The following is a 72,089-nucleotide window of genomic DNA, read 5'->3' on the forward strand; positions in this document are numbered from 1 at the left end:
GCCGCCCCCGACCCCCACCTCAGGAGAGAGGTGTGGCGCAGCTCGCTGGGGCTCCACGATCCACGTGGAGACGGAACGCCTGAAAGGATCAAACGCAGACTGGTTCAAAACCTGGTACTTCCTAGTTGGATTGGTGAGCATGTTTCTGGCCCTTCACAATCAGATCTAGATAGGTTAAAGGGGGTGGACTTAAGGGTACAATTAACATGAGTTGTTGTCCCGCGATGTTCCGTGTGTTTCCTTATTTCATGATGATTTTTGTAGAGTATAGGATGCCTGTATTTGCCTTAGTTAGTATTGTGTCGTTATGATTTGTTTGTGTTTTTCCCTCCCATGTACTCTCTTATTTGCTTGCATTTGATTTAATTTTCCTTATGCAATAAAATTTCATTTTGTTTTCATCAAACTTGGTCTACAAGAGTTTTCTCTACATTGTAGTTCCTGCCCCAAAGTCCAGAGTATAGAATCTAAGGGGCGAGTGGGTCGAACCACTCAAGGATTTACTGTGCAAGAGATAGAGGCCTCTAGAGAGAGAAACCTCTGCGATCTAAAACCCCTTATAGAAAATGGTGACCGCGGCAGGACTCTGGCAGCAGGATTGCAATGTAGTAGAGCAAAGAGAATAAGAAGTCAGTGGAGAAGGCAGTGTGGCTGATGTGTTACAAGAAGCAGGTCCAGATTTTGGACCGGGTCGTTGCAGCACAGGCAGCCAAGATCACAACCCAGGCAGCAGAGATAGAGGAAGAGGCCATGCGTGGGGAAAAACTCATCACAGCGCTTCACGCGCTGAATCAGGAACGCCAAGTGGTAGCTAGTCAACATCAGGCGACGATAGAGTACCTGGAGTGCCAGGTTACTGAGGCAAAGATTAATGAAACGAGGATCCGGGAGAAAAACGCCCGCCTCGTACAACAGCTAAGAGCGCAGGAGGAGAGAGTAGTGGAGGTTAAGGCAGCTTACAAGCTAGCCCTCGAGCACAGGTTTGAGAGCACAGACCATGGCCCCTGCCAAAAGACCATAGAGGACCTAAGAACGGCCCTGGTAAAGGCAAAAGGCATGGTGTGACTCTTCAGCCCGAAAGCTAGTCACATGGACTTTTTTAAGGAATCAAAACAGCCGATTCCAGCTGAGGTAATTGTGGTACCAGCCACCGAGCCCTCAGCACCGCCGAGCTATAGTGAGACTTGGCCGGAAAAGGAGGGGGTAGTGAAAGAGGAGGTAGCCGAGGTGGAGTGTGAGGAAGAACCACTGGTAGCAAAGCCAGGACCGGCACCAATGTGTCCCGCTCGACACCAGAGGCTCGGTCCCAACGCTGCCGATGGCGGTATCGGACCCCACCAGAACCAGGTCGTGGTGCCCTACGCTGGCCCGCAATTAAGGTCCATGGTGAGCCACCTCGCATGACTCACCTTAAAGGGAGATCCCTCGATTCATTTCAGGGAGACAGAGGAGACAGCAGCCATTAATGACTGTGATGATCAGGAACAGGCAAAAATGTTGCTTTTCTCCCTGGATTGCACAATCCTTCAGTGCCTCTCAGATGAGAGTAAGAGGGGACGGAAAGGGTATACGGATCTCAGGGAGGAAGTTTTAGAAGTGATGGGAGTGGACAACGGTAATCCGTTCGACCGTGTGGAAGGGACCGTGCAGCTATCTGGAGAACCCCCACGGGTTTTCGCAGAAAGACTGTGGCCAGTGTATCGATGCAGCTGTCCGGGTGTGCCTGAACGGGCTGCAATGAACGACGAACAGCGGGTTCATTGGCTCCGTTGCTAGGTTACCAACAGCTTGCCAGAGATACGGGCCCTAGCCAGATCTTGGTTTGATCTCCAAGGTCCTGGCGTCACGGAGGAGACGGTACTCCGTCAGCTAAATGTTGCGTACAAGAATTGTAGAGGTCAGGAAACACCTCCCCAGAAGGGAAAGGTGCATGAGGCAAAACCCGCAGCCCCAAGCCAGAAGGCGTGGCGTTAGGAGGGGAATCGCCCTGTCCAAGCCAAGCTCAATTGTTACGGGTGTGGGAAGGATGGACATTGGCGCAAGGACTGTAGAAATCCGTGGAAGGATAATAAAGGGAGATTTCCCGCAGCCCAAGCCCAAGCCCAGACCGCCGCCCCAGCACCAGCCCAAACCCAAGCCGTAGCTCCTGCCCCAGCACAAGGAGCTGGTGCAGTTATGGATCCCGCTGCGATTGAATCAATTTTAGAGACAATGCGATCTCTGATGATTTCGCAGGGGAAAATAGCTGTCAACTCCGGCCTTGTCGCTCCCGAAACCCCGACCGCTGTGCCCAAATGATTAGAGCCAGCGCAGCCCATTTACTTATGTGTGCTGCGATATGATATATGGAGGCGACCCCTCGTGGAGATGGAAGTGCAGGAGGTAAAAGGGACCTATTTGTTGGATACAGGGGCATCGTGCACCGTGATCCACACAGATAACCCCACCGCCTCGCCTCTGTCTACCGGGGTTCCATATATTCTGTCGGGCTTCACAGGCAAGGAACAGGCTGGCACACATTCCATTCCCCTCTCCATTCATTTAGGACCTCTCCACACCAAGTGGAGGTGTATACTGATGAAGTGGAAGGTGGAGAATGGGAAAGGGATCCTCAGGTCCGATTTTTTGGTCGAACACGGGATCCTCGTGGACCTAAGAAACCATTGTCTTTGGGGAGCGGGTAAGGGTGAGCCGGGCAAGGTAGTCATCATCCCAGGGGAAGGAGAAAGAGGGACCCTGTGTACCGTGAAGCCGAAAGATGGCTACGACCTCGAGCTCATGGTCTCAGGCGTCCCACAAGATTTGCAGGCATTCGTGTCTGACCACCTGACTACGTTTGCCACTCAGAAGCACGATTGCGGGAGGGTCACCGGGTTTGAGGTCAGAGTAGACGGAGACCCCATGGCACGACCCCAAAAACAGTACAACTTCCCCCGGGAAGCGGATCCCGACATGGAGACAGCAATATCTTCACTGGTGCAGCAGGGCATGTTGAGACCGACAGTTACCCATGTAAACTCTCCGTTATGGCTGGTGAGGAAGCCGGACGATTCCTGGAGAGCCACAGTGGACTACAGAGTCCTCAATAGCAACATCCCAGCCTGCGCGCTGACAGCAGCAGCAGTTGCCGACCTGATAGGAAGTATTCCAGCCTCCGCGACCACGTTCACGGTGCTGGGTATTTCTAATGGGTTTTGGTCCATCCCTTTAAGGAGGGAGGATCAGTACAAGTTTGCCTTTACGTTTAAAAGGCAACAGTACACCTGGAACTGCTTGCCCCAGGGTTTCCAAAACAGCCATCAATGCATGGCAGGGAGTTTAAAAGAGTTCAGCCAGCCCAATCAGCTAGTGCAGTATGTGGACTGTAGTGTATGTGCCTTTAAGTCAGAACTACTTTTACAGCTCCTGTATACTGTAGTACCGGCAGTGACCACACCTGTATATAAGCTTTGCACATGCCGCTGTACCCCCAGTCTTGAGACTACCCTCCTCCAGTAAAGACCTGTTTATTGTTAATGTACAGCATCCGTGTGATTATTTAATAACAGCATATCCACTGAACCGCGGATCCAACAGTGGCGACGAGTGTCGATTCGAATCTACCTGCAACATAAAAAAAAAATAGTCGAGGCCAGGAACACAGGCGTCGACCACGAGCAACCGCCCAGCAGTCAGGCAGAGATTGAACTTCGCAGGGGAGGCTGTGGAGAGCCGGGCTTGGTTCCCCAGCCACGACGAGCAGCAAGAGACCGACGACAGGTCCAGCGCAGACCCTTCCCGAGCAGCGGCGGCTGGAGCCGACCGACGGCGGAGAGAAAGCCGAGCAGCATCGACGGGCTAAGACAGAGGGTGACGAGCACAGGGCGCAGCCGGGGGTTGAACACCGAGCAGCGTCGAGAAAAAGAAAACAAACCGGAGAGAGAGAGGGTAGAGAAACAGCCGGGTTCTAGACTGAGTGGCGTCGAAAAATATAAAAAGAAGAACACGCAGAGCACAGCCAGGGCTCACGGGCTGAACAGGGTCCGCGGGGCGAAGGAAGGGGAGCGCGGGAGACGCCATTGAGCCACAGAGAAGAAGAAAGAGCGCGGGAGATGCCATTTTTAGAAGCCGCAGCGGAGAAGAAGGGCGAGCGCGGGAAGGAAGGAAAGCACGGGAGACGCCATTTTGTGCCAGCGGAGAAGAAGGGGAAGTGCGGGAGGCGCCATTTTTGACAGTTAACTCACACCCAAGGATGCCGAAGAGTGGCAGTATCTCTACGTTCGACAATGAAGTCGAAGATTGGGCGACATATGTGGAACGTATTGAGGTGTACTGCAGGGCGAACGAAGTGCCAGATGCTAATAAAGCACTGGTTCTGTTAAATTCCATGGGTGCAAAAACTTATGGGTTACTGCAAAATCTTATAACCCCAGAGAAGCCGGTAAACAAGAATTGATGCAAAAGAAGTGTTCCAGGAGGGACTAGGAACACGAAAAGGAATAACAGCAACGATTAAAATAGAGGAAAATGCAAGCCCAAAGTTTCAGAAGGCCAGACCAGTGCCTTATGCGATCAGACCAGCTGTTGAAGCAGAGCTGGAAGGGCTGGAACGTTCAGGAGTACTGTCCAAAGTGGACTGGAGTGAATGGGCTACACCCATCGTTCCTGTAATGAAGAGGTCATTGAGTAATACGCCTGGGGAACCAAAGAAGGTCCGCATCTGTGGGGTTTTTAAGGTGACAGTGAACCCAGTCCTTCACACGGTGCAATATCCGCTTCCACGAATGGAGGATATTTTCGCCTCGCTATCTGGAGGTAAACGCTTCACCAAAATTGATCTAGCCCAGGCGTACTTGCAAATGGAGGTAGAAGAAGCTTCGAAACAATACCTTACGATCAACACTCATAAAGGTCTCTATCAATACAACCGGCTGGTGTTTGGAGTAGCCTCGGCTCCGGCTATCTGGCAAAGGGCGATGGATCAGGTCCTGCAAGGGATTCCAGGGACCCAGTGTTATTTGGACGACATAATTCAACTTTTTATTGTCATTGCACAAGTACATGAACAACGAAATGTGATCTTGCAAGCTCCCATGAGTCCAGTACAAATAACATTAACATTAAACGTAAATAGCACCGTCCTGGGAGAAGCAAAGCCGCTGCGTCTGTGCGCGCCGCCATTCCATTTCCACCATTCCTCCTGTCCGACAATCTTCAGCCCAACGCCCGGGCCTGCTCACCAGCCGCCCCCTCCCGGGGCTCCTTCCGTGACCTTCTCACCAACCGTCCCTCCTCGGGGCTCCTTCCGTGACCTTCTGCACCTGGTCTTCCCTGATGGTCACTCCTCCAGATACTAACCAGGCCTGGCTCTAGCTTAGCTTCCAAGCCTTGCCAGTGACCCTTTACCTAGTCCCAGGAACAGGACATCTTGGTCATAGGCGAAAATGACGGTGATTACCTCGCCAACTTGGAGAAGGTGCTCACCAGATTAAAGGGGTATGGGCTACGAGCTAATTGCCACAAGTGTGAGTTTTTCCAGAAACAGATCTCGTATTGTGGCCACGTCATCGATGAAGAGGGGTTACATAAGTCCCCTGACAAGATTGAGGCAGTAGTCAAGGCTCCAGCACCGGAAAATGTGTCACAACTGAGGTCGTTCCTCGGGCTGGTAAACTACTACCACAATTCTTACCAAATTTGTCTACGGTATTACACCCACTGAACACCCTACTGCAAACAGGGGTACCATGGAAGTGGGATGACGAACGTAGACGAGCTTTCCAGAAGTGTAAAGAATTGATCACGTCAAAAGAGGTGTTGGCCCATTTCAACCCAGCACCACCAATTCGTTTGGCATGTGATGCATCACCCTATGGTATTGGAGCAGTGCTGTCGCACAAATTGCCTGATGGGTTGGAGAGGCCAGTAGCCTTTGCGTCTCGGTCACCAACCTCAGCCGAGCGCAACTACACCCAGATTGACAGGGAGGCCCTCAGCCTAGTATGGGGAGTAAAAAAATTCAACCACTATCTGCATGAGCAGAAGTTCACCTTGCTGACTGACCACCAACCACTTGTCTCCATCTTTAATCCTAAGAAGAGCATTCCAGTGATGACTGCACAGCGGTTACAAAGATGGTCCCTGTTTCTAGGGGCGAATCAATATGAAATAGATTATAAAGGCACGAAACAGCATGGGAACGCTGATGGGCTATCGCGCCTGCCACTGCCTACTGTGGAGGAAGCACCAGCAGTGGACCCTATCGAGATATTCTATTCGTCAATAATTGAATGATTGCCAGTAACGAACGCGGATATAGAGAAGGAGACCCGCAATGATCCGACGCTGTCTCGGGTATATGAATTGACGGTGAGGGGATGGCCAACTCATGGCGACTCACTGTTGCCAGCATTCTCATCCAGAAGAGAACAGCTGTCAGTATGCCAGGGGACAGTGATGTGTGGATCCAGAGTGGTGATTCCACCCAAGTTAAGGGAGAGAGTGCTAAATGAACTACATGAAGGTCATCTGGGGGGAGTGAAAATGAAAAGCCTTGCTAGGGCTTATGTGTGGTGGCCGGGAATCGATCAACAAATCGAAGACCTAACTAAGAGCTGCTTAGGATGCCAGAAGGTCCAAAATGCACCACCACATGCCACTCTACACCCATGGGAGTGGCCCTCCTCTCCATGGCAATGGGTGCATATTGATTTTGCTGGTCCATTCATGGACTCAATGTTCTTAATAGCAGTGGATGCTCATTCAAAGTGGCCTGAGGTGATAAAAATGTCTTCAACCACTACAGAGAAAACGATTGCAGTCCTATGGACCATATTTGCCAGAAACGGGTTGCCAGAGCAGATTTGCTCTGATAATGGACCACAGTTTGTGCCCGACGAGTTCCAAAAATTTATGAGAAGGAATGGAGTAAGGCATTACACATCCACCCCGTATCATCCAGCCAAAAATGGATTGGCTGAGAGGTTCGTACAAACCTTTAAGAAGGCGATAAAGGCCATGTGCGACGATGAAATTCCACTACAGCATAAGATGGACAATTTCTTATTAGCCTACCGAAACGCGACACATGCAGTTACCAACCAGACCCCGGCCATGACGTTCTTTAACCGAAGGTTGAGATCTCGTCTGGACTTGCTCAGACCAAATGTGCGAAGAAATGTTGAGGACAAACAATTCCAGCACATCAATGAGAAGCCGACAAGGAGCTTCAATGTGGGGCAACCAGTCTTGGCTCGCGACTATCGAACAGAGAAATGGCAACCCGGAACGATATGTACAAGGCAGGGGCCATTAATGTACACAGTGGATGTCGGGGAGAACATTGTGAGACGCCACGTCGATCAGATCTTAGCGTCACAGGAACGCGTCAACCCCATGTCGCGAGTACCTGGGGATGAACCCGACATACCGGTAGCATCTACCTCAGACCCAGTAGCTGTGGAACCCGATGAACTACCCGATGAAAAGGGGTCAGAATCGCCTCTGCACCAAGAACAAGAACCTCCGGAAAGGCGCTATCCCGAAAGGATCAGGAAGCCGCCCCAAAGACTGAACCTATAAATGGACTTTTGTTGTTTAATGTACATGTTGAAATGTTAATTGTTATTTGAATATTAGGGGTACTACTAATCTAAAAGGGGAGGAATTGTAGTGTATGTGCCTTTAAGTCAGAACTACTTTTACAGCTCCTGTATACTGTAGTACCGGCAGTGACCACACCTGCATATAAGCTTTGCGCATGCCGCTGTACCCCCAGTCTTGAGACTACCCTCCTCCAGTAAAGACCTGTTTATTGTTAATGTACAGCATCCGTGTGATTATTTAATAACAGCATATCCACTGAACCACGGATCCAACATGGCCGACCTGCTCCTGTTTACAGACTCAAGAGAGGAGCATGGCCCACTATTGGCCGAGTTATTGGAGCTGTTAGGAAGAAAGGGTTTCAAAGTAAACCCAAAGAAGGCACGGATCGGCCAGCAGGAAGTGAAATTCCTGGGTCTGACCATCCGCGCCGGTGAGAGAGCCATAGATAAGGCCAGACGATAATCGGTACAAGATCTATCGATCCCCACCACCGGAGCCCAGGAGTGGGAAGTAGGAGATAAGGTCATGGTAGGAGAGTCTGCCCGAGTGGGGAGTTCCGAACCACTGTACAGGGGACCCTACAAGATTGTAGGCAAAGCCAGCCCCATGGTATAAGCAGTGAAGTTGCCCCGGCGCACTAAATGGTTTCACATCACTCAGTGCAAACTGTTTAAACCGGGTGCAAGAGCATCAGCAACCGAAGCCAGGTCTGAAGGTAAAGATCCTCAGCCTGAGGCGCGCGATGAGTCACAGACCACACAAGCTGGCATTGTAGCCTGCTTGGAAGGAGAAGTTGTCCCGCCCACCTGGGGGGAGATTTCCCCGATGGCCTGGGACTCGGACGAGGAGGGGCCCGAACAACAAGGTCCCGCCCTCGACACGATTCTGGAGGAGGTGGAGTCGGAGGACGGAGGTCCGGCCCTCGACTCAAGCGTGGGGGAGGTAGAAAATGGGGCCAGAGATCCTCCACCTGTAGGGACAGGTGAGGAGGAGCCGTCTGCCACAGGCCCAATTCCCGAAGGGGCGGAGCCTGAGGGGAGGGAGCCGAAGTCCACAGTCGTGGAAGAGCCACGGACTGTGAGAGCTACGGTCCCACCCAAAGGTCCACTCGCTAAGGGAGCCACGCCCAAAGTACATTTTCGCAGGTCGACTCGAACGCCTCAGCCAGTAAAACCTTGGCCCGAGTCCCCCGCTCCCAGTAAACGCCGACTTGAAAAATCCTTGACAAAACGCATTCCCCGATTAATAGCAAAAGGCTGCGGGGAACCCGAGCCACAGGTCACTGCAGCCCTGCCACAGGGAGCGGCGAACTGCAGTCCAATCAGGGATTAGGCAAGCCGCCCAGGGACGGGCGGCGCTGTACATAAGTTAAGTTAAGTTTAAGTTTAAGGTGTGTAAATATTAAGGGGAATAGAGTTTAAGTAGTTTCAAAATCTGCCCAGTGTGTGTGTATTTTTGGATCGAGGTCGAAAGACCCGATCATGCCGTCACCTAAGCCAGAATCTCTTGGGAGCCTGGCTATATTGTGTGATCTGTTACAGGAGCCAGAAAAGATGAGAGGGATCCTCATCGCGTTCATGACGATCGGGTGGAGCTGGGCCTATCGGGGCCACACCAAGGACTCCACGATTTATGGGTGCTCTGGCAACAGAGGCCCCATCGCGACTGATGGAACCGGCCCACGGGACGCTGAAGAGACTGCTGTCTACTTCCATGAAGGAAGATGGCCAGGCTGGCTGGGTTCGAACTCTACTGAATACACCTGCCAGATGGGGTTTGCTACAGAGAAACGTCTCTGATGTGCCCCAGGGTGCGGATCATTGCACCCAGGATCAGCGTCACCGTGGGAAAGAAGATTTGCTTGAACTGTCTGGGACATGTACCTTTGGACTGTTGGTGGTGGCTGCGCAATTTGAGCAGCACCATGAAGAACTCCACTGTGGAATGGGAGAGATTGGGTAACAACAACCATCGGACGATTACGGGAACTCATGGGGGGTTGAGTGTCTGTTGGGACAAATGGTGGGAACCAGATGAGGGGATCTACATCTGTATGGGGGGTTCAGAACGCGCTTGCCCCACAGGCGTCGCCATCTTTTTCCAAAGACAGTGGCAGGATGCTGGACAAGGAATGAGGTGGGACGTCAGCACACGGGAGTGTGGAGTCCCATACTCTCAGATCCCAGTAAACGCCACTGAGCTCATCACCCGACCCCGCAAGCCCCTGCCCACAATTCCGGTAGCTAAAGCCCTCAAGGAAGGGTGCCCCACCACGACAAAGGGACCCGGGAATGGATTGGTATTGGTACCCACAGGTCAGGTACTGTACCAAGGGGTCCACTACGTGGTGGCTTCGGTGATTTTAAACCTCACCGAGGTACAATTGCCAGAGTGGTGCCCCAGGGAAACGGAGCAATTATACCAGGTCCTGTTAACAAACATGTTTAAACAGTTATGCGAATTCGACTTTGCCGATGTCGACAGAGCCGAATTGTACACCACACCACATGAGGTCTTGGACAGGATAGGGAGGCAAAGAAGGGGTGCAGTAAATGATATTTTCACAGCTTTCAACACAGGAACTTCCGTCATCAACACACTGGATGACGTGGAGTTGCAAACCCAGATCAATGGTTTAAAAACACAATTAAAAAAGATACTGACTGATGAGAATAAGGTAGTGAGTCCTGAGTTACATGAGGACAAGGCCATGACACTACACTTAAAAGAGATAATAGCTGAGCTGGAGAAACACGCCAAAATGGTAAATGCCCTCATTAGGGAGGATCGGAATGCGTCCGATCAGGCTGCGCAGAATGAAGCTTGTGTGCTATACGGGGCGTGGTTACTGGGCGAGGGCCGCAGTAATCTGGAGGATTTAAAGCAAGGTTTAGTCCCCTCCTGGATCAGCAACAAGCACCTTGCAGCCCTCCACCCTTTTGAGAATAGATTGAGTCCGTGCCAGCTCAGACTAGCTTCAGAGGCCTATCCAGTCCCAGTGGACTGTGGACGGTCTAATCACACCATTATGGGTATAGTGGTAAGAATGCCGGTGATGGGAAAGACAGCAAAACCCATCCCGTTATACAAGGTGGAGAACATTGGAGTCATTCAGGGGGGTGCGCACATTCGCTACACAGGGGTCCCACCTTACTTCATTCGATGGGAGCATGCAATGATGGGTACCAACCTCTCGGGGTGCCGAAGCCGGGGAGCACACATCATCCTGTGTCCCCAGCACTTGAGTGCCCATTCAAAATCACAGTGCGGGTTCAGAACTGCTGGCGCGAAGCCTATAAATTGCACCATGGAGGCAATGGCACAAGGCCATGTGCCCCCACAGGTGTTATATATAGGAGGTGGGACATACTGTGTCACCACTGCAGCGCTCCACTACCAGCATGGACAGCACAGTTGGTGTCCGGTCAGTGACAGCAGCTTCTGTTTCAAGCCCAGGGCAGCAGTTCAAGTGGCCCAAGAGTGAATTGTCCCCATTCCTGAACCTTCCACCATTCACATCACTGTGAAAGAGAATTTCACCGATCTGTAGCGATTCGTTGCACATTTTGGATATATCATTCCCCTTCTCCCTGAACACCTCACCAAGATACAAGTCAGCTGGGAAGGCAGAGCAAATATGTGAAGGCAAAAGAGAATATGGCAGGGCTGGAAGGCATTTATTTTAATGCAAGGAGTCTTGCAAATAAGGTGGATGAACTGAAGTTGTTGTTGAACACATGGGAGTACGATATTGTTGCTATCACGGAGACATGGTTGAGGAAGGGTCAGGACTGGCAGCTCAATATTCCGGGGTATAGAATCTTCAGGTGAGACAGAGGGGGGTGTAAAAGGGGAGGGGGTGTTGCAATATTAATTAAGGAGTCAATTACTGCTGTAAGGAGGGATGATATATTAGCGGGTTCCTCTAATGAGGCCATATGGGTAGAACTTAAAAACAAAAAGGGGGCAAGCACTTTGCTGGGAGTGTACTATAGGCCCCCAAACAGTCAGGGGGAGATAGAGGAACAGATATGTAGGCAAATCTCAGAAAAGTGCGAAAATAATAGGGTAATAATAGTGGGGGATTTCAACTTCCCCAATATAAATTGGGATAGTCAGAGTGTGAAAGGCTTAGAGGGTACAGAATTCTTAAAGTGCATCCAGGAGAGCTTTTTGAGCCAACATGTAGAAAGTCCTACAAGAGAGGGGGCGGTACTGGACCTAATTCTAGGGAATGTAGCCGGGCAAGTGGTGGAAGTGTCAGTAGGAGAGCATTTTGGCGACAGTGACCATAATTCGGTGAGATTTAAGGTGGTCATGGAAAAGGACAAAGACGGCCCGGAAATAAGGGTTCTAAATTGGGGGAAGGCCGATTTTAATATGATAAGGCAGAATCTGGCCAAAGTGGACTGGGAGCAGCTACTTATAGGAAAATCCACATCAAAACAGTGGGAGACTTTCAGAAGGGAAATAGAGAGAGTACAACGCCAACATGTTCCTGTAAAGGTCAAGGGTGGGACCAACAAGCAAAGGGAACCTTGGATGACAAGGGATATACAAAAATGCATTAGGAGTAAAAGGGGGGCTTTTGGCAGTTACAAAAGACTAAAGACGGAAGAAGCCCTAGAGGAGTATAAAAAGTGCAGGGGCGTACTTAAAAAAGAAATTAGGAGCGCGAGGAGGGGCAATGAAATAACACTGGCGAGCAAAATAAAGGAAAATCCTAAGATGTTTTATAAGTATATTAAGGGCAAGAGGATAACCAGGGAAAGGGTAGGGCCCATTAGGGACCAAAGTGGAAATCTGTGTGTAGAGCCAGATGAGGTAGGCGGGGTTCTAAATGAATTTTTTGCATCTGTGTTCACTATGGAGAAAGACGATGCAGACATAGAAATCGGGCAAGGGGACTGTGACACACTTGAACATATTAGCATTGAGAGGGAGGAGGTGCTAGCGGTTTTAGCAGGCCAAAAAGTGGATAAATCCCCAGGCCCGGACGAGATGTATCCCAGGCTGCTGTGGGAGGCAAAGGAGGAGATTGCAGGGGCTCTGACACAAATTTTCAGAACCTCTCTGGCCACAGGGGATGTACCAGAGGACTGGAGAACAGCTAACGTAGTACCATTATTCAAGAAGGGTAGCAGGGATAAACCAGGGAATTACAGGCCAGTGAGCCTAACATCTGTGGTAGGGAAATTATTGGAAAAAATTCTGAGGGACAAAATTAGTCTCCACTTGGAGAGGCAAGGATTAATCGGGGATAGTCAGCATGGCTTTGTCAAGGGTAAATCATGTCTGACAAACCTGATTGAATTTTTCGAGGGGGTGACTAGGGGAGTGGATGAGGGAAATGCTGTGGATGTGGTTTACATGGACTTCAATAAAGCTTTTGACAAAGTCCCGCATAGGAGACTGGTCAAGAAGGTAAGAGCCCATGGGATCCAGGGTGCCTTGGCGCGTTGGATCCTAAACTGGCTGAGTGGCAGGAGGCAGAGGGTGATGGTCGAAGGTTGCTTTTGTGACTAGAAGCCTGTGTCCAGTGGGGTACCTCAGGGATCGGTGCTGGGTCCGTTGTTGTTTGTGATCTACATAAATGATTTGGATGAGAATGTAAAAGGTATGATCAGTAAGTTCGCAGATGACACAAAAATTGGTGGGGTGGTAAATTGCGAGGAGGAAAGCCTCAGGCTACAGGACGATATAAACGGGTTGGTCAGATGGGCAGAAAAGTGGCAAATGGAATTTAACCCTGAAAAGTGCGAGGTGATGCATTTTGGACGGACAAATAATGCAAGGGAATACACAATGAGTGGTAGGACCCTAGGAAGTACAGAGGGTCAGAGGGACCTTGGTGTACATGTACATAGATCCCTGAAGGCAGCGGAACAGGTAGATAAGGTGGTTAAAAAGGCATATGGGATACTTGCCTTCATTAGCCGAGGCATAGAATATAAGAGCAGGGAGGTTATGATGGAGCTGTACAAAACGCTGGTGAGGCCACAGCTGGAGTACTGTGTGCAGTTCTGGTCGCCTCACTATAGGAAGGATGTGATTGCTTTGGAGAGGGTGCAGAGAAGATTCACCAGGATGTTACCTGGGATGGAGCGCCTCAGCTATGAAGAGAGGCTGGACAGGCTGGGGTTGTTTTCCTTGGAGCAAAGAAGGCTGAGGGGGGACCTGATTGAGGTGTACAAAATGATGAGGGGCATAGATAGGGTAGATAAAGAGGAACTTTTCCCCTTAGTAGGGGGGTCAATAACAAGGGGGCATATATTCAGGGTAAGGGGCAGGAGATTTAGGGGGGATTTGAGGAGGAACTTCTTCACCCAGAGGGTGGTTGGAATGTGGAACTCAATGCCTGAAAGGGTGGTAGAGGCAGGAACCCTCACAACATTCAAGAAGCATTTGGATGAGCACTTGAAATGCCATTGCATACAAGGCTATGGACCAAATGCTTTAAAATGGGATTAGACTGGACAGGGATGGATGGGCGGCGCAGACACGATGGGCCGAAGGGCCTCTTTCTGTGCTGTAAAACTCTATAACTCTATAAAACTCTATATTAAAAGCTGTTGTTGTTTCACAGACACACTTCTACACACTGGAGCAGAAAACTTTAGAGATAGGGGCAGACATATTGGATATTATGACCCCACCATGGTGTGACCTGTACACTAATATAGAAGTCCCTTCCTGGATAAGGATAGCCTCCCACATTCTTGTAGTCTGCCTGGTTATCATTGTAGTTTATTTACTGTTTGTACACTGTAAAAAGGTCAAACATTCGCAAAAGTATGAGAATAGAGGGGAATGAAGGGAGCATTATGTGCGGGTAGAAGAAGAGACAACCGTTTAGATTTTGCTGCTTTGTATAAAGATAAAACTTTCCCTCCCTCCTCTGTATTATTTTTTATATGTATTCATGTGCATTTTTGAATTTTTCATTTGTGTACTTTATTTTATTATTGAAGTCTTATTAGATGTGTTGTTATTATTAAAAGGGTAATGTGTATGCACCAGGTGATGTAGGGGTATAAGGCCCCCCTCCACACCTGGAAGTAAGTTGTTAGATTTTTAACTCCAAGTTATTGCCATCTATAGATGCTTGATGTACACTAGATTTTTCTGAAATGTGAAATGCATGTGTCGTGGGGTCATGGATAGGTACATACTGGGGATGGTTAGATTGTGGAAAGTCAGAAAATTTTGCTCACCCAGAATATGATACTTCAAGCAAGTTACAGTATCATCAGGGGGGAGTGTAGGATTCGCAAAATTGGACTTTGTATTAATAAGGGTCAAATGGCAGAAGAGGCCATGATTTTAAAGACTGTTTTAAAAGAAGCCCAGAAAAAGGCGCATACAAAATGGCCGCCATACCATGTGACCGGCTTATTGGGACATTTTAAAATGGTTCCTGCGAATCCTCAGACAGCTTTGTGGATTCAACCCACAGTAAGTTCTGGAAGCCGTTTCTGAGAGAACAAAACTAGACCCACACATATACATATGGATTCGATGCAGATCCAGTCAAGATCGGCCTGGAGACAGAGGCCATCTAAATGTTGACCCAGAAAAAAGGGGACAATTTCATATTCATGAGAACAGCACCAAGGACTAGATAACAAGATCAGCAGGACATTAAAAACAATGAAGGTCATTCCAGACCAGAGATGGGCCTTTACCGGCCATCTAAAACATTAAAAAATATAATAACTACCCCACTGTGCTCCCAGCCCGCCAAAAGTTAACAAAGACTAACCTGATTTTGGGCGGGAAGTGGAGGCTCCTGAAGAAAAGGTATAATTGGAGGAGTCGGGGTTGAACAGTTACAGTTGGAGACGCAGTTACAGTTGGAGACAGTCACACTCAGAGACACACGACCGAGTGGCAGTGGGTGAAGAGGAGTCGCTTCGGGAGAAGATCAGCAAACTCCTCTCCACCATCGGAGGAGGAAGAAGAATTAAGCCAACATCAAGAAGACCATTCGAATCCGGCGTCCCGCTCCAGGGAAAAACATCAGGAGATCATCGACCATCCCCGGGCCATTGCCGAAATGAGAGGCCATCGACCCAACTCGGGAGAAGAGACGAAAACAAACTGAAGAAACAATGGGAGCCAGCCCAAGGCTCCTCTGACCGGGGTCAAGCCGATGATCCCCGACCCCGCCAACAGCCAGAACCAGCTGGTGTCCAGCCGCCCCCGACCCCCACCTCAGGAGAGAGCTGTGGCGCAGCTTGCTGGGGCTCCATGATCCACGTGGAGACGGAACGCCTGAAAGGATCAAACGCAGACTGGTTCAAAACCTCGTACTTCCTAGTTGGATTGGTGAGCATGTTTCTAGCCCTTCACAATCAGATCTAGATAGGTTAAAGGGGGTGGACTTAAGGGTACAATTAACATGAGTTGTTGTCCCTCGATGTTCTGTGTGTTTCCTTATTTAATGATGATCTTTGTAGAGTATAGGATGCCTGTATTTGCCTTAGTTAGTATTGTGTCATTATGATTTGTTTGTGTTTTTCCCTCCCATGTACTCCCTTATCTGCTTGCATTTGATTTATTTTTCCTTATGCAATAAAATTTCATTTTGTTTTCATCAAACTTGGTCGACAAGAGTTTTCTCTACATTGTAGTTCCTGCCCCAAAGTCCAGAGTACAGAATCTAAGGGGCGAGTGGGTCGAACCACTCAAGGTTTTACTGTGCAAGAGAGAGAGGCCTCTAGAGAGAGAAACCTCTGCGATCTAAAACCCCTTACAACACTTCAAAAGTACTTAATTGGCTGTAAAGTGTTTTGGGGCATCCTGAGGTTGTGAAAGGTGCTATATAAATGCAAGTTTTTTTCAACATTTATTACGTGGTAATTTGGAGTTTTTGTTGGTGCTTTGGAGATTGAATTCAATGACTTTATCCATTATTCTGTGAAAACAGTAAATTAATGGTCTTTAATTATTATACATATGCGACAATCTCCCATGACATTGCACATGAGAATTCAACAATAAGCAAGGTTAGAGGCAGGAATAATTGGCCAAGAGCACACAGATGGAATTGAATTCCCATTTTAAAGTTATGAATTCTGTACTTATTTTAATATTTCCATTACAAATTCCAATGTCCAATTCTATAAACGACCAATGTAAACCTACCAGTGATGGCAGTGCAGCCTCTTCACTGGAGGAAGAGTGTAATTACAATGCGGCAAGTTCCATTATAAGTGCAGATGTAGGAATTTATAATACAAAAAGTTGACAGAAAGTGTGGATGAACATCAGATTTTTAATGGCCCAGAAATTCGTGTCGGGGGCTTCCCACGGGTGCAAGCTCCCGACCTGCACTTACCTTGCGCGCCGGCAGTTGTGCTCTGGGCTCCCATGGAATTCTGCTCCGGGGCCTGCTCCAACTCCCGGTGCGCTGTGCTTGCATGTCCCAAGGGCGTAGTTAGCGCGATGCGTCCCCTGGGATCACGTGAGCCATGGGCAGCCAATCATAGGAGGGAAAAGTCCATTCATAAGATTGACAGGAAGACCTGTCTAAACTTATGAATATATGGGCCCCAAAATAACAGTACACCTTCAAATAATTTTTTTTTTAAATCACACTTTTTAAATAAACTATAAATTACATTAAATAACTATTTTAAACAACAATTTAAATTTTTGAAAAAAAGAATTTTATTTAAAAAAACGGGCTAAAAATAAACTTACCTTGCTTTAAAGTATTTAAAAATGATAAACCAGTGGAAAAAATGTTTTAATTTTAATTAATTGACCACTTACCTTTTAAAATGCAGGCCTTACGCCTGGTTTTTACATTTCTGAAATCTAAAGACTTACCCTCACGGAAAAACCTGTAAAAAAAACGTAAGTTCAAAGCACACGCGCAGACTCCCCCGCGCACGACCTCTGAACCCCTTCGTTCAGAGGAACGGAAGTGCCGGTTTCCCGCGCATGCACAGTGCATGCTAGAAACCGGCACTTCCATCGGGTCCACGCGTGAGTACCCCATGCGTACTCACGCGTTGGGACCTGAATTTCTGGGCCAATATATTATTGGTCGACCTCCCTTGTGATGTCGTATTTTATTGATACATCGCCCACGAAGTCTTGACATTGAATGCACTGTTCAGGTGAGCGGGTTTAGGGTTGATAATTGGATTAGCGATGAGGGAGCACTGGGATGCTGGAGGGCAAAAAAAGCCAAAGACAGAAGACACAGCAGGGTTAAAGGGCAGGGAGTAGGGAATGTAGATGAGGGTTAGAGGCCTTGAGGAGAAAGGGAGAAGCCAGACCAGGGTAAGATGCTGGGAGTGAGTGTAAAGGAAGATTGCACAGGATTCAGGGGTCAGGGGGTGGAGGAACTAAGAGAAGGCTTAGAAGCTAGGGAGAGGGGTAGAGGACAAAGGTACAGCATTGCAAGAGTGTTAGAGGCCTGAGCAGGCTTGAACCAAGAGGAAGCAACTGCAATAGTGGAAACAGTGATGCCAGTAGATTAAGCCTGGTAATAGCAGAGCTGGATGTGACAGGGGAACTGGAGGTGGGGGGTAGGGGAGGAGGGAGAAGAGAAAGGTGCAACAAAGAGGAGAGGGGAAATGTGAAGAGAGGAAAGGGAGGTGGAAGGAAGAAGGGAAAGGGGGAGAAGGGGGAGAGCAGGGAGAAAGGAGGTAGAGAAGGACAGAAGGGAAAAGAGGAGAAATAATGGGGGGAAGAATGAAGGAGAATGCTGAGGAGAAATGGATTGGGGAAAAGGTGAGAGGGAGGGGAAGGGAGAAGAGAAGGGTAAGATTGATGTTAAAAGGTTCTATATAAATGCAAGTTTTTATTGTGTTTCTTATTATTATTTTGTCAGTGTAGCTGACATACTATTAATCTGGGGGAAAATGGAAGTCATGATGTCCATGGTACAAACAGTTTGAACATTTTGATATAAAGTCCCCACCGCTTATAGCGGGCTTTTGGTGTTAATGTGATTTGCCCGATATACGTAGTGGACAGTATAACAAGTAACAGGAAAGCAGGAGACAGCCGTGAGACGAACTACACCTGTTCTCTGACTGTGACAGCTGGGAAAATAGTGAGACCAGTTTAGATGTGTAATTCCACACTGCGATTCCACGTTATTCCCACTTTCTAATCGAGAGCTACAGTTCCAGCCATTCACTTGCTATGGGGTCACTCTCGGGAGTACTGGGGTGGGTGCAATTTCTCCATTCCTCCAATCGTGCAACTTGAGGAGGTTGGGGCTGGGGATGGAAGGCATTATTACAGGCCCCACGGGAAGGGGAAGGGGAACTGTAGAACCAAGGGTACCAGTAAGGTTCTACTTTAATAGAACTATTGCACTTCATGGAAGTGTTCTGTTCTCCAAGTGACTGGGAGAGGCCCGAAGTGGCAGAGTAAGAAGGGAAAGCGATACAACAAAGTATACCCGAAATATCCGGTGAGCTTAATATAAGTGGCAACTTTGTGATTGACTCCGATGGTAATGACAAATGGTTAGCGCTAGTTGCTTGATACAGGCGGCTGCCCGTGATAAGCGTGGACGGTTTAGGTGGTGACTGTACTTAGTAACATGCTAGAAGCTGCTTCATTTGATCATGAGGTAATGGCATCAATTGATGAATGTGATCATTAACAATAGAACTCTTTTTTAATGTATAAAATCAAAGTTAAATCTTTGGCACCTCCATGGGAACTTTTTTACTGTGGTGTGGGGGTAAGATTTTACAAAAGGATTCCCTGTCTCTGTAAGGTTTTGACATTGATTCTGTTTTTGATTATGGATGTTTGAGTACTGCAGCCAATACATCAGCTGGCCTATTGAATGTTCTGTAAAAACAATGAGCACAGGTCGGTTGCATACAAATAAATGATAAAAATACATCAAACATGAAAATGGAAATGATAATTCAGAAGAAAATTGATGTTCTGAATATACTGGTGCTGTGGTGGAGCCACCAAAGGACTCAGAGCGGTTGTACATAATTCCTTTAACAGCAATGTAGTTTCTGTCTGTGCCTGTACCTTTAATTACACTGTTTGACTGTACAATGTCTAGTTACCTTTACAGCGCGGTTTCAACGTGATGACGTCATGCCGTTAGTCACGTGATGCCTCAATGGTGGGAAGAACGTGATGACGTTATGACGTCAGTCTTCTGACCAGAGGATCAGTCCTCGTGGAGCCCTCAGGGAGCGTAGACCTGTTATTGATGTGTTCCAGCAGTTTCCAGTTTAAACTCATTTCATTTCATTAAAGTTCATTATTTTAATTGCCTGAGTCGAACTCAGTCCTTCTGATAGGAACTTCCGTTCCTACAGTGTGAACTAAGAATTAAGATGGAGGGCATGCTAGACATTTCTCAATCGCTGGTACCTGTAAGTCTGATACTACTCTATAAAATAATTAAGAAATGATTTGTACTTTTTTAAAAGGCTGAATATAGATTTTCTCTGTGGGAGACCTGGATAAGGCCAGATTTGAATTTAGCAAAGAGGATTTTGAACACAATGGAATAAAGAAAATAAGCTAATAGAGTTACAAGGCCTATCGACCCTAACTGCAAATGGTTCAAATTTGAAGTCTGAATGTTTTGGTAACTAAAATGAATTCCCGTGCTGAACTGTTATGTATTTCCCCCAAAGTCTCCATACTTAAAACCACAAATTAGGAACACTAGCCTAATTAACCACAGGATTTACAGGATATGCATAAAGACTCTAATCTAGTTTTAATGCACAAGTTTAATGCCACAATTTGAAGGATCAGAAAGGATAACATTCTGTATATTCTGTATACTCTGGCATTCCTTTCAGAAGCACCAAAGATGAGGTTTTAATCACCTACAGAACGTAATTTCTGACTAAGATAGAAATTTTAAACAATGTTGTGCTAAACAATTTATAAGGATAGCAGATTTCCTTTTCTAAAGGACATTAGTGAACCAGATGGGTTTTTATGACAATCTGACAGCTTCATGGTCACCATTAGTGACACTAGCTTAATATTCCAGATTTATTTAATTAATTGATTTTAAATTCCCTAGCAGCCATGGGGGGATTTGAACTCATGTCTTGTGCAATCATTAATCCAGAGCTTCTAGAATTACTAGCCCACTGACATTACCACTATGCTACTACCTCCACTTAAATGGAAGGGTCCAAGCGCGGCTTGACCTGGGGCTCAGCTGGGCCACCAGGGATCGGAGTGCCGGTAAAAGAGCCCGGCACTCAAGAGAAGTGCCGGGCTCACGGAGCGCAGCCAGCACCCCGTGAAGGGGGCTTCACAGGAGGCCGGGGACAGCACCGGGGTCAGGTGCTGGCAGGCGGCCAGCAACAAAAATGGCCGCCCGGCACCTCCCCTTTAACTTGCGCCACCCCAGCCGCAGGTAGGCCCCTTTGACCCTGTTGGACATAGCAACCTGCGGCAAGTCAGGGGGCGCTACCAAAGATCGCGGCTGGGGCGCGAGCGGGGCACTATGCATGGTGATGACGTCATTGCCGGAGACGCAGCACAGTGTGGCGCTAACGGTTATGGCCACCGCTAACATCCCGCTGAATTTCGCGGGAGGCATTAGTGGTGCTGCGCCCGGGTGCTAGTTGCATTGCGCCCAGTTACCGCCCTCGATAGCGCCCTCTTAGGGCGCTAATGGGAGGCACAAATCAACTGAATTTTTCCCCCATGTTTAAGGAAATGGATAGGTGTTGGAAGGAGGCAATAAAGGGCCTGACTGACTATAACAGAGTCTATTAAAGCACATCTTAAAATAAGAAAGGGTCAGCCAAGTGGAACAGTGAGCAGAGCTAAATATGTCAGGAAAAGAAAAGAATACAAGAGTATTTGTAAGTTTGTGGCTGATGGTAATATAGAAACATGGAAGATAGGAGCAGGAGTAGGCCTTTCAGCCCCTCGAGCCTGTTCGGCCACTTAATGAGATCATGGCTGATCATCCAAATTCAGTACCCTGTCCCTGCTTTCTCTCCATATCCCTTGATCCCTTTAGCCTTAAGAAATATATCTAATTCCTTCTTGAATATATTTAATGAATTGGCCTCAACTGCCTTCTGTGGTAAAGAATTCCACAGGTTCACCACTCTCTGGGTGTAGAAATTCCTCCTCATCTCAGTCCTAAATGGCTTACCCATTTTCCTTAGACTGTGACCCCTGGTTCTGGACTACCTCGCCATCGGCAACATCATTCCTGCATCTAGTCCATCTAGCCTTGTCAGAATTTTATAAGTTTCAATGAGATCCCGTCTCATTCTTCTAAACTCTAGCGAATATAAGCCTAATCGACCCAATCTCTTTTCATACGTCATTCCTGCCATCCCAGGTATCAGTCTGGTGAATCTTCGCTGCACTCTCTCCATGGCAAGAATATCCTTCCTCAAATAAGGCGACCAAAACTGCACACAATACTCAAGGTGTGGTCTCACCAAGGCCCTGTACAACTGCAGCAAGACATCCTTGCTCCTGTACTCGAATCCTCTCGCTATGAAGGCCAACATACCATTTGCCTTCTTAACCGCCTGCTGCACCTGCATGCTTACCTTCAGCGACTGGTGCACAACGACACCCAGGTCTCGTTGCACTTCCCCTTTTCCCAATCTATTGCCGTTCAGATAATAATCTGTCTTCCTGCTTTTGCCACCAAAGTGGATAACCTCGCATTTATCCACATTATACTGCATTTGCCATGCATCTGCCCAATCACCCAACCTGTCCAAATCATACTGGAGTTTCTCGGCATCCTCCTCACAGCACACACTGTTGTGTATGTAATATGTGTGCTACTTTAAACCTACGGACAGGACTGCACTACTTGTAGGGCGTAGTGATACGCAGTACCACTCCTGGCCATAGGGGTATAAATAGTACTGTGGGTACTGATCTCCCCTCAGTTCCCGCCTGTGGGCATGAAGTAAAGACCTACGTGTAGTCCCTACCTCCAACCAGTAAAGACCTGTTTGAGTTATACGTTTAAGTCTTTGTGTTAATTGTTCAATACAATACACATACTTAACACTGGCGACGAGTCAGATTCTTACCCTGCGGCAGTTATTCCACGGCGGCTTCGTCCACAGACAGGACGTTGAAGAGAGGTTTCAAACCGCACCACCCCACTGGAAGCGACAGGCATTAGGACCCTGAAGCCTCCATCAGCGACTGAAAACTGGAGGACAGAAGACATCCTGCAGCTTCTTTTTCAACCTCGGTGGTGGGTAAGCCGAGCAGCGTTGGCTGCAAAGACAGGGCTGGGGGAAGTCGGAGATACAAGGGTGATCGCGATCGGGAGATAAGGGCCATCGATCGCAATCCCTGATAAGGGCCGCACTCGGGCTGAAAGGCGCAGCGTCGGCAGACACTGAAGGCGCGAGAGCCGCGGTGAAAAGCGCGGGCCATCGATCGCGGCGGAGATAAGGGCCGCACTCGGGGCTGAAGGGAGACGGCGTCGGGGGACGGGTGAAGACCGCCAAGTGCGGGAAAACCGCCATTTTGTGGGTGGAGGACGACGGCAAGAGCGGGAAGCCGCCATCTTTGATAACAAGTAAAGAAAATAAAATCTGAGAAATTGCAAATCTACAATGCCTAAACACGGGAATATTAGCACCTTTGATAGTGACCTGGAAGATTGGGCCATATATGTTGAAAGAGTAAAAAATTATTGTAAGGCCAATAAAATTCGTGACCAAGATAAAGCTCTAACATTATTAAATTTAATGGGTGCGAAGACATACGGGCAATTGAAACACCTGTTATCACCAGATGAACCGGCGGATAAGACGTTCGATGAGATTGTTATTGTCCTGAAAGATCATCTAAACCCCACGCCGCTGATGCTAGCGGAACGATTTAAATTTTACGACAGAAGGCAGCTACAGCATGAAAGCAATGCTGAATATTTGCTGGAATTGCGTAAATTAGCGAAATATTGCCAGTTTGGAACGGGACTGACAGATGCACTACGAGACAAATTTGTGTGTGGTTTATTTAAACAGGATACACAAAAGCGACTGCTCGAGGAGAATGAGCTGACGCTTGAGAAGGCGGTCACTATGGCAGCAGCACACGAAGCCGCAGCGAGAGGCACGGCAGTAATGCAGCTACGGTCACCGGAGCTCAGTGCACACAAATTGGGTGTGAGTTCTGGCAAATGTTATCGTTGTGGAAAGACAACGCATGATCAGAACCAGTGTTGGTTTAAAAACCAAGAATGTAGAACTTGTGGTAGGCTTGGACACATAGCTAGAGTATGCAGGTCAGGGAAGAAGACCAGCAACAAGAAGTCACCGCAAGGAAAATACGCAAAAGTACACAAGGTGGCCGAACAGGAGTCCGATTCAGACGCTAGCAGTAATGAACTGGCTGGCTTAAGCAGTATTGAACTGGCTAGCTTAAGGGTACTCAACGTTGGTAAGGGTGCAGACCTCCAGACAATTTGGGTCACTCTTCAGATAGAAGGAGTCCAAGTAAAACTGGAATTGGACACTGGATCGGCATTGACGGTCATAAATAAGAAAGATTATGGAAGGTTATTCCAACATATTCCCCTACAGGATACGGAGCTCATATTGAAAACATACACGGGGCAAAGAGTGTACCCCATCGGGAAAATTGAGGTCACAGTGGACCACAAGGGCGAAGAAAGTCAAATAATGGACTTATATGTGCTATCTGAAGGAGGTCCTCCACTACTAGGATGGTAGTGGATTAGGAAAATGAATATCGACTGGCATTTCCTACAAACAATAATGAGTGAGAACTCGGTGAACATAATCAACCCAGACTCTGGAACTGATGATGGTAAGACCAACCCGTGTGCAAAAGACAAAGTTTCAGCACAGAATTCCACTGAAATAGAGAATTCTGAGTCTGTCCAGTCTACGGACATGCACATTTCTGAGGGACACCGGGCTCGAACTCAACTCCATTTCAAACTGCAACAGCAATTAGAACAAATGATTCGCCGTTTTGAGCAAGAGATGAATGCGACAAAAGAGTTCTTTGATACAGAGTGGGAACATCTGGAAAGACAACAGAAGCAGCTGCTGGAGCAAATGGAGCAGGAGCACACAAAACGTCTGATGTCAGAGGAGTTAACGGTCAGCCAACTCCTGCATATGCTGAAGGACAGGACTCTGAAATGGGAAAAACTTGAACACGAACTTGAATATTCAAACGGAAGGGGTTCGGAGCTCTCAAAGGTTATTGGAAGAGCTGAGGTGGCAACACAGACTGAGATGACTGCAACAGAGCAGCCCTTGGATGCCAAAAGTATGCTGACTCACGTCAACGTAGAACAACAGACCGCTGAAACAGCTGCTCCGGTAGAGGGATTGAATAGTCCGATCAATCAATCTCCAAAAGTTGTTGAAGTAGTAAAATCTCAAATGAGGTAATTAGTAAACGACTTGCTGAAAGCCCAGAAAAAGCTGGATGAAGAGGTACGCATGAAGAAGTCTCTTCAGGAAAGATGTCTGGACTTGGAACAAACGCTGGCTAACGCCCAGCTGGGTATGGAGGAAATAGAAGACCCTCTCGCTGGCCTAGATCAGGACGACACCGAATATTACCATGAACTATTGAGTGACACTGAATATTATAGTGACCTGGTCTGCCCAGCTTGTGATGAAAACTCCCAAAGTGCAGAAATCAGGATGAATCACTTAAAGTCTAAGGAACATAGGGAGATGGTGGCGCTACAGCTGGCAGCTGACAGGGGAGCCCAGAGAGTCTCTAAGAAGCAGAAAAGGAAAAGACAAAGCAGAAGATGATAACCATCTGAACCATTATCACCCCTACCAAATCACACACGTGGTCCCTCCGAACGGAGCCAAATCAATTCGGAAGTTCAAGCTGTTAAATCCATGGAAGGACTATTGAATGAGTCACTCCAGCAACGTGAACCGACTACACCACAGAGACTGAATCTGTGAACTATTTTCCGCAGAGTTTGAATCTGTGAACTGCTTTCCGCAGAGACTGAATCTGTGATCTGTTTTGACATGAAGTTATCTATGTATCTATGTTATTCTGTTATGTAAACCTGAAGTTATATATGTATATATGTTATTACGTTATGTTAAATGGGGAGATGACTGTAAAGCTAAGAAGGGAGGAATGTTGTGTATGTAATATGTGTGCTACTTTAAACCTACGGACAGGACTGCACTACTTGTAGGGCGTAGTGATACGCAGTACCACTCCTGGCCATAGGGGTATAAATAGTACTGTGGGTACTGATCTCCCCTCAGTTCCCGCCTGTGGGCATGAAGTAAAGACCTACGTGTAGTCCCGACCTCCAACCAGTAAAGACCTGTTTGAGTTATACGTTTAAGTCTTTGTGTTAATTGTTCAATACAATACACATACTTAACACACACGCTTACCCAGCTTTGTGTCATCTGCAAACTTGGAGATATTACATCTAGTTCCCGCGTCTAGATCAGTTATATATATTGTGAATAGCTGGGGTCCTAGCACCAATCCCTGCGGTACCCCACTAGTCACTGCCTGCCACTTGGAAAAGGACCCGTTTATTCCAACTCTTTGCTTCCTGTCTGCCAACCAGTTCTCTATCCAAGACAGTACCTTATCCCCAATCCCATGTGCTTTAACTTTGCATGCTAATCTCTTATGCGGGACCTTATCAAAAGCCTTCTGAAAGTCCAAATACACCACATCCGCTGGTTCTCCCTTATCTATTCTACCAGTTACATCCTCAAAAACCTCCAGTAGTTTAGTCAAGCATAATTTCCCTTTTTTAAATCCATGTTGACTTTGTCCGATCCTGTCACTGTTTTCCAAGTGCTCTGCTATTACATCTTTTATAATGGACTCTAGCATTTTCCCCACTACCGATGTCAGGCTTACCGGTCTATAATTCCCCATTTTCTCTCTACCACATTGATGTAAGAAAAAGGAGACTTACCATCAAGTAACTTTAAAGTAAGCTTTAAGTAACTTATAAACACACTATATACACAAGAGAGGTCTTTACCATGCCTCTGGTAGAAGCCTCTTACAATACTGAACAGACCAGTATTTATACCAGTCCAACAGGAAGTGACATATGACAGGAAGTGAGGTATGTACACAGTTCATAGTTCATAGTTCATAGTTCACAGGAATTGATGACATAACTTCCCGGAAGTTATCATTTTTATCACATTCTTCCCTCCTGCAGGATTAGGAGGCTGTGGTCTACCTTTTGGTCCGCAGCCGCCGAACAAGGAAGAGTCGCACCCGTTTGGATTCCCGTCGTAGAGGGTCGCTGGTCCGCTTACATGCGGTTGGCCATTGGTCAGAGTCTGTTTGGCCTGGATTGCCCTGTGAAGGGTCGGGGAGATCATGGCTTCGAGTACGAGCCCCAATAGGTTCAAAGTCGGACTGCCTCTGTTCAGAGGGAGGTGCAGAGCTGGTCTGTGGCGGATCAGTACTTTCATGCACGGTACTGGGAGGGTCGCAACCTTGAGCACGGGGTTCTACCGGCACCAAGCTAGTTGGTGTCCGATCAGGATCCTGGAGAGGGGTACCCGATAGGTCCCAAGAGTTTCCTGGTGAAATGCCATCACCCGATGTCCCACTAGGTCCTGGTGGGCAGGGAGCCAGATCCCGTAATGATACGGTAGATTCTCGGCCGTCGGAATATCGTATGTTTGCATAGGTGGGGTTGGCATCGGTTAGTTCGACCTCGTCTACAAGAGGGTCATTTTTAGACGTCCGAACATATCTTCGGAGTAATACAGGTCCAGGAGTAGTTACCCATGATGGGAGTGATGTCCCATGAGATGAGCGACGCTGGAATCCAAAGAACCGCTCATGAGGTGTAGTATTTGTGGCTGTAGAAAGCAGGGACCGTATAGAGTGCAATGCATCCGGAAGCACTGTTTCCCATTGCTGGTCTGGTAGGCCCCGAGATCTTAAAGCGAGACGTACGGAATTCCAGATGATACCGTTATACCTCTCTACCTGCCCATTTCCGATGGGATGGTATGGTGTTGTTTTGCTTGTAGCAATTCCCCGTTCTGAGAGGTAGTCCTTGAGTTCCCTTGACATAAAGGATGGACCCCGATCTGAGTGAATATAAGCCGGCATGCCACAGAGAGAAAATACCTGCTCAAGGCAGCAGATTACTGTGGACGCCAGCATATTGGAGCAGGGGAAGGCAAACGGAAAACGTGAATATTCGTCGATCATGGTGAGCAAATATGTGTTCCGAGTTGAAGAGGGCACTGGGCCCTTAAAATCGATGCTAAGTCGTTGCATCGGTTGGGTTGCATGTATGAGTATACCATCTGAGGGGCGGAAGAACTGAGGTTTTAATTCCGCACAAAGCCGGCATTCTGAGCATATTTTCTTTACATCTCCAGTGGAAAAAGGGAGATTCCGTGATCGTACGAAATGTAGCATGCGCGTAACGCCAGGATGACACAAACCATTGTGGACATCCATGAGAGTGGAGGATGACATAGTGGAGCAGAATGCCCGTGTGAGGGTGTCCGGGGCCACATTCTCCTTGCCAGGCCGATAGAGAATGGTATAACCAAAAGAGGCCAGTTCCATCCTCCAAAGTTGTATTTTATTATTCTTAATTTTGGTTCGTTTTCGATTATCGAGCATGAAGGCGACTGATCGTTGGTCCGTGATCAATGTAAAGTGCTGGCGAGCTAGAAAATGGTTCCACTTCCGTACTGCCTCTATGATGGCTGTGGCTTCTTTCTCAACCGGAGGATAATGTAGCTCGGCACCTTGTAAGGTCCTGGACATAAATGCTACAGGACGACCTTCCTGATTCAGAGTAGCCGAGATCGCCACCTCCGAGGCATCACATTCAACCACGAAAGGGAGATTCTCATCAATGGAGTGAAGAGCCGCTTTTTCCAACTGTTTTTTGAGAAGGTTAAAGGCTGCAACAGCCGCTGTTCCCAGTGGAAATGATCTAGCATGCAGCAAGGGTTGGATTTTGTCCGAAAAATGAGGAATCCATTTAGCGTAGTATGCAAACAGACCGAGAGCCCGACGTAAAGAAGCCGGATTCTTAGGTGACGGGAGCTCTTGGAGCGGGCGAAGTCTTTCTGGGTCTGGCTTAATGATACCATTGCCTACGCAGTAGCCAAGGATGTTGATGGTCGGTTGCGACTCAACAGATTTGGATTCATTCAGGGTCAAATTACGGCGATGGAGGGCATCCCGAAATTTTTGGAGGTTGGAGTCGTGTTCCTGTTGATCGTGACCTGCAATGGTAATGTTATCAAGATAGGGAAAAGTGTCCCTTAGGTTTTCCTGCTTAACCAGGCCATCCATTGCCCGTTGAAAGACAGCCACTCCATTAGTAACCCCGAATGGGAGGCGACGAAATTGGTACAGCCGTCCATTAGCCTCAAAGGCTGTGTACTGCTTATCTGAGACCTTCAAGGGTAACTGATGATAGGCACTTTTTAAATCGTAAGTTGAGAACACTTTGTATTCGGCCAGTTTATTAACCATATCATCAATGCGTGGCAATGGGTAGGCGTCCAAGTCGGTAAATTGATTGATGGTTTGCGAATAATCGATGCATAGTCGCTGTTTGTGAGGTTTTAGAGGGTTCTTGACAATGACGACTTGAGCCCGCCAGGGCGACGAACATGGTTCAATGATATCCTCTGCTAGAAGTCGAGAGATTTCAGCCGCAATAAAAGATTGGTCTTCCTGATTAAAGCGCCACGATTTCATTATTATCGGTTGGCATTGAGGCGGAATACTGGCAAATAATGAGGGTTCATCAAGTGAAGCTGCTGGTAATGCACAAAATGGTAATTTAGACGGTATATTAGAAATAGTAAGTCCGGGTTTGGATCCACCAAACTCAATGGTGAGTTTCTTATGCTGTTTTTGGAAGTCCAGCCCTAAGAGGAGATCACTACATAAGTCTTTGAGCACCGAAAGTCGGGTGGAGGGATACATACGACCATGAAGTGTCATATCAACAACACAAAAGCCGGAGATTCTGGTATTAAGTGATGACTGGGCCATCGCAATTGCCTGGTCCGATGGGAAGACATGTAGTTTCAATTTCGCAACAATCTGTTCCTTAATGAAACTATCATTAAGATCAGAGCATTCTGAAGGGGGAGGGGGATCAGCCAGTTGTCGTGGTACATGTAGGTACCAACGATGTAGGTAAAAAGAGGGAGGAGGTCCTACAAGCTGAATTTAGGGAGTTAGGAGCTAAATTGAAAAGTAGGACCTCAAAGGTAGTAATCTCTGGATTGCTACCAGTGCCACGAGCTAATAAGTTTAGAGAGAGTAAGATAGATAAGCTAAATACGTGGCTTGAGCAGTGGTGCAAGGGAGAGGGATTTAAATTCTTGAGGCATTGGAACCAGTTCTTGGGGAGGAGTGACCTGTACCAAGGGGACGGTCTACACCTGAGCTGTGAGGGAGCCGATGTCCTCGGGGTAATATTTTCTAGGGCAGTTCGGGAGGATTTAAACTAATTTGGCAGGGGGATGGGAACCTAGATAGTGGAAAAGAGGGAAGTCATATGAAGTCAGAAATAGATGGTAGAAAGGTGAGAAGCAATAAGCAAAGGAGAGAAACACAAAGGGCCAAACTAATTCATAATGAGAGTGTGAAAAAAGCAAGCCTGAAGGCTTTGTATCTTAATGCTAGAAGCATTAGGAACAAGGTGGATGAATTAGTTGTGGAAATAGAGGTAAACAAGTATGATTTGATTGGGATTACAGAAACGTGGCTGCAGGGTGGGCAAGGCTGGGAACTTAACATCCAGGGATATACAATATTTAGGAAGGATCGGCAAAAAGGTAGGGGAGGTGGGGTAGCATTGCTGGTAAAGGAGGGGATTAATGCAATGGAAAGGAAGGATATTAACTCGGATGAAACGGAATCTGTATGGGTAGAAATGAGAAATAGCAAGGGGAGGAAAACGTTAGTGGGTGTGATATATAGGCCTCCAAATAGTAATATGGAGGTGAGGGAAGGCATAAAAAGGGAAATTAGAGAAGCGTGCGATAAGAGCACAGCTGTCATCATGGGTGACTTTAATTTACATATTGATTGGACTACCCAAATTAGTAAAAATTCTGAGGAGGAGGAATTCCTGGAATGTTTTCGGGACGGTTATCTGGACCAATATGTCGAGGAGCCGACTCGAGATCAGGCCATTTTAGACTGGGTATTGTGCAATGAGAAGGGACTTATCAACAATCTTCTTGTACGAGGCCCCTTGGGTCAGAGCGATCATAATATGATCGAGCTCTCAGTCGAGATGGAGAGTGAGGAAATTGAATCAGAGACTAAGGTCCAGAACTTAAATAAAGGGAATTACGAGGGTATGAGACGGGAATTGGGTAAGATTGATTGGGTGGTGTTTCTGGGGGGATTGACAGTGGATAGACAATGGCAAGCATTCAAAGATAGAATGGAAGAATTCCAGAACATGTTTATACCGGTTTGGCATAAAAATAAACCTAAAAAGGTGGCTCAACCGTGGATAACGAGGGAAATTAGGGACAGCATAAAATCAAAAAAAAGGGCATATCAACTGGCAAAAAAAAGCACCAGACCGGAAGATTGGGGGCAGTACAGGATACAGCAAAAGAGGACAAAGGGATTAATCAGGAAGGGGAAAATAGAATACGAAAGTAAACTTGCAGCAAACATAAAGACAGACTGCAAAAGCTTTTATCGGTATATCAGGAGGAAAAGACTGGTAAAATCCCAAGTCGGTCCCTTGCAGTCCGATTCGGGAGAATATATAATGGAGAATAAGGAAATGGCAGACCAATTAAACTCATACTTTGGTTCTGTATTCACAAAGGAGGACACAAATAACCTCCCAGGAATATCAGCAAACATAGGGACTAATGAGAGGGAGGAGCTGACAGAAATTAGTATCTCTAGGGATATGGTGTTGGGTAAGTTGAGGGGACTGAAGGCCGACAAATCCCCGGGGCCTGATAAACTACATCCTAGGGTACTTAAGGAGGTGGCCCTGGAGATAGCAGATGCTCTAAGGATCATCTTCCGGAACTCCATTGACTCGGGAACAGTACCCGTGGATTGGAGGGTAGCTAATGTTACCCCAATATTTAAAAAGGGGGGTAGAGAGAAAGCAGGGAATTATAGACCAGTAAGCCTTACATCGGTTGTGGGCAAAATGCTAGAGTCCATTATTAAGGATAAAATAGCGGAGCACTTGACAAATGGGGAAAGGATCGGACAGAGTCAACATGGATTTACAAAGGGTAAATCGTGTTTGACTAATCTGCTGGAATTTTTTGAGGAAGTAACTGGTAAAATAGATGGGGGAGAGCCAGTGGATGTGGTGTACCTTGACTTCCAGAAAGCCTTCGATAAGGTTCCACACAAAAGATTATCATGCAAAATTAAGGCTCATGGGATTGGGGGCAAAGTATTAACGTGGATAGAGAACTGGCTGGCGGATAGAAAACAGAGAGTTGGAATAAACGGCTCGTTTTCGGAGTGGCAGGCAGTGACCAGCGGGGTGCCGCAAGGATCTGTCCTGGGACCCCAGCTGTTCACAATATATATAAATGATCTGGATCAGGGAATTGGATGCAATATTTCCAAATTCGCTGACGACACTAAACTAGGAGGAGGGGTGGGCTCTGATGAGGATGTCAGGAGGCTACAGTGCGATTTGGACAGGTTGGGGGAATGGGCGGATACGTGGCAGATGCACTATAATGTGGATAAATGCGAGGTTATCCACTTTGGGGGTAAAAACAGGAGGGTAGATTATTATCTAAATGGCAATAGATTGGGAGATGGGGAAGTGCAGAGGGACCTGGGTGTTCTTGTGCACCAGTCACTGAAGGAGAGCATGCAGGTGCAACAGGCGATTAAGAAGGCAAATGGTATGTTGGCCTTCATATCAAGGGGGTTCGAGTATAGGAATAGGGATACCTTACTACAGCTGTACAAGGTGCTGGTGAGACCGCATCTGGAGTATTGTGTACAGTTTTGGTCGCCCCATCTGCGGAAGGATGTTCTTGCCATGGAAAGAGTGCAGCGGCGATTCACCAGGCTGATACCTGGAATGGCGGGAATGACCTACGAGGAGAGATTGAATAGTTTGGGCTTGTACTCACTGGAGTTTAGAAGATTGAGAGGGGATCTCATCGAAACATATAAAATTATGGCAGGCCTGGACAGGCTGAATTCAGAGAGAATGTTTCCAATGGCCGGGGAGCACAGAACCAGGGGCCACAGTCTAAAAATAGCGGGCAAATCATTTAAAACAGAGATGAGGAAGAATTTCTTCACTCAAAGAGTGGTGAGCCTGTGGAATTCCCTGCCACAGAGGGCTGTGAAGGCTAATTCAATAAATATTTTCAAGAGAGAATTGGATATATTTCTGAAGGCTAAGGGGATTAAGGGTTACGGAGAAAAGGCGGGGACGGGGTACTGAACTGGTAAGATCAGCTAAGATCTCAGATGAAGATCAGCCATGATCTCATTGAATGGCGGAGCAGGCTCGAAGGGCCGAATGGCCTACTCCTGTTCCTATCTCTATGTTTTTTTGTTTTATCAGTACTTCCTGAGTCAATTAAGGCATCTAAGGTATGCCCTTTAATTGAAATTTTTGTGGCTGCCTGAGACAGGTTCTGTGGGCAAGCAGCTGTAATTGGTGTCGTTGCACAGAGAGTGGCTAAAACTCTCGGTGTGCTTCTTCGGGAGAGAGCTCGAGAGGAAGCTTGATAGGTCCTAGCTGGAGCATCTTGATAGGCCCTAATTGGGGCAGTTCGGTAGGCCTTAGCTGGATTGGCCCTCGTAGAGGCCCTTGATAGGCAAACTTTAGCAAAGTGTCCTTTTTTCCCGCAATAACTGCAGATTGCATTGCGAGCAGGGCAGGTTTTCCTAGGGTGAAAAGCATCTCCACAAAAGAAGCATTCCTTCCTAGATTGCCAAGAGGCTGCTAAAGTGGGGTCGTCCTCCTCTTCATCAGAATTATCAGAATTAGATTCCCCCATGATAGGGTTCACCTGAGACCGCTTGAATTGTCTGGTTGCAGCTACAGCAGCAGATCGAGATCTGGGCAGCTGATAGAGGTCTGCATTTCTCTTTGCCAAATCCAGTGAACAAGCTAGGTCAAAAGCTTTTTGTAGCTCAAGTGTTTTACTTTCTAGTAGACGCTGGCGTATAAATGGAGAGGCAATCCCGCAGATGAAAGCATCACGAATCATTTCTTGGCGGTACAGCTCAGCTGAGGCTGCCTGAAAGTTACAATCTACGCTGAGCCTGCGAAGTTCTTGCAGGAATTCGTCAATTGATTCCCCTGGCCCTTGTCGGGCTGTGGCCAGTAGATGTCTAGCATAGACCTCATTTGGGGTCTTCGCATACAGTTTCTTAAGTGCCCGAATCACCTCTTCGTAATTATCCCAGTCATCAACATATTCGAACACTTTTGGGGTCACATAATTGACAAGTATCTTCAATTTAGCAGGAGCATCCGCTTTACATTCATCCAGAAAATTCTCAAAAGTACGATACCAATGCTTCCATACCCTGCCAGCTGCTGGAGTATTCGGGTCCAAGTCCAGACGAATAGGTCTAAGGATTTTCTCCATGATGGGTGGTTCCCTGGATCCTTAACTTCCGAGTTTGTCTGAAGGTCGAGTATTTGTCAGTGTAAATACTAAGTTACTTAAATTGATGTAAGAAAAAGGAGACTTACCATCAAGTAACTTTAAAGTAAGCTTTAAGTAACTTATAAACACACTATATACACAAGAGAGGTCTTTACCATGCCTCTGGTAGAAGCCTCTTACAATACTGAACAGACCAGTATTTATACCAGTCCAACAGGAAGTGACATATGACAGGAAGTGAGGTATGTACACAGTTCATAGTTCATAGTTCATAGTTCACAGGAAGTGATGACATAACTTCCCGGACGTTATCATTTTTATCACACACCTTTTTTGAATAGTGGGGTTACATCTGTTATCCTCCAATCCATGGGAACTCTTCCAGAATCTATAGTATTTTAGAAGCTGACCAGCAATGCATCTACTATTTCTAGGGTCACTTCTTTAACTACCCTAGGATGTAGATTATCAGGCCCTGAGGATATATCGGCCTTCAATCCCATCAATTTCCCTAACACCATTTCCCTACAAATACTGATTTCTTTCAATTCCTCCCTCTCATTAGACCCTATGTTCCCTGACATCTCTGGAAGGTTATTTGTGTCCTCCTTTGTGAAGACAGAACCAAAGTATGTAATTAATTGGTCTGTCATTTCTTTGTTCCCCATTATAAATTCCCCTGAATCTGACCTCAAGGGACCTATGCTTGACTTCACCAATCTTTTTCTCTTCACATATCTATAGAAGCTTTTAGAGTCAGTTTTTATGTTCTCCGCAAGCTTACTCTCATAATCTATTTTCCCACTCTTAAGTAATCCCTTTGTCCTCTTTTTCTGAATCCTAAACTGCTCCCAATCCTCAGGTTTGCTGCTTTTTCTGGCCAAATTATATCCTCTCCTTGGATCTTATGCTGTCCCTAATTTCCCTTGTTAGCCATGGTTGAGTCACCTTTTTTGTTTTATTTTTATGCCAAACAAGGATGAACAAATTCTGTAGTTCATCCATGCGATCTTTAAATGTTTGCCAATGCCTATCCTCCGTCAACCCTTTAAGTAATGTTCCCCATTCCATCCTAGCCAACTCGTGCCTCATACCATTGTAGTTTCCTTTATTTAAATTCAGGACCCTTGTCTCTGAGTCAACTACTTCACTCTCCATCTTAATGAAGAATTCTGTCATATTATGATTGTTCCTCCCCAAGGGGTCTTGCACAACAAGATTGCTAATTAATCATTTCTCATTACATAATACCCAGTCTAAGATGGCCTGATCTCTAGTTGGTTCCTCGACATATTGGTCCAGGAAACCATCCTGTATACACTCTAGGAATTCCTCCTCCACAGTATTGTTACCAATTTGGTTAGCCCAATCTATATGTAGATTGAAACTAGAATTAATATCTGAGCAAATATCAACAAGTCATGCATAAATTTAACACAAGACCTTTCATTACAATCAAAGAGTTTAAAAATATCCCAATTACATTGAGAAACTATTGACAGCAAATTTTTATCTTGGAGCACAACAATCCAGAGTTTCTGAAGAAGTTAATAGCTCAGATAAATGTTGCAGGCCAGAACCAAAGTGGTGGGTACTCATTTTCCAGCAAAGACTTAGGCCTAGAAATTGGGTTGAGGCGCCAAACTGGCGGCAAGTTCGCCTGGGCGCTGATTTTTGCGTTGCATTGGGAGTAATACCGATCGCCAGAAATTCAGTTTCAGAAACCCTCGAGGGAGACAGGGCGAGGCTCGAGGCGCTCCGTGTCCCTCTTAGGGCGCTGAAACTGAATATCACAGCACCGCAGCACCACACGCTGCGGCACGGCACACTGCAGCACTGCAGGTCTTCCTCCCATTGTTAAGGGGGAGGGGCCTGCAGCAGCACGATCCCCGATCACGAGTGCCGGCAAAAGAGCCCAGCACCGAGGAGAAGTGCCGGGCTCTCGGGAAGTGCTGGGCTCTCGGGAAACAGCCGGCAATGCCGTGGGGGGGTGGTCAAGAGGCCGGGGACGGAGGTGCTGGCAGGCGGCCGCCGAAAAAGGCGGCCGCCCCACACCTCCACCTTAACTTGCGCCGCTGCCGGCACAGCAAGGCCCCGTGAACCGGGCGCGGGTAGCGAACTGCGCTACAGCGGCGTTCGCTACCAAATATCGCGAACAGGGTGCTAATGGGGCGCTGCGCACACCGATGACGTCATCGGTGGAGGTGCAGCGCAACAGGCTAACGCCACCATTAACGCCCCTGCTGAATATTGCGGGAGGCGCAGCCAGTGGCGCTACAGCCACTGACTGCCTCTTTAGGCGCTAACAGGTGGTGCGACTCACCCAATTTCTCCCCCTAATTAATATCATAAACGCAAACGAGATTTACCACCAGTCAGGGTCAATTGTCAGTAGACCTAGCTCTATAGTTGCTTTCCTGGGAAAGAAAAATAGGGACTGATTTGCTGAGATCAGCGCTTCTTCAGAGTTAACACTGCACTTCAGGCTTTCCAGGCGCATGCACTACACATGGCTAATCTCAATGACATCAAGCACGATTGGCCCTAATTGCACATTCAAGGCAAGCTCCTGGAATTGCTGGGGACTTGCAGAGTTCAGGTGGTGGAAGTGCCACGTAAAGGGCTGGAGCAACCATTTCAAGGGTTACATTAATTTAAAGGCAAGTGGCTACATGTGGAGGGCAAACATTGAGGACAGCCGAAAATCAGTGAAGAGCAAAATTTTAAGGCAGACAAAAGGCTGAGGAGGGGAAAAAAGGCTGTGTTTAGTCACATCAATTAGACTTAGTGCTCTCAAAGGGACAGGACTACTTAAACACAGCTCCAGCCTGTGTGTGAGAGGTTAAAATTACCTCCCGAATTTAATTGTTGTTCATTGGGAGAAACTTGCGGATTGGAAGGTGCTTTAAAATTTCCAATACCATATCAGAAAATATAGTGTGAAACGAATCAGGAGAATTTTAAGTTAGTAAGCCACAACATTTTTTATTGGCCCAGATTTTGTTGTATCAGGGCATCTAACAATGGCTGCTGCAAGTTAGATTTGCCCTTGCACGTTTAGGTTTTTTAAAAATTATGGATTAAATTACTGAAAGTACGAGCTAATCTTGGCCTGTATTTTCCGCTGCCTACGGGTGTGTACGGGCTGGGTATACACCCGTAGGGACATCGGAAATGTCGGTTTCAGGCATGCAAAGCGCATGCGCTGAAAACCGGCATTTCCGATCTGTCAAGAATGCTCTTGACAGATTGCACATCTGCCCTGGAGTAGAGCCACTGCGGGTGGAGAGTTCCGCTTTCTGCAGAACCTCCACCTACTGAAAACCCTTAGAAACCTTACGCCTGCTTTTACCAGCATAAGAGTTTTAAAAAGATTTTAAAAAAAATATTTATTCACTGTAAGATTCGCAAAATTTCTGCATTTCCCTGAAGGCTGTTATTAATAAACGGGACCCTGTGTGGACATTTTAAATTATAAAGGGTACCCAAGATGGCGTCCGTGCCTCATTGCAGAAAGCCTGTGGGATTCCAAAATGGATTCTGCAACGCAGACAGCTTGGGAGGAATCAAAACCAAAGCTGCAGGTTTTTCTGTGAAGAGAAGCATTTGTATTTTGGAACCAGACAGGACTCTGAATTATGCATTAGACCGAATTGGAGACAAAATCTAAATTCAGTTAGGCCTGTAGTTAAGGCCATCAACAGTCTGCATATATTATCGGAAACAGATTAACACAGCCATCGAGGCTGGACAGGCCCATCAAGGAACTTTCAGGACAATACAAGTCAATTATCGGGCCGGTAGATGTGATTACCGGCCATCTAAAAACCAGTTAGTATGAATTGCTACCATTATTTTAACTAGCCCGCCAAAATTAAAACAAAGAACTAACCTGATTTGGTGCGCAGATAAGGGTTTTCGATGAAGGTATAATTGAAGGCCCCTGGGTAGCAATCTCTCTCTCTGTGTGCTGGTGCTGCTGCTCTCCCTGCTCTTCGGCCCCTCGCCCTCGTGGCTACCGCTCTTTCCCCATCCCACGCTTACCCCCTGGCCTTTGCCCGTGCCTTTTTCCTACTCCATCTGGACTCGCCCCGGCACCGGGTCGGGCGGACACAGATAATTCAGGCCAGGCGAGGCAGGACGCGACAAGGGGAGGAGAGAAGACCACCGGAGGGAAGGCCACCTGAAGTACAACTGAGGAAGACCAACTGAGGGTAGGCTTCGAATCACCGGGCCTTCAGCCTCAGCCAACCTGTGACGATCTTCATGCTAACTCAAGCTGGCGGCTGTCGACAAAGGACCATCCCTGCAAGGTAAAGTACCCAAGCAGAGACTTTAAATTTGGGGTACTCAAACCTGGACAATGCCCTTGCAGTGCCCAGAGCCCACATGATGACGGCAGGCTCCAGAGAGTACCAAGAGCGAACCCCGAACCCAACCGCTGTTTTGAGTCTAACAAACCCTTTTGATTGGTGAGCATGAATTCTCACCCCTCATAACTTAACCTAGTTAGTTATAGTGGGTGGGATAAGGATAAGGGGATTGTTAAGATAGTTGTTTTCCCTCGATGTGCCGTGTGTTCCCCATTCCCTGTATAAGTATATAAGTATAGTATTATTATGACTCTTTTGTAATTTTTGCCTGCAGAAGTGTACACCAGTAATTTTTCCCATAAGATTGTATCAAGTTTTCCACTTCAATAAAATCTTGGTTTTTGTTTGCATCCAACCACCTGTCTACTCGAGTCTTCTCTGTACCGCTGCCTTGTACCTAAGTCCGGTGTCTAGAACCCAGGGGCGTGGGAGCGATTCGAACCGCTCACAAAACAGTTAGAGGCATTACTGACTGGGCGCACGTGCGCACCAGGCAACAAACACCGCCACCCCGCCACCCCCTACATCACTCATTTATAATTTAAAAATACTTTAAAAAAAGGTAAGTTTATTTTTAGCCCTGTAAAAAAACTTACTGATTTTTTCAAAAAATTAAAAAAAAAAATTAAATATTTAATTTAATGTAATTTTAACTCATTTTAAAAACATGATGGCTTGGTAAAAATGTATTTACTGTTTTAGTATATTTTTTCAGTGATCCCCATTCACACTTTTGAAAGTTCTATGTCAAAAGTATGAAGGGAGATTCCCTTCTTTCATTGGCTTGCCTGGCCTAGATGATCCCAGGGACTCTTGCAAACTGCATGCACCCCTGGGATACGTGGGCCCTGTGCATTTCAATGGTGGAGAGCCCCAGCATCGGGAGCCCGTGGTGTAAGGATCGCAAAATTACACCATTTTCCCCCAATGTAAGAAAGAAGAGAGTTATTGGACTGTTCGAAGGAAATATTGGGCCAAAGGGATTTAAAAATCAAAACCCCAGGAAGATTTGACTGGATTAAAAGGCATGCTCAGACCTGTGAAAAACTGTGACAAAGGAAGGTAGGATGGGCCCCCCGAGTTTGGATATTGGGCCGTCTGGGAATGTTCTGGGCCACCCCAACCTTTACACAAAGACAATAAAGCCTGTTCCTGCTGAAACTCAGAGCCAAAGTACATGAATAAAACAGTACATGCCCACAGCAACACAAAGGAAAGAACATGGCCCAACGGGAAACAACAATCAAACAGCAGTCCAAAACCAGAGAGATTAGTAAAAAGTTTTACATTTTTAAACTGGTTTCAAGGCAATCCCAAAACCAGTCAACGGCCAATTAAAAATAGATGGACCATCCCCAAAGCTCGTTAAGTTAGATGGGCCATCCCCAAAGCTTGTTAAAGTTTTAAAACATCTTAAAAATAACGAGCCCGCCAAAACTTAACAAAGAAACCAGAGACTTGGCAGTTAGATAAGCCAGGCCTCAAACCAGTATAATTGAGGCCTGCTTGCCCAGTGAGGGAGTGCAGTTCAGACATTGGTTCAAGTCAGTAAGAGCGGAGAAGAAGTGCAGTTCAAGTTCATCAGTCGGAGAATCGGAGACTCGAAGGAAGAAGAAGGAAAATAAATTTGCGGCAACCAAACGCTTCAAGAAACCAACAACTATCAATATTACCACCAAACAGGTAATATTGGGCCACCACAACCAACAAGAAACCAACCACCGAAAATTCGAAAATCAAAGACTTGTTTCCACTCTACAGGCTAGTCTGACTTACCCCTGGGTAAGATTTTGACACAAAAGACCTAAAACTTAGCCTAACCAAAGAAAATTGGGTACTTACCCGATACATCCAAACTACGCAGCTAACCACATCAGCGGACAAACCCAAACTGAAGACCCAACGCAGGTGCAGTCTTCTACCACATCTGGGGTATGGCAGGCCCCAACCGCCACAACTAAGGAGAGCCCCGAAATCGCGAACCTCTACAATCTGTCAAGAAAGTCGTTTGGTGAGCATTTTCTGGTCCTCTGGATTTCAACCTAGTTAGGGTAGTGGGGTTGGGAGGGTAAGGGATTTTGTCTATTGTAATTCTCCCTCGCATATTCTGAGTGTTCCCCACCCTTTTAGAGTATAAGTTTTATTGTATTGTATATTTTTCCTGTCTCAAAATAAAAAGATCTCAATTCTTTTGACCAACCCAGGTGTCTGTTGCAAGTTCATTACAACCCCCAAAAAAGTCCAAAGTCTGGAACAAAAAGGGAGTGGGAGTGATTCGAACCACTCAAGGGAGGCAGAGGTGAAGCTGACCAGACCCACACCAGCACCCCTTACATCGGGCAACTGCGTAGGTTTTTTTCTGATAGGAGGCATCTGAACGCAGGAAGCCTCCTATCAGATATTACGGGCAATGTCACAGCGAGGGGAACAGGGCACTTGGGACTTGAGTGAACAGGGCAAGTAATTGCCTATCTCCCTAACCAATCAGATTGAAGTATTGTGAAATTAACAGCGCAAGGACTGAAAAGGAAATATAAATTAGAGCGAGTGAATTCAATGTGAAATCAGGTACAGAAAGAGAAATAAAGAGAGGGAAAGAAAGAGGATTAAGAGAGAGATTATAATAGAGACAGCAAGGAAAAGTAAAAAAAAAAAGTTTAAATTTAAAATGTTACCTTTTTTAAATCTCCAACAACAATTAATACCTGAAGGAATGGGACTCCACACTTGTTATAGTTAATTTTCAGTGCCAGGGAGGTTGATTGGCAATAATTAACACTTATTACGTCAGTAAGAGGGTACTTACACTTCAAATGACAAGACTTAGCTTTCCGTGCTGAGTTTACTTCATATCAATCGCACAAATACAGCAACCTCACGCAGTTCAATGCATTTCAATGGTGAGACAGGCAGGGAGACGCTGTTTTCAGGAAGCTAACAATGGAGCAGCACAACTTGGACAGCAAATTTTGGATATTCGCATTTAGCCGCTCATCTGCCCCTCGCCTGAAGTTGCTGTAACATTTGCGTGTGAATAACGGCGACCGCCATTAGCCTCACCGTCATCTTGACAGGAAAATCTGTCCCAATACCTATTATGCTTATTAATAAGTTTGTTTTTTCTAAATGTTGTAGTATGATATCTGAAGAGTGATAAATTCTTCCAAAATGTTAATGTCTCAGTCATTCTGCATGAGCTGGAGAGACAACTTTAACTTGCTGAAATCAGTGTTCACAAGGTGGTAAAGGCGGTAAAGTAGACTCACTGCCCCGTTAATGCCAAGGAATGGCCCATTTCCACTTTCACAGGGGCCGACTGCTGGGGGCCAAAGCACCTGCCTGTTCAAGCAGTAGGCCCTTTTAATATAAAAATCGGTGCTATGACATACAGAGGACCCTGATAGCAATTTTAGGATAAAACTGGCCGGAGAGTGCGTCATGGCCACTATAGCAACAGCACTGAAGAAGGCCTGAAAATGTAAGTTTTAAATTAATTTTATGGGGCGAGGAGCAGCAGTAATGGTCCACTGGTTGCCCCAAAAATAATTTGGGCCATTGCCACCCTGGGATCCCCCTCTTTCCACCCCCCCACCCCTCCACCCCTACCATGATCGCGACACGCCCCAAGACTTAGCTTGCAGCCAGCCTGATATTAGGCTGGCCTGAATGCAGCGAGCTATATCACGATGCCTGTTTGGAACCAGCAGCTAGTCGCTTACGACTTTCATGAGCCTCGGGCCTTAAGGTGGCGCTGGCCTGTATGCCCCAGAGGCCTGAATCGACTACAGTTTGTTAAAACTGCACTGAATCAATCCGGGGCCTGGCCCAGCTGCCGGCGCGCAGTGCTTGCGTGTCCCAGGGGCGCAGTTAGTTCGATGCGTCCCCTGGGATCACGTGGGCCATGGGCAGCCAATCGGAGCAGGGAATGCTCCATTCATAAGTGTTGACAGGAAGTGCTGTCAAGACTTATAAATACTACGGCCCCAAAATAGCAGTAAACGTTCAAATACATTTTTAAAAAGCATCACATTTTTTAAATAAGCTATAAATTACTTTAAATAACTATTTTAAGCAATAATTTAAATTTTTGAAAAAATTATTTTTATATTCTAACGGGGCTAAAAATAAACTTATCTTGCTTTAACGTGTTTAAAAAACCTGTGGAAAAAATGTTTTAATTTTAATTAATTGACCACTTACCTTGTAAAAAGCAGGCCTTACGCCTGCTTTTTACATTTCTAAATTCTAAAGACTTACCCTCATGGAAAAACCTGTAAAAAAAACGTAAGTTCAAAGCGCACGCGCAGACTCCCCTGCGCACGCGTTCGACCTCTGAACCCCTGCTTTCAGAGGAACGGAAGTGCCGGTTTCCCGCACATGCGCAGTGCATGGAGGAAACCGGCACTTCCATCGGGCCTACGGGTGAGTACCCAGCGCGTACTCACCCGTGGAGACCCGAATTTCTGGGCCATTATGGCAGCACGGTGGCATAGTGGTTAGCACTGTTGCCTCACAGCGCCAGGGACCCGGGTTTGAATCCGGCCTTGGGTGACTGTCTGTGTGGAGTTTGCACATTCTCCCCGTGTTTGCGTGGGTTTCCTCCGGGTGCTCCGGTTTCCTCCCACAGTCCAAAGATGTGCGGGTTAGGATGATTGGCTATGATAAATTGACCCTTAGTGTTCGGGGGATTAAATGCGTGGGGTTACGGGGATAGGGTGGGATATGTGTTGGTGTAGGGGTTATGGGGATCGGCCTCTATCTGCACTGTGGGGTTTCTGTGATTCTGTGATTCTGTGATTATAAAAGAGGCTGTGCTAGCTGCAAATATAAAATAGAAGTCATTGTACATTATGAAATACAATAATCATACTATTGCCTGCATTGCAGAAATATGTTTGCCTCATTCTTACAGTAAATTAAAGTCTTACCACCATGTTATTGAAGTCTCTATGGACAAAAGGTTGAAGAAAGAGCAATCAACTGTGGCCACCTTTGCTTATATGATGTCAGTATTGAGAAGTAGCGAATATGCTCTAATGTAATGAATTGTGGTATACTCAACAAACACATACAGACAAAGGAGCACCAACAGGACTATTCAAGCAAACAATCAGGCTCTTTTGGGGACTTTCATACCTAGGTTTTGAACATTGCAGTTGCTCACTAATTTTGTGCCTATTGCCATGGCAAAACCTCTTGTGGAAATAAAGATTATGATGAATTGATTCAGAAATTAGCTTCTGTTTTAGGTAGATTGCTCAGCAATGCTAACAAAGACCACAGATGCAAATATAATTGTGGTTAAGTCATTGAAGTAAGGGAGTCTTTGATTAAATAATTTAAATTTGGATCAAAAAAGAAGCCAATTCAATTGGGCATATCTGGCAATCCATAAATAAGAACCAGACCAAGTGCTTGTTGATAAAATTAAGGTACAAGGTATTAAAGGGGGTGTGGCAGCATGAATAGGAAGCTACTTAAAGGACAGAAAACAATGGTAGCTAATTGCTGTTTCTTGGATTGGGGGATGTAAACAGTGGTGTCATCCAGGAGTCATTTTTAGGACTATTGTACTTCTCAATATATAGAAATGATGATCTGGGCTTGGGTATAGCAAGCACAATATCAAAATTACTGTGAAGAAGACTCAAGTGATTTCAGGAGGACATAAACAAGTTAATAGATTGACAGATGGACATCAGATGAAATTTAAGTGGAGAATTATGAGGCAATGGGGGGAAAATTCGGTTGCTTTGTGCCTCCCGTTAGCGCTCCGAGGGGGCACTAATGGGAGGCGCAAAGCAACTAGCGTCCGGGCGCGGTGCCACTAATGACTCCCGCAAAATTCAGCAGGAGGATAGCGGTGGCGGTAGCCGGTAGCGCCCCGCGGCGCTGCGCCTCCAGCGATGATGTGCTCGCCGTGCGCAGCGCCCCGCTCGCGCCCCGGCCGCCAACTTGGCTCATGCCCCCTGGCCTACAGCCAGACGCCATGTCTGACAGGTCATGGTGGTGTTTTTGCAGCCGGGGTGATGATAATTAAAGGGCAGCTGCCGGGCAGCCACTTTTTCGGGGCTGCCTGCCAGCACCTGCCCCCTCTGGCCTCCTGCTGGTGCTGGGCTCTTTTGCCGGCACCCTGCTCCCTGGTGGCCCAGCATGGCCCCAGTGCATGCTGCACTAGGCCTCTCCCCGTTAATTACTGGATGGAAGTCTGCAGTACCGCAGCGCAACGTGCCACGCGTATGGCGCTGCTGCGTGTAGTGCCGCGATATTCCATGGGAGCGCCCCAAGAGGGAGGGGGAGTGTTTCCAGTAGCACCCCGCCTCCTGCTTGGGACATTACCATTCAATTTTGGGAGCGCTAACTTTTTCAAGGTAGCACCCCAGCGAAGGTATCGTCTCAAAGGGGGCGCAAGCCAATTTTCCCCAATATATTTGGGGAAGGTGAATAAGGAGAGTAAATAAACAGTAAATAATAAAACTTTAAAAGGAATAGAAAAGTGGAGAGATTTCGAGGTTCACATGCACAAATCTTTAAAAGTGGCAGGGCAAATTGACAAAGCTGTAAAAAAAAATTGGCTTCCTGGGTTGTATAAAAAGAATGCAAAAGCAAAGAGGTATTGCTAAACTTATACAAGTTAGACTGCAGTTAGAATATTGTGGCAGTTTTTGGTGTCTTAATTTACAAAACAAATTAAGGTCATGTAGAGGCTGTAGAAGAGATTCACTAAAAGGATACCAGAGAGCAGCAGCTTTAGTTATAAAGCAACTGTGGTCCTTTTCAAGAGGAGCAAAAGATCCCATCAGGTAAGTGCCTTTACAGCACTGCTTGTGGTCCAGGAAAATTAGAAGTGCTTCCCTCCCCGCCCACCATCTTTCCTCCCCACAATCGGACCCTGTGATCGAGTAACCACCTCCCTGCGATCGGACCCACAATATCTGACTCACCTTCCTCCGATGCCCACTCTTCAACTCCCTCTCCGGTCTCTAACTCCCTCTCTTGGTCTCTAACAACATCTCTGATCCCTAACTCCCTCTCCGATCTCTAACTTCCACTCCGGTCTCTAACTCCCTCTCTTGGTCTCTAACACCCTCTCCGATCCCTAACTCCCTCTCCAATCTCTAACTCCCTCTCAGCTCTCTAACTCCCTCCAACTCCCTCCAACTCCCTCTCGGATCTCCAACTCCCTCTCAGATCTTCCCCGATCCGATGTATGAATCCCCGATGTCCGTACACTGCCACAGCCTCCCCCAACCCCCGCTCAATGTCCGGTCTCTCAATCTGGCTGGCTGTGGCCGGGAATCCCATGCAAAAATTTAAAAATACGTCCTGCCAATAAAGTATGCCGTTGAAGTTCGGGTTTCCCAGTCGCTAAATCTCCCCCCGCAACTACCTTCCCACCTCACAGTTATTATTGGAGCCTTTGTATTCCAAGCTGCTCTCAATTAACATTCTGCAACTGGCTGCACTGTTTGTCTGATCAAGACATTTGAACCTGAAAGTGTGAAATGTCAGGACTTTTAACATTGTCCCACCACAAGCACTGTGTACTTGAGTGTGCCACTGTTTAACCTTTTCTATTTAATTGAAAGCAGCAGGGGAGTGTACTGAAGTAACTAATAGTAAAGTTAATTCAATAAATTACCAACATTGTTTGGGCTTTTTGTTTGGTGTACATTGGTAGTGGGAGTAGAATGGTTTGAAGTAATAAACATGAGCTTCAGTGAGAGGGCTTGACACATTGGGCCAGGAGTCAGGAAGTTAAGTAAACTTGGGTTTTACTTCCAGCTCCGTAACTTTGCCTCAGCTCATCTGCTGCTGAAACCCTCATCCATGCCTTTGATACCTCTAGTCTTGACTATTCCAGAACTCTCCTGGCTGGCCTTCCATCTTCCACCCTACATAAACTTAAGCTCATCTAAAACTCTGTTGTCTGTATCCTAACTCACACCAAATCTGGTTCACCCATCACCCCTGTGCTCACTGACCTACATTGGCTCCCGGTCCGGCAACACCTCGATTTAAAAATTCTCATTGTTAGATTCGAATTTTTGGAGCAAAACCACACGGAGACGGAACTGCTGACAAAGTAAAGGTTTTATTAGTAAATAGCTAGAAAGCTTGTGCACAAGGGAGAGAGGCTGATTTCCCCAGAATTGAACCTTTCCTCTCAACGAAATACTATCTACAAGCCTTGATATACCTTTCGATAGGTAACGCCCATTAAGTTGCAAAAGTAGGCATACACATACAAACAGCGTCACTACCGTCACTCCCTTATTGGTTGGCGTGATTAGTCACTCAATGTCGGGAGCCACCCTGAAGTGTTCTGACATACAGCATAACATCTAGTTTCTAGCTTTTGTGAGCAAGGTCGTTTAATTCTTGAGATGATAAACAATGTCCGGTTTTGGTTGCGAACAGACATTACAAAGGAAGATAAGGTGTTTGAGGCAGAGATAGAAATGGCCGACTTCTTATGAAGTTCAGTTCCCCTTATCTCTCAGAAGGCCAGCTGCATTAAACACTGCTTCTGTAACACTGATAACAGCAAAGACAGAGAAGAGTCTAGTAAATATGTGATTTCTACAGTACTTGGTTAAGAGGGTTAATATGATGGTCAAGTATCTCATCATGCTTCGCAGTTACCTAAATGCTACATGTTCATTTTATATATATTTCCTAATACGTGAAGCTAAACATCCTTTGAATGGTTTCTAGTACTACAGCCCTCCCTACAGCTTTGGTTAATATATTTAATGACTAGAGGATTCAGGCTTTGATTCACAGGCCTGTCTTTGCAATCCAACATCATCCTTGTTTTCAAATCCCTCTATGATCTCACCCCTCCCTACCTCTCCTCCAGCCCTACAACTGCGCCCCTCCCTATTTCTGTGCTCCTTCAATTCAATAAATACTGAGGTGAGTGAAGGCCATTTCTAACAGTCGTGGTCACTCATGTAGAGAGAAAAATGAATGAATAGTTGTAGTAATGCGTACAGCACTTGGGGAAAGGGAGCAGTAACATCACTCAGTGTGGTAACCCATCAGGCAAATGTACTCGCGCATTACTCACACGTAGATGGAACGTATTACCGTCCATTTGGGGATGTGTAATTAACCCTATAAAGATAGAGCACACTGGATCTCCTTTGGGACTTTTACCAAGTCTTCCTTAGGCTAGCGTGAGCAGTCACGATGAAATGAGACCTGATGAGTCCGTTGCCAGTGAATGTGACTTGGCACCAATCTCATTGGCACTGCATGTGATGGGTTATATGAATGCTTTGATACGTAAAAACTATTAATCAGATGTTTAAGAGTTGCCCCATTCTCAAACTTGTATCAAGGGGAAGGATATATCAAAATATCCTATAAAAACCCAACAACGAGTACAAGAAGCCCATTGGGAATGAATGCAGAATGCAAGGCAGTGCCGCAACCAGGGTGATGGTGGGTGGAGGGGTCCCACTAATCCTTTAAAACAGTAATGCGGGGGGGAGAGAAAAAACTCTGTAAGAAAGCCATAACACATACTTAAAAATATAAGTTGGAATGAGATTAAAAATGAATTTACCCGAGAACAAAAATCACTTAAAAAAAAGCATCCATTTGGCAGAAATATTTCGGAAATGTGCTCTCAAATGCCACTGAGTGCTTAGAGCCTACAACAGTATGCAGGCTCAAAGCATTTTAAATTGCTCCATAATCATACAGGAAACTTTTTTTTATCCGGCACGGTGCCGGTTCATCAAAAATTCCGGATAACCAAACGCTATAGTAAAAGATAGGGAGAGCTGACAGCTCCGTATAAAGTAACAAACCCTGTTGCTTAGCAACAAGTGTAGAACAATGGCCACAAGTTCCAAGCATCTCTGTAGCTTAGCAACAGCTGCAGCCACACCCTTGCACAGCAACAGACGGAGGAAGGCAAATACAATATGAAGTAAAACCTACTCCTGAATTTTGCCGGTTAACCGAGATTTCCGGTTATTTAGGTGCCGGTAAATCGAAAGTTTCCTGTATTGGAAATTCCTAACAAAAAAACATGAAAGGATAGACATTACAAAATGTAACATTGCAAATCCATTGGGACTGCTGACATAAGACTTTTGAATCGAAAAATGACAGAAAATACCAATTAAATAATATATTGATAACTATATGAAACAGTTTTAAGTTTTGAAATATTTTCTAGTACCATTAAAATAAATCGTGTAAGAGAAAAGCCAGACTAATAATTTGTTCTGAATTCTAGATCAGTAATTACTCCTGATCAAATAAATGTATTTGAGTATGAAACATTTTTCCCTTGAAAGAAATCAGCTGTAATCTAATTTATAAAACCTGAACAAAATCCTCACCTTTAATTGCAGGAGATCTCCCAGCATTGCTTGAGCTGAAGAATTATTCTTTTTGTGTTTCTGTTATTGTTTTCTCTGTAAGCACTATAAGAATTCAGAAGGGAATACTGCTAATCTAATTAGAATCATATTAATCAATTATACTAATCGCATATGCAAATTGGGTTTTTGAAAATTGCTTTCTTGATGACTCATAAGTCCTGTCTTTACGAATGCTAGAGGGGATATTTATTCTGCCAAAAGGATGTTTAACATTCAGCAACCTTGTGTTCGGTACAGGGTATATTGCAGTTTAACAAATAAGATGTGATGGAGGGATAGTCTATAAGCCTTAAAAATGCCTGGATCGCACTTATGCAGAAATGGCACTGACACTTTTGCATGTTTCTATGCCGCTCTTGCTGATGGGAACTTACGCCAAAATTTCCTGTGCAGCTTATTTGCCTAAATTTAAAACCCATCATAAAACAAGTGCAAATGCAGCACCACCAACAGGGATAATAGCGAGAGGTTCTACCATGATGGCTCACTCTTACGGCTCGATTTTGCCAGTGTGGGCGGGCTGGGGCGTGTCAGGTAGGAATCATGTCAGGACCCCGACTCCGAAGTGAAGTGTTGAAAAATTGTGATTTTCCCTTAATTAGGCAATTGATTTCCAGCGTGTGGGAACCCCTGGCCCAATGAGTCTTTTAATACAGAAAGTCACCTCCAATGATGTCATCAATGCTACTATTTTAAGACCTGCAAGTAGCCTTGCTTCTTCTGGAGACTGGAAACACTTTGGAAATTGCATGAAGTGTTGTGTATGTAACCTGTTCCACCTTAAGAGAGCTTAAGCCTGCTCCACCTTAAGAGATGTACTACTTTCTCAGGATGCTGTAGACGTAATACCGGGGGTGAACACACCGGTATACAAGCACTGTGCAGTAATCTTGTATTCAGTATAGTCCCTACCTCCAACCAGTAAAGACCTGTTTTTATTGTTACTCATTAGTCTGTGTCTTAATTAACTAAATAATTCACAGACTTAACACTGGCGACGAGTCAGGTTCTTACCCTGTGGCAGTTATTCCACGGCGGTTGAAGAGAGGTTTCAAACCACACCACCCCACTGGAAGCTACAGGCATTAGGACCCTGAAGCCTCCATCAGCTTGTGAACCGGAGTAGAAGACAGGGCTGGGGAAGACAGGTACAGGGCGATAGCGATCGGCAGATAAGGGCCGGGCCGCTTTGAAGTGAGGGGCGCAGCCTGGCCATCGATCGCAAGCACTGATAAGGGCCGGGCCGCTTTCAAGTGCGAGGCGCAGCCGGGCCATCGATCGCATCCGCTGATAAGGGCCGCACTCGGGCGATTGTGGCGAAGATAAGGGCCGCACTCGGGGGCTGAAGGGAGACGGCGTCGGGGGACGGGTGAAGACCGCCAAGCGCGGGAAAACCGCCATTTTGTGGGCGGAGGACGATGGCAAGAGCGGGAAGCTGCCATCTTTGATAACAAGTAAAGAAAAGAAAATCTGAGAAATTGCAAATCTACAATGCCTAAACACGGGAATATTAGCACCTTTGATAGTGACCTCGAAGATTGGGCCATATATGTTGAAAGAGTAAAAAATTATTGTAAGGCCAATAAAATTCGTGACCAAGATAAAGCTCTAACATTATTAAATTTAATGGGTGCGAAGACATACGGGCAATTGAAACACCTGTTATCACCAGATGAACCGGCGGATAAGACGTTCGATGAGATTGTTACTGTCCTGAAAGATCATCTAAACCCCACGCCGCTGATGCTAGCGGAACGATTTAAATTTTATGACAGAAGGCAGCTACAGCATGAAAGCAATGCTGAATATTTGCTGGAATTGCGTAAATTAGCGAAATATTGCCAGTTTGGAATGGGACTGACAGATGCACTACGAGACAAATTTGTGTGTGGTTTATTTAAACAGGATACACAAAAGCAACTGCTCGAGGAGAATGAGCTGACGCTTGAGAAGGCGGTCACTATGGCAGCAGCACACGAAGCCGCAGCGAGAGGCACGGCAGTAATGCAGCTACGGTCACCGGAGCTCAGTGCACACAAATTGGGTGTGAGTTCTGGCAAATGTTATCGTTGTGGAAAGACAACGCATGATCAGAACCAGTGTTGGTTTAAAAACCAAGAATGTAGAACTTGTGGTAGGCTTGGACACATAGCTAGAGTATGCAGGTCAGGGAAGAAGACCAGCAACAAGAAGTCACCGCAAGGAAAATACGCAAAAGTACACAAGGTGGCCGAACAGGAGTCCGATTCAGACGCTAGCAGTAAAGAACTGGCTAGCTTAAGGGTACTCAACGTTGGTAAGGGTGCAGACCTCCAGACAATTTGGGTTACTCTTCAGATAGAAGGAGTCCAAGTAAAAATGGAATTGGACACTGGATCGGCATTGTCGGTCATGAATAAGAAAGATTACAGAAGGTTATTCCAACATATTCCCCTACAGGATATGGAGATTATATTGACAACCTACACGGGGCAGAGAGTGTACCCCATCGGGACAATAAAGGTTGCAGTGGCCAACAAGGGCGAAGGAAGTCAAATAATGGACTTATATGTGCTACCGGAGGGAGGTCCACCACTACTAGGCCGGGAGTGGTTTAGAAACATAAATATGGACTGGCATTCGCTAAAAGCCATAAAGAGTGAGAACTCGGTGCAGATAATCAGCCCAGACTCTAGAACTGATGATGGTAAGACCAACCCATGTGCAAAAGACAAAGTTTCAGCACAGAATTCCACTGAGCAACAACAACATAGTTTAACAGAGAATTCTGAGTCTGTCAAGTCTACTGATATGTACATTTTTGAGGGACACTGGGCTCGAACTCAACTCCATTTCAAACTACAACAGCAATTAGAACAAATGATTCGCCGTTTTGAGCAAGAGGTGAATGAAATAAAAAAGTTCTTTGTTACAGAGTGGGAGAATCTGGAAAGTCAACAGAAGCAACTGATGGAGAAAATGGAGCAGGAGCACACCAACCATCTGCGCGAGGAGGCCGAACGAATCAAAGCTGATTCAGGTTCTGAAGGTGCGTGCCATAATCTGGTGTCAGAAGAGTTAACGGTCAGCCAACTCCTTCATATGCTGAGGGACAAGACTCTGAAATGGGAAAAACTTGAACACGAGCTGCGATCTTCAAAGGAAAAGGGTTCGGAGCTCTCAAAAGTCATTGAGATGGCTGATGTGACGACACAGACTGAAACGACTGCAACAGAGCAGCCATTGGATGCCAAAAGTACGCTGACTCACGTCAATGTAGAACAACAGACCGCTGAAACAGCTGCTCCGGTAGAGGGATTGCATAGTCCGATCAATCAATCTCCAAAGGAAGTTGAAGTATTAAAATCACAAATGAGGTCACTAGTAAACGACTTGCTGAAAGCCCAGAAAAAGCTGGATGCAGAGGTACACGTGAAGAAGTCTCTTCAGGAAAGATGTCTGGATTTGGAACAAGAGCTGGCTAACGTCCAGCTGGGTATGGAGGAAATAGACGACCCTCTCACTGGTCTAGCTCAGGACGACACCGAATATTACCATGACCTGGTGGACGACACCGAATATTACGATGTCCTGTCCTGCCCAGCTTGTAACTTCGACTCCCAAAGTGCAGAAATCATGGAGGAGCACCAAAAGTCTACGGAACATCAGGAGAAGCTGGCTCTACGACGGAAACAGGAGGAAGAGAAGGAGGAACTGCGCATGCAGCTGGCAGCTGTGGCAGCTGACAATGGAGCCCAGAGAGTCTCCAAGAAGCAGAAAAGGAAAAGTAAAAACAGAAGATGACCCATCTGAACCATTATCACCTCTACCAGATCACACACGTGGTCCCTCCGAACGGAGCCAAATCAGTTCGGAAGTTCAAGCTGTTAAATCCATGAAAGGACTATTGAATGAGTAACGTGAACCGACTACACCACAGAGATTGAATCTGTGAACTGTTTTCCGCAGAGACTGAATCTGTAATATGTTACGTTAAACATGAAGTTATATATGTATATATGTTATTACGTTATGTTAAATGGGGGGTGACTATAAAGCTAAGAAGGGAGGAGTGTTGTGTATGTAACCTGTTCCACCTTAAGAGAGCTTAAGCCTGTTCCACCTTAAGAGATGTACTACTTTCTCAGGCTGCTGTAGACGTAATACCGGGGGTGAACACACCGGTATATAAGCACTGTGCAGTAATCTTGTATTCAGTATAGTCCCTACCTCCAACCAGTAAAGACCTGTTTTTATTGTTACTCATTAGTCTGTGTCTTAATTAACTAAATAATTCACAGACTTAACATGAAGGACTTCATTTACCAACCATGTCCACCAGCAAGCAAAAGTGTGCACTTCGCTTTGATGAGCCATCCCTCCAAGCTCTGGTGCAGGGAGCAAGATCTAATAAGAAGGTGCTCTTCCCTTCCTCAGGGAGAAAAAAGCTACCCCAGCAGACTAAAGCTGTGTGGCTGCAAGTGGCCGAGGAGGTCAACTCCATATCAATGAGCCGCAGAACCTGGATGCAATGCAGGAAGAGGTTGCATAAACTTCTCCACACAGGAAAAGTGAGTATGACTTTCCCATCACCCTCAATCTGATCCCCATCGCCTCTCCTCACCAGCACTCTGCTTTGCCAACCTCTTCCTCCACATCCCACTTGACACTTACATTCCTTTACCTCTCTCTCTATGGTCACATTCACTTAACTATTCGACCATGTAGCCCTCACCTCCCTATCACTGTAATGCAACAACAACAACTTACAACACACAGGAAGGGCCCTGTGTCTCCTTCTTAAGTATCAATGCTATGCATTCTCTACACACATGCCTGCATTGTCACTCAAACTCCACTTGTGTCACTCATTGCAGGAGAAGGGAGCCCACAATAAGAGCCATGACAGGAGGAGGGCCACCCTCAGTAGCCCAGCTCACTGCCTGAGAGGAGGCAGTCCTGGAAATTGCCGGGAGCGACGAGGATTCCCAAGTGGGGGACGGACAGACGGGCGCATCACAACAAGCTCGTGACAGAATAGTTTGGCATCTCTCTCATTGACATTGCTTGAGTCACTGATAATGAATCTGATGCTCTAACAGATTGACTTATGATCATCTGCACTATTCAATTTTCATCAAACCTTGACCTCACATCTCTAACTCTTTCCTTTACTCCCCCACAGGACCATCGAAAGCCCCCATCCCCATTGTCCAGGAGGAAGAGCCTGAGCTTCCAGACTCCTCAGAGGAAGCTGCAACCTCTGAGGGCGCAGCGTCATCAGAATTCAGCGCACCCAGCACCAGCGCAGACAATCACACCTCGGTAGGTCCTTCGCGAGATAGTGCAGTGTTGTCACCTGGTGTATCACAGCTCACAAGTGAGCATCAGCAGATGGTGGAGACAGGGACAGCAGTGGAGAGTCCTTGTCAGAGGGTACAGGACTCTGCCAGCTTGGCTCAGCTGCATGTCGACCCTGTGCCTTCGGGTCCATCCAGAAGGAGAGTGGTGCTGGAACTCCAGGAACAGGTGCAGGAGTCTCTGTCAGGTTTTGTCTCCAGGGTCACTGCGAGTGTGGAGTGGATGGATGAGCCCATCGCGGACATGAGCAGAGCCTTTGTGGCGGCATTGGCGCATGAACGCATCACCATGGAAAGGATGGCAACCTCTGTGGAAAGGATGGCTATGGTAGAGGAGAGAATGGCTGTGGCTATGGAGGAGCTAAGTCGCCAGAGTGTTGAAAACATGGTCATTATTCAGAATAGACTGGCATCTCTTCAGGAGCGATGGTCAGCTACTGAGCATAGAAACCAGACCTTCATGGAAGTCCTCTGGAGTAGGACTTCCAGTGCAGAAACGGGTGCTCATGGCCCCCTTGAAGTGCAGCAAGGTGCTGTTGTAAGAGGTTTCTCTCTCTAGAGGCCTCTCTCTCTTGCACAGGAAAACCGTGAGTGGTTCGACCCACTCGCCCCTTAGATTCTGTACTCTGGTCTTTGGGGCAGGAACTACAATGTAGAGAAAACTCTTCTAGACCAAGTTTGATGAAACGAAATGGAATTTTATTGCATAATGTAGAACAAATCAAGATGCAAGCAAATAAGAGGGTACATGGGAGGGGAAAACACAAACAAATCATAACGACACAGTACTAACTACGGCAAATACAGGCATATTATACTCTACAAAGATCATCATGAAATGGGGAAAACACACAGAACATCGAGGGACAACAACTTATGTTAATTATACCCTTAATTGTCCACCCCCTTAAAACTATCTGGATCTGATTATGAAGGGCCAGAAAGATGCTCACCAATCCAACTAGGAAGTGCAAGGTTTTGAAACAGGTCTGCGTTTGATCCTTTCAGGCGTCCCGTCTCCACGTGGTTGTTGGAGCCCCAGCGAACTGCGCCACACCTCTCTCCTGAAGTGGGGGTCGGGGACGGCTGGACACTGGCTGGCCTGGATGTCGACGGGGTCGGGGATCGTTAGCTCGACCCCGGTCAGAGGAGCCTTGGGCTGGCCCCCATCATTCTTTCTATAATTTTATCTTATCTCTTCTCCCGAGCCGGAGCGGGTCGATGGCCTCTTGTTTCATCAATGGCCCGGGGTTGGTCGATGATCTCCCGATGTTTTACCCCAGGGCAGGACGCCGGCTCGAACCGTCTTCCTCTCCGATGATGGTCGCTCCGTTTAGGGCTTCCTCCCGTTTTCCATGATGCTTCCCTCGATGACCTCTTTCTACCTCTGGGTTCCCAGATATACTTCTCATCAGAAGCCCTTATCTCGCACCAAATCAGGTTAGTCTTTTGTTTTAATTTTGGCGGGCTGGGAGCACAACGGGGTAGTTATTATATTTTAAACTGTTCTTAGATGGCCGGTAATGGGCCATCTCTGGTCTGGAATGACCTTCATTGTTTTAATGTTCTGGTGATGTCCTTAACGGGCCCTTGATGCTCTTCTCATGAATATTAAACTGTTCCCTTTTGTCTGGTTAAACATTTAGATGGCCTTTATCTACAGGCCAATCTTCACTGGATCTGCATCCAATCTATATGTATATGTGGGTGTCTGGTTTCGTTCTCTCAGAAACGGCTTCCAGAACTTACAGTGGGCTGAATCCACAAAGCTGTCTGAGGACTGCAGGAACCATTTTAAAGTGTCCCAATAAGTTGGTCACGGGGTCTGGTGGCCATTTTGAATGCCCCTTCTTCCTAGGCTTCTTTTAAAACAGTCTTTAAAATCATGGCCTCTTCTGCCATTCGACCCTTTATAATATAAAGTTCAATTTTGCGAATCCTACACTGTCAAGCCACTTGCTAGCTCTGAAGTGGTGTTGACCCATGAGAGGGATGTTGGTGGCAGAAAACAAGGAAGTGGGGGCTCCTCTCCAAGTGCTCACATGACCATGCCACTACGGAGCACTCGGTCAGAGTCCCACCAGAGTCCTCACCTAACTGAGATGGGCATCTCATCCCCTGCACAGCCGCAGGAGCAGAAGACTGTTGCCGAGCCCAGAGGACAGCCACCAAAGGAGTCGAGACAGGAGCAGCAAGAAAGTGAGCAAGGGGCCTCCACATTTGCTGAAGCCACAGGGGAAGCACCATGTAGGAGCATGCGTAAGAGGAAGGTAATGTGTAAGATCCGCAAAATTTAACATTGTATTATAAGAGTCTATTGGCAGAAGAGGCCTTGTTTTAAAGACTGTTTTAAAAGAAGCCCAGGAAAAAGGGGCATATTTAATGGCCGCCAGATCCCGTGACTAGCTTTTTGGACACTTTAAAAATGGTTCCTGCAGTCCCCAGACAGCCTTTGTGGATTCAACCCACAGTAAGTTCTGGAAGCCGTTTCTGAGAAAACAAAACCAGACACAAACACATACATATGGATTGGATGCAGATCCAGTCAGATCGGTCTGTAGATAAAGGCCATCTAAATGTTTACCCAGACAAAGGGAAACAGTTTTATATTCATAAGGGGAGCATCAAAGACCAATAAAAAACATCAAGAGGACATTCAAAACAATACAAGGTCATTCCAGACCAGAGATGGCCATCACCGGCCATCCCGAAAGCAGTTTAAATATAATAACTACCCCGTTGTGATACAAGCCCAAAGTTAAACAAAGACTAACCTTGATTTGGCGGGAGATAAAGGCTTCTCTTGAGAAGTATATTTGGAGTCCCGGGGTAGCCATCGGTAGCTATCAGGAGGCTCATCATCCTCCTTCACAGATCACCAGCTCGGAAGGATTGAAGAAGAAGAAAATGAGGCAGCCATCAAGAAGGTGATTCGAGTCTGCGTCCCGCCCCAGGGTAACCATCAGGAGATCGTCGACAAACCCCGGGCCACTGATGAGACAAAAGGGCAGCAGCCCTACAGAGGAAACCCATATGAAAATGGTAACCAGCTAGAGACCTCTCCAATCATGGTCAAACAGATGGTCTCCATCCCCGCCGACGTCCAGGCCTGCCAGTGTCCAGCCTGCCCGTGACCTTCACCTCGAGAGAGAGAGAGAGAGAGAGAGAGAGAGAGAAGTGTAGCGCAGCTCGCTGTGGCTCCACTGACCACGCGGAAACAGGACGCCTGAGGGGATCAAAATGCAGACCTGTTTCAAAACTCTATATTTTTCCAACTGGATTAGTGAGCATGTTTCTGGCCCTTCATAATTGGATCTAGATAGGTTTAAAGGGGTGGGCATTGTTATATCCGTGTATCTTAATGTTGTGTCCTTCAATAATCAGACAACAGACTGCAGGGAACGATTCAACAGGTGTTTACTGAATGAGGGTTACTCTAGAACTAATTGTACAGATCACTACTCAGAGTTTATATACAGGTGTGGTCACTGCCGGTACTACAGTATACAGGAGCTGTAAAAAGTAGTTCTCTCCCTTAAGGTATATATACATTACATACATTACAATGCCTCCCCTTTTAGATTAACAGTACCATAATACTCATTTAACAATTAACATTTTTAATATACAATGTTATATGAAAATAGTCCATTCACATATTCAGCCTCTGGGGAGGCTTCCTGATTCTTTCTGGATAACTCCTTTCCCGAGTGTCTCGCTCTTGGTGTGGAGGCGATTCTAGCGCCCTGTCGTCAGTTGATTCATCAGCTTCCAATGCCATTGTTTCTGAGGTAGATGCAACCTGTACGTCGGGTTCCTCACCAGGTACGTATGGCCGAGACATGGGGTTGACTCGTTCCTGTGACTCTAGGATCTGGTCAGCATGGCGTGTTGAAGTGCCTTTTTCTTAGCTCTGGGTAATGACTCAATACACTCTTGGATTCGTCAGACGGACAGGCCTTTTATTTCGCTTGCAAGGGGAATCAGTACCTCCACTCAAGGGGTGAGGCTACTATTCCAATGATACAGCATAAGCGTTCCATATTTATACAGTGTAACAAACAAGTTGAATTGACATTCCTTTGTTCCTCTATCAGGATACATTTTAGATTAATCATCAGGTCTTATGACATATTGACAGAAGGATCCTGGACACATAAGTCAACCGTTAATCTATAACAGGACATGAATCGTGTAACCAGAGGTCCTCTTTAATCTTAATCATGTATCGGGAGGCTAGGTTTGCTTACGGTCGCAAGTTGTTAGGTCACTGGGTACTTCAAACAGAACCCATTGTCTCACTTCTACATTCTCATTAAGAGGGCAAACTGTCCAAAGATGTGCGGGTTAGGTTGATTGGCTATGATAAATTGACCCTTAGTGTTAGGGGGATTAAATACGCGGGGATAGGGTGGGATATGTGTTGGTGTAGGGGTTACGGGGATCGGGTGGGATATGTGTCGGTGCAGACTCGATGGGCCGACATGGCCTCTATCTGCACTGTGGGGTTTCTGTGATTGTGATCTGTTCTTGGCTACAATCCAAGTACGTGCAATAGAGTTACACATCGACTCTTAACCTGTGTCAAGTCTGAAAACTTTTACCCAGCAAGCACCTGAAATTAACCCCTTATATCATGTAGATTTCCTCATTCCCCCCTTTTGTCCTTTCTAAGGACAATCTATTTCGCTAAGTTTAAGAAATTCTACATCAAAGGTCTTACCCTTAATATCCTCATATTCAGATATCATTGGTACTGGAGGAGTTGATGTTAATGAGGAAAGGACTTTTGTACACAATAATTTTAAACAACCAATCAATAAACTAATTAAAATTATAATCATCACAATTGCAATTAAGACTTCCAAAATTTGCTTTCCTAGTGCTCCTCCCCACCCTGAAATCCAATCCCACATGGACCACTGTTCTGGTTGACGTAGTTTCTCTACGGCCTCCCTTATGTGGTTTACCAGGTTGGTGATATTTTCTGAGCTATCTGGGATATAGGTGCAACATTTGGTTTTTATGATTGCACATGTGCCCCCTTCTTTTGCCAACAAATAGTCCAGAGCCATGCGGTTTTGTAAAGCAACTGTGCGCAAAGCCACCATTTCTGCGTTTACATCACTAAGAGCATCAGCAGTATCATTGGCTATTTGTTCCAACACTGCTGCCATGTTTATAGATTCTCTTGCTAGCTTCCCTGTTCCATACCAGGGAAATGCTATAGCAAAGAACCTTTCAGTTTCTGTAATGGCTCGTTTTGCTCGTGTCCCAGGGTGGGTATCCAAAGATGAAATATGATGTATATAGGGCACTACATATCCCAAGTAACATGACCCAGTCCAATTTTGTGGTAACCAAGGGTATGCTCTATGCCCACAGATGAAATAGGTGTTATTATAGGCTTCAATTTTGTTCCATATCTGGTGCATCATTCCTATTCCTTGTTCTCCTTCCCAGATTTTTCTACTAGTCAAATTTTGTACTGTGGACAGGTTCCACCGTCCCCAATAGGGCCATTCGACTGCACCCGGTGGTTTAGTAGTAGTTTTAGTCAAAGTGTAGTTACATTTGCACTCACTCCATCCAACCATCAACCCTTCTCCATTGTCGTTTACCAGGCAGACTTCTCCTTTTGTATTATTTATGGTTCCCATTGACGTCACTAATAGACTCTCTGGATTCCTTTGATTATCATATTGGGGATGAAACCACCCTTCAAATTTTATAAGGTTGTATCCTGCATCTTTCCATTCATTTTCCAATTGATCTGGGTTTAACATATAATATAAAAGAGATTTTTGGTTAAAAGTACACATTCTTTTATGCATGGTTTGCCTTGCAGAGGATCTGGGTAAATCCATATGGCAGTTTCAATTATTGTTGACAAAAAGAACAGTCTTGTTAAAGTCCAAATCCAGTTCATCTTGGCAGTGTATTGTCTTTAACTGATGCCTTCTTACAATGGGACGCGTGTATCCATGTTGGTCGCTCCTTTACTTTTACAGCGGTGTTTGTGGTCAGGAGTACTTGGAAGGGTCCCTCAAATCTGGGTTGAAGGCCATTCTTTCGCTTGAAGATTTTTATGTAGACGTTATCTCCTGGCTCGAAAGTATGGCACTTTCCTTCAGCGGGATCGACCTGGGCTTCCTTCACCTGTTGATGGAAACTAGAAATGCATTTGGTTAGTGCAATGCAATAACTCAACATATCTTCCTCCATTTTATGAATGTCCATTTGTTTAGCTGTTAAAGGTGCCGAAAAGGGCAATCTTTGTGGTCTTCCCATGACGATCTCGTGAGGCGACAATCCTGTAGTTCTGTTGGTAGCAGACCGCATTGTCATTAAAGCTATGGGTAACAAATCAACCCATTTAAGTCCAGTTTCTTTACACAGTTTTGCAAGCTTGTTTTTCAGCATCCCGTTATACCTTTCCACTAGTCCAGCCAACTGTGGATGATAACTGCAATGGAGGTGTTGGTTAATCTGTAAGGCTTTGCATAGTTCCTTAATCACTGTCCCCGTAAAATGGGACCCATTGTCACTTGACAGTTTTGCTGGTATCCCAAAGCGAGGTACAATGTCCTTCAATAAACATTTAGCAACAGTGGTGGCGTCATTCTTTCTACAAGGAAACGCTTCAATCCATCATGAAAACATATCAACAATAACTAATACATATTTAAAGCTCATACACACAGGTAGTTCAATAAAATCCATTTGCAAGTGTACAAAAGGGCCCATGTTGGTTTGGGTGGGATGCGGGCTGTACCTTCTTTATTTTCCCTGCATTCATGGTCTGGCAAATAGTACAATTTTCGCATATTTGTTTTGCCAACTTTGAGATTCCTGGTGCATACCAGGTCTTGAGGATATAGTCTGCCATCCCCCCTTTGCCTGCATGGGTGAATTTATGAACACATCGGGCAATTGGTGATAATAATGATTTGGGTGCCACCATGCGACCGTCATGATGGACCCATAAGCCGTCAGTGTTTTTAAAACAATGATTAACATCCCACTCTGTTATTTCTTCAGGGCTAGCCCTATCTTGATGGGCTAGCACATCATTCAGGGATGGGGTTTGTTGTTGATCTGTACTTTCTCTAACTGGACATGTTTTAACCTGTGATCCTATCTGTGATAAGGCTACAGTTTTGGCAGCTTGATCTGCTGCTGCATTTCCTAGTGCAACCTCATCCAAATGCCCTGTGTGCGCTTGGCACTTAATAATCGCAACTTGTTTACGTTTTTGGATTGCCAATAAAAGGTTTTTCACCTCTTGTGCGTTTTTAATTTGGGTTCCGGAAGACGTTAAAAAACCACGAAGTTTCCAAATCTGTCCGTAATCATGGGCTACTCCAAACGCATATCTAGAATCGGTATAAATATTAACAGATTGATCTGTAGCCAATATACATGCTCTGGTTAGCGCAAATAATTCCACTTGTTGTGCTGAAAATGAACTTGGGAGACGAAACGCTTCTATTGTTTCGTTCTGGGTAGTCACTGCATATGCTGTTTTTGGACTTCCCTTCAAGTCTCTCAATGCTGATCCATCTAAATAAAATATACAATCTGGATTTGGTATAGGGTCTTCAGTCAGATCTACCCTTGGTTTAGAAACCAACTGGATGACTTCTACACAGGAGTGTGGTTCTCCTTCTTCCTCTGTGGGTAGTAAAGTAGCTGGATTCAGGGTGTTGCATCTTTTAATTCTAATTGAGTGCTAAAAAATGCTACCAGCCACTGTTTATCTCCATGTAGCTGCGTCAGCACTGATTGTGCGAACCCTGATTTTTGATGCACGAATAAGTTAAACGGCTTGTTATAATCGGGGAGTCCCAAAGCTGGGGCCGATACCATAGCTTGCTTAACTTGCCAGAAGGCTTCCTCGGTACCTGGGATCCATTCCAATTTCTCCGGCATGGTGGGCATACTAATGTCAAGTAATGGTCTGGATATCTCAGAATAATTTAAAATCCATTGGGCTAGAAATTCAGTATAGCCACTTTTGGGGCGGTAAAGTCGGGCGGCCGCTAAAGTTTGCGCTCGGCGCAAAGTCGAGGCCACTTCGCCAATATTCAGTAGCATCGCCCTAAGAGGTTGCTGGAGCGCAAAAAATGGCGATGCACGACTATCTTTAGGCGCTAAGCCAGCGGTGCTGAGCGATACCGCCGAGGCCGGGCGCAGCGCAGGTGCGGTCATTTCTTGCTTGACAGCAGACATGCTGGCGCCGGCCACCTCTTAAAGGGGGAAGGGTCGATTTGTTTTGCTGCCACACCCTGGACACTGCAGCCCTCCAGCTAGGCCTGAGAACTGCTGCTGCACGCAATTAGCGCCCAAAACAATGGAAAAGGCCCAGGAAAGAGCGCAGCGATTCTCAGAACATGATCTGAGGGTGCTGGTTGGCGCTGTGGAACGAAGACGCCACATTCTGTTCCCTGAGAATGGAAAGAAGCCGCCGACCACCGTCTACCGCAAAGCCTGGAGGGATGTCTCCAACAGGGTGACATCCAACAGTGTGGTGCCCAGGAACCCTGTTCAATGCCGCAAGAAGTTCAATGACCTCACCAGGATTGTCAGGGTGAGTACCCTTTCCAGTGTCCTCCTCATCCTTGCATGTGCACCTCACATTATGGGCAAAGGGACCTGAACGCCCTAATGGCCAGCCCTCATCCAGCAGCTATGGGACTGGCATGAACATCAATTGCACATTCTGCACTTTACACACTGGCCAGGCTATTCGACCATGGGAGGCAGTGCACACAAGATCAGGGCGACACACTGGCCAAGCTATTCCACCATGGGAGGCAGTGCACACAAGATCAGAGCGACACACTGGCCAAGCTATTCCACCATGGGAGGCAGGCACACAAGATCAGGGCAACACACTGGCCAATCTATTCCACCATGGGAGGCAGTGCACACAAGATCAGGGCGACACACCGTACTTAGAGGCCGTCCTTTCTCTTGCAGGCAAAGGTGGCGACCAACAAGCGCTGCCGGACTGAGACCGGGGGAGGCGGCCCTCAGATCCAGGAGCTCACCGACCTGGACCAGCACATGGAGCGCATCATGGGTGGCCGGCTGATTGGCCCCGTCGCCAGTGGAGATGCCGACCCTGTACTGGGCACCAATGGTAAGGACATCACCTTTTGGACCTCTCTCATTCCACTTGTGCATCAGATCTACATCCTTTGCCACTGTCCGACCAATGCGCTGAATGCCACCACTCATGCCTCCCTCGCTGACGCCCTATCCTCACTCTAAAGCTACTCTTGTGCCTTCCTGCTTTCAGATGGTGAGGAGGAGGTCCCTGAAGCTGCCAGTGACAGCCCCTCGGAAGAGGAGGAGGAGGAGGAGGAGGAAGAGGAAGGCGGCCCATCAGTGGAACCCTCAGCCGCGGCAGCCCATGCCGATGTAGGGGACACGTCTTCCCTGGAGGGGAGCTGGGGGGAAGGGTCAGAGGGGAGTGTAGCTCCTGGGACCAGCGGCCTGCAGCAATGCGGGAGGGGTCGGGAAGCTCAGCGGCCTTCTCGCCAGAGGGGGGAAGGGTCGGAGGGGACTCCAATTGCTGGGCCCAGCGGAGTGCAGCAACGCGGGAGGGGTCGGGAAGCTCGGCGGCCTTCTCCCCAGAGGGAGAGGCGGCCTCCAGTCCGGCGATGGTCAGCGCCGAGGAGGTGCGCCTCCTCGAGGAAATGCCCGTGGACTCGGAGCACCGTCACACGGAGCTCATGGGGGTAGTGGCACGGATGCCTGAGGCCATCGAGTCCCTGGCCAGGAGTGTCACTGAATTCGGGGCATCACAGGCCAGGAGTCTGGGTGAATTCGGGGCATTACAGGCCAGGACTCTTGCGGAATTCGGGGCAGCTCAGGCAGCTACTGGCCAGATGATCACTGGTGCCGTCCAGTCACTGGCTGGTCTGATGCGGTCGCAGACCAGGGCAGCATGGGCACTAACTGCTGCCACACTTGCTGCGTCAGCCAGGCATCGCCAGGGCACCCGCCGCGCTGCAGCAGCACAGCGGTCTGTCCCTCGGCAGATTGCTGCGCATGCTGCAGTGCTGGCCCGGCCGAATGCCAGTGTGTCAGGCGACCAGCGAGCGCCTGCCATCAGCCAGCTTGCCCCCATTCCTCCAGCCGCCAATGCCACTCCCCCAGTGGAGCTGACACGAGCTGCTGGTCAGACTGATGCTGGCCAGCCACAGCTGGAGCAGTCAGCAGCCGGCCCCTCGAGGGCCAGACCTCGTCTAGGCCGACCCCCAAGGGCATCTGCCGTCACGCCATGTGCCCCTCAGGAGCCTTCCCCCAGCCTTGCAGCAGCCACTGGGCTCACCTTGAGGAGGAGCAGCAGGCCGGGCAGGGGCCGCACAAGTGTGCACAAGGCATCGGCCTCGCGGGACAAGAAGAAGAAGGCGTGGCCAAATGTTTTGTTTTTTTGAAGGCCGAGGATGAAGGCCATTTTTGTTTAACTGTTTTGTTAATCCTCTCCAGGTTGTGGGAGCGAGTAATGTGTTTGACTGTTTTTTGGGGGTTTCTTCTGTTTTTGTTTCTCATGTGGGAAGGGCCCTGAGTTTGTTCAATAAACAATTTTCTTTATTCAGATTGTCCATGTTTGTTCTTTGAAGTGTTTGTTGCCTTAACCGGCTGAGGGCTTGCGGAGCGGTTGCATTCATGTTCTTTCATTGGCACAAGCCATTCCCTGACAGGGGGCCTAGAACCTATGTTCAATAAGCCGCCGACGGGCGGCCCTTGCACCTTCTGCCTCCCTCCTGGGCTCGTACTCCTCGACCTCCTCCTCATGCTCCTCCTGCTCCTCCTCCTGAGGTGGTGCTCCAACCTGAGGTGGCAGTGCCTGAGTCCTGCGGATAGCCAGGTTGTGAAGCATGCAGCAGACGACAATGAAATGGGAGACTCGCTCCGGCGAATACTGCAGGGCTCCATCGGAGCGATCCAGGCAGCGGAACTGCTGCTTCAGGATGCCGACTGTTTGTTCTATGATGTTCCTAGTCGCTTGATGGCTCTCGTTGTATGCCTCTTCAGCAGGGGTCCTGGGCGCGCGGAGCGGGGTCATGAGCTAGGTACACAAAGGATAGCCTTTGTCCCCGATAAGCCATCCTCTTGGGTGAGGCTGTGCCTGGAACATGTCAGCCACAGTTGTCTGTCGCAGGTAAAGGCATCGTGGCTGCTGCCTGGAAAGCAGGCATTGACAGCTAGGATGCGCTGCCTGTGGTCACACACCAGCTGTATGTTGAGGGAATGGTAGCCCTTCCGGTTGCGGTAATCCTCGGCATGCTCCAGAGGTGCCTGCAAAGCCACATGCGTGCAGTCAATGGCGCCCTGCACCATGGGGAAGCCTGCTATTCTTGCAAATCCCACTGCACGCTGCTGCTGCTTCTCCAGGGTCATGGGGAAGGAGATGAATTGACGTCTCCTTCTGAAAAGGGCATTGGTCACCTGGCGGATGCAGCAATGCACGGCGAACTGGGAGATGTTAGCAATGTCCCCAGCAGCGGAATGGAAGGAGCCGGTGGCATAGAAATTCAGAGCCACCGTCACGTTCACTGCCACCGACAGAGACGTCCTGCACCTCAGCTGTGGACGCAGATCTCTGTGAAGCAGCTGGCAGATCTCTGTGACCACCTCCCTTCTGAATCGCAGCCTCCTAACACACTGCGTGGCAGACAGGTTGAGATAGGAGAACTGCTGCCGGTATACCCTGAGTGGGTAAGGCCTCCCTTGCCAACGCCTGTTGCCCCCTCTGCATCTAGCCAGGGCTGCCACTCTCTCACGGCGTCTGTGAGCCCTTCCTACGTAAGGCTGAAAGCCAGCGTTGACAGCCCCCATAATATGCTGGCAGCCAATGAGATATCAATGAAGGCAAAGAGAATTGCAAAGCTGTGGCCTGAAGCCAGAAATACCTGTGCTAGTGTTGGGCCAAAGCAGTAAGCTCTCTACCTTGGTCTCTCTCCAAAAATCCATTTCACAAGAGTGAGTGCTGCAAAATGGCTGCCCTTTATAGTGCAGGGTAAGTGCCCTTTAATTTGCGCTCCCCACGGCCCGCATCGGCTGTGAACCGTTCCACTTCACAGTCCTTAGGGCCGCCACGCCCACATTGGGCGGGCGCGACTGAAGTTCCGGATTGGGGCGCACAAAGGGCGTTGCACGAGGAAATGACGTCATGATCTGCGCGCGCAGCTGAGCGCGCGCAAATACTTTGCGCCAGCGCTAAATGTCTACTGAAGTTGGGGGCAGGTGCAGATTGCGCTGCGCCTGGGCGCTAAGCGCCTAGCGCTCGAAATCTACTCCTCTTAAGGCGCTAACGGCTGGCGCACGCAACTGAATTTCTAGGCCATTGTCTGCAATAGCCAGACATTCCTAGGAAATGTTTCATTTCCCTTTTTGTCACTGGCTTGGGTGAATTGCAAATTGCCGCTACTCGATCACTTGTTAGTTGCCTGGTATTTCGTTCTAACTGATGTCCCAGATATTTTACCTTTTCTTGAACCATCTGTAACTTGGTTTTGGAAACCTTATGGCCTAGAAATTAAGTATAGCCACTTTTGGGGCGGTAAAGTCAGGCGGCCGCTAAAGTTTGCGCCCGGCGCAAAGCCGAGCCCCCTTCGCCGATATTCAGTCGCATCGCCCTAAGAGGTTGCTGCTGCGCTAAAGCAGGCGATGCACGACTATCATTAGGCGCTAAGCCGGCGGCCCAGGGCGAAACCCCGGAAGTCGGGCGCAGGGCAGGTGCGGCGAGCTGCTGATTGATGGCAGACACTCTGGCGCCGGTGAGCTCTTAAAGGGGGAGGGTGCATTTGTGTTTTTGCAAGGCCGACATTAGTTTGTTATGTGGTACGACTCCTCCTCCTACTCCTCCTCCTCCTCCTCCTCCTCCTCCTCCTGTGTTGAGCCAAACCAGAAGATCCGTCTCTCACAAAAAGGAGTGTTGCAACACGGCTGCCGTTTCTAGTGCAGGGGAAGTGCCCTTTAATTTGCGCTCCCCGTGGCCCGCATCGGCTGAGCAACGTTCCACTCAACAGTCGTTAGGGCCGCCCGGCGCACAATGGGCCAGCGTGACTGAAGATCCGGTTTGGGGCGCACAAAGGGCGTTGCACGAGGATATGACGTCATGATCTGCGCGCGCAGCTGAGCGCGCGCAAAGACTTTGCGCCGGCGCTAAATATCTACTGAAGTTGGGGAGAGGCGCAGATCGCGCTGCGCCCGGGCGCTAAGCACCCAGCGCTCGACATCTACTCCTCCTAAGGCGCCAACGGCTGGCGCAACCAACTGAATTTCTAGCCCTATGTCCTTTGTAAGAGTCTTGGACACAGGCTTCTCGGTTTGGTGAAGCTAATAGCAAATCATCTACATATTGAATTAATGTTGAACCCGCTGCTAGGGTTACATCGTCCAGATCCTTCTTTAAGCATTGAGAGAAAATCGTAGGGCTTTCGGTAAATCCTTCTGGGAGTCTAGTCCAAGTATACTGCTGGCCTTTATAGGTGAATGCAAATAAAAATTGTGACTCTGGATGTATTGGTATTGAAAAGAACGCAGAACATAGATCAACTACCGTGTAGAAAGTAGTGTCTGCCGTTATGCTGATTAAAATGGTGACTGGATTGGGGACCACCGGATAGGTAGGGAAGGTTGCTTCATTTACGGCCCTTAAATCTTGCACAAACCTCCATTTGTGAGACCCTGCCTTTTCTACTGGCAGAATCAGGGTATTGCAAGGGCTTTTAGTAGGAACAATAATACCTTGTTCTAAAAGTGATTCGATTACTGGCTGTATCCCCCTTTCTGCTCTTTCAGACAATGGGTACTGCTGTCTTCGTGGTAATGGTGCCGCTGGATTTATGGTAACTTTATAGGGTTGTGCCGTATACATTTTTCCTACTTCGTTAGGATGTTGTGCCCATAGTTTCCCTGGGACTTGTTCAAGCCATTCTTCAACCTGTTTGGATAACCATACTCCATTGTGTCCCAACTCTCTTCTTTCGAGAAATCCATTAAAAATTCCCTTTGTAGCTAACTTTACTGCAAATCCATTACTACCGTACTGGAGAAGGGCGGCTCCCTCTTTATACCATGTATACGTTACTGGTAGTGAGCTCATTCTCAGTACCATTGGCCCTAAGTCCTTTGAACGGTATCCTTGTGCCACAGCTAAAGTCAGATGTGGCTTAGAATGTTTTATCCTGAACAACGACCTTGAAGTCATGTTCTGTCTATATTAAATGTTCCATCTGGTGGAAAGGGGTGATTACTACCTGAGGTCCATTTGGACCAATTTGGTAAGTGGTCAATAGCTGACTGACCACAATGTTTTAACATAAAAGCGGCTGGCGTGCCTTTTTCAGGCAGTTTACTGTCACTAGAACCCATTGTAGCAGCTTAAATATTTTAGTGTTAAAACATACAACAATTCCGTAACACTCTATGATCTGCGTGGGACGCCTCTACAGATCAGACATGACTAAACATTAATACATATGACAATAAACAATAAACAATACACTTGTTAAACAACAACCAAAGTGTTACTAAATCCTCAACCTATGCAGCCTTACTGGACGAAGTTGATTGATAATAACAAGTCGTTAAATACTCACGCTCATAAACATTAAACATTGACACTGTGTTTCAGACTATCGCCCACTCTCTCTCCCTCTACCCTACTCCCTTTAGCCAAATCTTTAGCAAAAAGGGCCTTCAATTTGTCCCAACTAACTTCACCCACTCTCTCTCCCTCTACCCTACTCCCTTTAGCCAAATCTTTGGCAAAAAGGGCCTTCAATTTGTCCCAACTAACTTCAAGCTGGAACCTTGCTAGTTCAATTTCCAGTAAATTGCTAGCTCCTTAGTTAATCAAATTCGTGACTTAACCTTCTCTCTCAGCAAGCTGGAACCTTGCTAGTTCAATTTCCAGTAAATCGCTAGCTCCTCAGTTAATCAAATTCGTGACTTAACCTTCTCTCTCTGGTACCTTTATTTCAGCGCTTCCTACCGTCTTTTTCTGCACGATCCAGTTCGCGGGGCGTCAGCGCCTCATGGCTGATCCTCTGTTCCGTTTCTGAAAGGGAAGCAGTCACAACGGCAGTTTAACCTCCGAACCTTGTGAGTCAATTACCCGATGGCAGTACTGTCCAATGGAATAAACAGACTATGCGCAGCTATGCTTCTGGCAGGGAAAGTCCCAAAAATGTGGCAAAACACCACCTTCGGCCGATGGGATTTCCCTAACCGAGCAACGTACTCGGCGTCTGTTAACTCACCAATTGGTACAGCAAGCCATCTCAGTGGAACCTCCAAATTGTTGAAGTGCCTTTTTCTTAGCTCTGGGTAATGACTCAATACACTCTTGGCTTCGTCAGACGGACAGGCCTTTTATTTCGCTTGCAAGGGGAATCAGTACCTCCACTCAAGGGGTGAGGCTACTATTCCAATGATACAGCATAAGCGTTCCATATTTATACAGTGTAACAAACAAGTTGAATTGACATTCCTTTGTTCCTCTATCAGGATACATTTTAGATTAATCATCAGGTCTTATAACATATTGACAGAAGGATCCTGGACACATAAGTCAACCGTTAATCTATAACAGGACATGAATCGTGTAACCGGAGGTCCTCTTTAATCTTAATCATGTATCGGGAGGCTAGGTTTGCTTACGGTCGCAAGTTGTTAGGTCATTGGGTACTTCAAACGGAACCCATTGTCTCACTTCTACATTCTCATTAAGAGGGCAAACATCTGTTCTTGGCTATAATCCAAGTACGTGCAATAGAGTTACACATCGACTCTTAACCTGTGTCAAGTCTGAAAACTTTTACCCAGCAAGCACCTGAAATTAACCCCTTATATCATGTAGATTTCCTCAGGCATCTCACAATGTTCTCCCCATCATCCACTGTGTACATTAGTGGCCCCTGCCGTGTGCATATCGTTCCTGGTTGCCATTTCTCTGTTCGGTAGTCGCGGGCCAAGACTGGTTGCCCTACATTGAAGCTCCTTGTCGGCTTCTCATTGATGTGCTGGAATTGCTTACTCTCAACATCTCTTCGTACATTTGGTCTGAGCAAATCCAGACGAGATCTCAACCTTCGGCTAAAGAACATCATGGCCGGGGCCTGGTTGGTGACTGCATGTGTAGCATTTCTGTAGGCTAATAGGAAATTCTCCACCTTATGCTGCAGTGGAATGTCGTCATCGTACATGGCATTTACTGCTTTTTTAAAGGTTTGTACGAACCTCTCAGCCAATCCATTTGTGGCTGGATGATACGGGGTGGATGTGTAATGCCTTACCCCATTCCTTTTCATAAATCTTCGAAACTCTTCGGACACAAACTGTGGTCCGTTATCAGAGCAAATCTGCTCTGGCAAGCTGTTCCTGACAAAAATGGTCCGTAGGACTGCAATAGTTTTCTCCGTGGTGGTGGAGGACATTTTGATCACCTCAGGCCATTTCGAGTGCACATCCACGGCTATTAAAAACATTGAGTCCATGAATGGACCAGCAAAATCAATATGCACCCGTTGCCATGGAGATGAGGGCCACTCCCATGGGTGTAGAGGGGCATGTAGTGGTGCATTTTGGACCTTCTGGCATCCTGAGCAGCTCTTTGTCAGGTCCTCGATTTGCTGATCGATCCCCGGCCACCACACATAAGCCCTAGCAAGGCTTTTCATTTTCACCCCTCCCAGATGACCTTTGTGAAGCACATTGAGCACTCTCTCCCTTAACTTGGGTGGAATGACCACTCGGGATCCACACATCAAGGTCCCCTGGCATATTGACAGCTGTTCTCTTCTGGATGAGAATGCTGGCAACAGTGAGTCGCCATGTGCTGGCCATCCCTTCACCATCAAATCATATACCCGAGACAGTGTCGGGTCATTTCGGGTCACCTTCTCTATACCAGCGTTAGTTACTGGCAAGCATTCAATTATAGTCGAATGAAATATTTCGACAGGATCCACTGCTGGTGCTTCCTCCGCAGTAGGCAGTGGCAGACATAATAGCCCATCAGCGTTTCCATGCTGTTTCGTGCCCTTATACTCGATTTCATTTTGGTGCACCCCTAGAAAAAGGGACCATCTTTGTAGCCGTTGTGCAGTCATCACCGGATCGCCCTTCTTTGGATTAAAGATGGAGACAACTGGTTGGTGGTCAGTCAGCAAGGTGAACTTCTGCCCGTGCAGATAGTGATTGAACTTTTTCACTCCCCACACTAGGCTGAGGGCCTCCCTGTCAATCTGGGCATAGTTACGCTCGGCTGAGGTTAGTGACCGAGACGCAAAGGCTACTGGGCTCGCCGAGCCATCCGGGAATTTGTGCGACAGCACCTCTCCAATGCCATAGGGTGATGCATCACATGCCAACCGAATTGGTAGTGCTGGGTTGAAATGAGCCAACACCTCTTTTGATTTGATCAATGCTTTGCTCTTCTGGAAAGCTTGTTTACATTCGTCACTCCACTTCCATGGTACCCCCGTTTGCAGTAGGGTGTTCAGTGGGTGTAGTACGGTAGACAAATTCGGCAAGAACTTATGGTAGTAGTTCACCAGCCCGAGGAACGTCCTCAGTTGTGACACATTTTCCGGTGCTGGAACCTTGACTACTGCCTCAATCTTTTCAGGGGACTTATGTAACCCCTCTTTATCAATAACGTGGCCACAATACGAGATCTGCTTATGGAAAAACTCGCATTTGTGGCGATTAGCTCGGAGCCCATATTCCTTCAATCTAGTGAGCACC

Source organism: Somniosus microcephalus, chromosome 10 (assembly GCF_052327205.1).
Source record: "Somniosus microcephalus isolate GS21.2 chromosome 10, FLI_Smic_1.0, whole genome shotgun sequence".
Lineage (NCBI taxonomy): Eukaryota > Metazoa > Chordata > Chondrichthyes > Squaliformes > Somniosidae > Somniosus > Somniosus microcephalus.